The sequence below is a fragment of the Mixophyes fleayi genome, chromosome 1 (assembly GCF_038048845.1).
Source record: "Mixophyes fleayi isolate aMixFle1 chromosome 1, aMixFle1.hap1, whole genome shotgun sequence".
Classification (NCBI taxonomy): Eukaryota; Metazoa; Chordata; class Amphibia; order Anura; family Limnodynastidae; genus Mixophyes; species Mixophyes fleayi.
The window spans coordinates 23,692,102-23,764,190 of record NC_134402.1 but is presented as its reverse complement, the minus strand read 5'-3'; the positions used below and the strand labels follow the sequence as shown (position 1 = coordinate 23,764,190).

The 72,089-nt window shown below is 40.9% G+C and overlaps 1 protein-coding gene across 1 annotated transcript; it reads left to right on the top strand.

Moving 5' to 3' along the window:
* The first annotated feature begins 15,392 nt into the window (after window positions 1-15,392).
* On the top strand, window positions 15,393-46,180 carry LOC142103903 (nicotinamide N-methyltransferase-like). The gene is made up of 3 exons (XM_075188280.1): window positions 15,393-15,547; window positions 39,979-40,186; window positions 45,600-46,180. The coding sequence occupies exons 1-3, from the start codon at window positions 15,397-15,399 to the stop codon at window positions 46,027-46,029; spliced, it is 789 nt and encodes a 262-aa protein (XP_075044381.1). The 5' UTR covers window positions 15,393-15,396; the 3' UTR covers window positions 46,030-46,180.
* The last annotated feature ends 25,909 nt before the right edge of the window (window positions 46,181-72,089 follow it).

The window sequence follows — 72,089 nt, the reverse complement described above, 5'->3', positions numbered from 1 at the left end:
ATTCTAAATGAATGCATGCCAAATTGAGTACTATTCAAGCCCAAGGCATCCAGCGTGCACTTAAAGACCACCGTGGGTGGACTGGTACCGCGAGGGGGGACCATCACAATGCACCAGGCAAACCAAAGCATCATTCAACCTCAGAAAAGCTATTGACTTCCTGCATCGGGCAAGTGACAGTGTTACCCATCGTCCCCTACCTATCAGATCCGTCTTGGACCGCTGTAACTTGCAAGATATTGAATGAGGGGACAGTACCACATCCTTAACTAACATCCCAGAGAGCGGAGCAGACCGCCTGGAGGCAGCAAACTCGCTCACCAGAAATGCGCCAAAAAAACAGCATTGCAATGGCCAAGCTAAATAGACTACTTTCATATGATTCACGGGCCATACCAGAAAGCGCACCTAGCAAGTCTTTTAATATCCCATTATTAATAGCTCTCATGCCATCAGGAAGGACGGGGCACTTCCATGCCCAGCTGCGCAGCCTCTTAGAAATCAAGAATCCCCTTCTTACATCAACTAAACCGTACAGTTGAGAGAGAAAAAGGAGATATCCGCCATGGTGGCGGACATTGCAGACTTTTTAACATACCAGCATTATAGCCAGCCCACACAAAGCCCTGCACCCGGTCGTACCAATCTCCACTACCACCAGGAACTACAACCCAAAAAAGCCACTCCCGTCTGGCGGATCGATATTTCTGCAGCAAAGTAGGAGCTAAAGAGGATTCTGCCAGGCTCCTTACTCCGACCTTATAAGCGGGACAATGATAACCAGTCAGCCGCCTGCAGTGCAAGCGTACGAAACCTGTCCCAATTACACATAGACAGAGCATCTGTCAGACTGTTTCCAACACCAGGCATAATAGAAAAATTGTTGTCGCACTGGCTTTAATTTATTCACTTTTATATAGAAAGGACTGTTTCTACAAACCATACAGAGTCTAATCTAATTTTTACAGGAATGACAGGAATGAAGTATAATCTGCAGATGCATAATACAAATATCACATATAATGGAGAAGCATAAATACATATAGATGTCACAGCTAATACGTGGAAGTATTCGTAACGTACATAATACAGAAATAACGAGAATGGTTAGATTAATGGAAACAGCGACAAGTGCTGCAAATCACAGGGAGAACAAATAGCAATGCAAGCATCAATATACGAGAAGGCATAGTACTGGGACTGAGGCAAAGAGGAATCCAGAGTGGAACACCACATACAGCTATGCAGGGAGACACGATAAGTCACAGTGCAGAGATGGAGAAACCGGCAAGGTAAGCACACAGGAGGGTTGGTAATTAGCTACGGCTGAGTATAGACATGACTGTAGCAGAGGGAGTGATACAATGCAGATATCAATTAGCTGTGGCGGAGTGTGGCAATGTGATATACACAATAGCAGTCTTGTTCACAGCCCAGATGATACCAGCTACAATAACCACAGCAAGGATGAGAATAGTCGGCGCTCTGTGCACCTCAGAGAAGGTAGCAAGAACTAATGTCCAGGATACCACAGGGTTCAGTAATTAGTAGATGACACTACACAGAGATGCAAGGTAAAGTCTATAAACTGCAGGAGTCCAGGAATTAGCAGTGTAAGCGTACCAGCCTGGTTGGGATGACAAATGTTCCTATACAGCAGGGTTGAAGGTAATGGGAGTCTGTGTATCACAGCAGAGGCACACTTGAGAGTAAACAGAGTCTTGTAATATGCACATGAAGATACTTGCAGCAAGGAAGTCCCAGGAGAAGTGCTCCAGCACTTGGTTAAATAAATGGAATCCTTTCAAAGGAAGACACAGGGTCAGGATACACAAGGGTCCACGGAGTCAGGAGAGCAACAAGTTGCACTGACAGTAAGCAGGTGTCAGTGCTGAGTTTAAATAGAGCAGGTTTGAATGACCCACTGTGAGGGCGAGTCATGTGATCCACAGGAGAACAGAGCAGACAGGGAAACTAACAAACCTGGTCAGGATTACTACATGTTTATTTTGTTGAATATAACAATAATTAAATGCAGCATTTAATATATACCCCTAACTATTAATAAGATTTAACCTTTATTGCATGAAGATCAAATAGTCTTGTTTTTATTAAAAACAGTGAAATATTAGGTGAATTGTGATTTTAATGTGAATTAAAATTGCTCTGTTACTTCTCTTAGCTTCCGTCCTATAATGCTTCGCTCTCAAATATGGGCTTTCTGATAACTATATAGACTCCTATCTTCTCTTTCAAGAATTCCTTGAATCATAAGTTATATTGTGGTCACCAACTTGTTGAGATTATTATGATATACCCATAGAATTGCCTAGGTTGGATATTAGGTTCCCAATCACATTCAATTCTTGTTACTGGAATTGATATCGCTCTAATTAATGTGGTCTCCTTTATATCATTGAGGGAAGTGATTTGTTCATTGCCTAATATGAACTAATGCTCGGGGTTGGGATGATTTAGACGATCCAACCTTTGTCTAACTAGATTTCAGTTAGTAGTTAAATTGCTCAGAAACCAAATATTATATATTTAAATTGATGGAGAAGAAGTACACAGCAAAATGCCGATGTGCGTTTTGCTGTAGTTTGCTTTTCCAGGGGAAACAAAAGCACCACTCCCAGGTTGTCAAACCAGGAAATAACCTGTTTACCCTGAAATCTATCATCCCACAGCTCCACCGGAACTATAATGGGAAACAGTTCCAGCAGGACCAGATTAGCTATCCACCCGGAAAGGACCCAATCACTGGGCCAGTGCGACATGCACCAGTCACTGGCCAAGCAGGCCCCAAACCCAACTGAGCCCAAGGGATAAGTGTACAGCTGCAACTCCTGACTGGAAATTGAAGTCCTGGAGGAAAGTTTTCCACACTTGGCATCCCTGATCTCATGGGACAGAGGTATGTGACAGTAAGGACGGGAGAAACCAGCGGTCACACTCTCTAATTTGCAGCAAAAGATTTGCCCTTGGAGATTACCCTACAAGCAAAATTGAAGATGCCCTGAGATTGTGCCTTCTTCACCTACTAGCTTGAGCATGCAGGAGTGCAACTGGTCTGTTCACCCTGACACTGACTCTCTTGTAGGAGAGCAGTGACCAGGCCTTTTAATGAGGGGAAAATCAGCAGCTGAGAAAGAGGGGGGAGAGGCGCTGTACATCGTGGTGTTGGAAAAGGAATCCATAAGGGCAAAGTAAAGGGAGTGAATGAGAAGAGATAGCTATAAATAAGACACAGGAGGGTTGGGAGAGAGAAGGGAAAAATTCAGAAAAAAGGGGAGAAAAATGGAAATAAAGAATGATATGATAAAGATGGGATGAGAGACAAAAAAGGGGGAAAGAAAGGAAAGAGAGTGAGACTGTTTTTATTCTGCTTTTTTTCTTTCTTTTCTTTTCCTCTTCTGCCCTTTTTTGTCTCTCATCCCTACATTTATCATATCATTCTTTATTTCTTATTTCTCCCTTTTTGTCTGAAAAAGGACAGAGAGACAGACAATTGCTGAGCTACTTATCTGGATGCTTTCCCTGGAACCAAGAGAGCTAACAAATTCATCCCCGTCTTTTAATCTATTACCTTGCTTCTGTCCCTTTATAACACTAGCCTAGTCATCACCACACCTTCCTGCTTTGTCAACACTTACTGATCCAAATAGTTATGTACACAAACCTCAGCTTTGATTTTCCCTCTGGCTTAATCCATCCCTCAGGTCTACTATTCTTTTCTGATTTCATATGCCTATCCTTTTGCTAATGAATTTATTTATAGGGGTTATTATATAGTTTAATGCACCAAGATAGCAGGAGATCTGAGGGTTGCAAAATGTTAATGATTGATAGAGTGGTGTGTTCCTTGCTGAATGTGAGGTTGGTGCAGGGACGCACGTAACTACGTGTCCACATGCAGGAATGACAATTTTTGTTGGGAAATGAAGGGGCTTGAAGGAGGGAGATACATTCAGAGGTGTAATCCTGCTTTCATCGGTGGTTGCAGAATTTACCCCTCTGCTAAACAACCTGAGATGGTGCATATTGGTGCATATCACTCTTACAACAGTACCTAAGCGGGAAAACCTATTGCACTAGCAGGTATTCTTCATATGGGAAAGTGTATTTTAATACACATGTTGTAGATAATTAAGGGGTGGTCCAAAATTGATAGCAGACACATTTCAGTTGGAATGTTTTTTTCTCTTTCCACCATGAATATTTTCATCTGAGTCTGCACCCCACAAGTGGTCACATATGGCATTTGCGTGAAGGCACTTCTATATACTGGAACTAGCTATACGCATGAGTATGCTTTAGGTAGACAAGTAGACGCTACTTAACATAATTATTTGCCAGTGGTATACGCATGTGATGAGGTCAGTAAATGACCCTTTAATGTCTGTAACTGTATTGTTGACGTTTGCTTTTATTTTCAGTGAAAGCTTTCGGGACATAGAAGATATGCTAAGAAGGAAATTGAAACATTTTGGCTAGTGTGATCTTGCTAAGGACAACCCTACATCTCCTAAAGAGCTACCAAAGGCAAGCTGGGTCCTATCTGTACAGACTCTGGGTGCTGTTAGTGAAGATCACAACACATTCCTCAGAAACCTGAAAAATGTCATCTCTGCTTAAAGTCGGGAGGGGACTTATATTATTATTAATATTATTTGCAGATATCAATAAACCTTTTTTTAACCAGATCCCAATATCTCTTTTTCATAGCATCCACACCTCAGCAATCACACCCAAGGACTAAACCAAGAAGAGAGGGGATTTTACTCTGATATGGTGGTCCTCTTTATTACTCCTAAGGGAAACTAATTGGTAATTTCTAATATGACTATAATTTATGTAGGGGATATATTATTCTTAATATATATCACATTTACTAAAGTGATCATGTGAGAAAATGCTAAGCAAAGCTAACAGCCACAGGAAATGTATTAATTGTAATTTTATTACTATTATTATCCCTTATTTACATTGCACCAACCTATTATACATAATTTTATAGAGATTTATTTTTAATAAGCCTACATTGAGCTTACAATCTAAATTATCTAATTCACAGCCACATGTTATAGTCACTTTTGTCTAACCAACTAACCAAAAGCAAATAGGGTCAACTTCCCTTTATCCAAAGTGGTGGTTTTGTAGATATGAGCCAAACATGTGAATTATAGACTGACCAGTCCATGTTGTTCAGGATCCTTCCACATTCTTCTACTAGAACTAAAGATATCACATTAGAATTCTCCTGGAAAAAGTTGCTGTACAGATGAAACGCGTTGGTTAATTTTAACCCATCATCATCATCACCATTTATGATTCTGATTCTGCAGTGTTGTACAGAGAACTCAGTCACATCAGTCCCTGCCCCATTGGAGCTTACAATCTAAATTCCCTAACATACACACACAGACAGACAGAGACACTAGTGTCAATTTTGATAGCATCCAATTAACCTACTAGTATGTTTTTGGAGTGTGGAAGGAGGACCCCGGAGGAAACCCACACATACACGGGGAGAACACAGGAAAATAAATAGTTGTCGAAGGATTGTGTGGATCATCTACATTTCATGCACACATGCCATACACACAAGCATAAGAGAGGAACCGAATATCTGAACTACATTTATAAACAGCATACCAATAATCATGAACTTCAATCCATGAGATTTAAGTTTTAAGCAGCACTTTCAATCTAAGAAGCACTATACTAGGATTTTTATAGAACTTTGAGGGCTATATGGCATTTTACGTACATTATCAACCTTTTTTAAATAGAGTTTTATAAAACACAATTTGCATCAGAATGGTCCTTTTAATAATTACAACCTACCCTAACACTGAGAAGCTGAGTGGCTCACCCTAGGCACCGGGATGTGATTGTGGCTATGAAAAAAGTGGATTCCACAGGGGATAGCAATCAAGCCAATTTTTGGGTTCCCTACATGCTTTGGGAAAGGGGTCCATAATATATTTTACTTTAATAGGTGCCTGAACATTTATGGAGGCAACTATCTTTTCCCTTTGATATTTATGACACAGTTTTCTTGGTGGTCAAATGGAATATAAGTGCAATCTATGACACCAACAACAGAAGTAAAATAATGCAATGCTGCAAGGTCTTCCTTCATTCTGGGCACTAATGCCTCATCCCCAGGAAACAACAACAATCTAGGTCTCACACTCTCCAACGACACTAGAACTTGTTTGAGGGTACAGCTGAAAGTTGTTTAGGAGACATGTGCTACACCACAAGCATTAATGGAAATTCCATTGCCTAAAAAAACACAGGTTATATAGTTTCAACAGATAAGATATAGCTATGCTGCACAATATGCTTGCTGGTTAGGTGCAGTATGACAAGGAGCTCAGCAATAGTCTCTGTTTATAGCTGAAATATGTTGCTTTGAAAGAAAGGTTTCAGCTGCATAAATTGTAAGAAGAACCTACCCTTTGTTTGCCCACGACTAAGTATGACCTGTCTTCTGGTGAATCAAGCCAGCCTGTATAATGTCAATGATGAGGACAAGCACTTGTTACATTCCCTTTGCCAATACCACAAACTGTCACGGAAGCCAGATGGTGGGAATGATCTTGATCTCTGCTTGAGTGACAGCTTACACCCAGAGAGGTGCAGAGTCTAATGGAGGTGAGGTATTCACCAGGAATTCCCGCAGGTGACTATGGTCTTAGCTGCTCTCAACCGCAGTTCGTGGTCCTCTAGGGGGTGCAGAGCAGATAAAACGGAGTACCACCAACTAACTGTAAGGGAGAATGGAATGTAGGCTCAGGTATTTGGAGTTTCAGGAACTGGACAGATGCTATGCAATGATCAGTAGAATAACAACAAGCTTTTATAGCGGAATAGGCTGAGCAGGTAGTATTGCGAAGCGATGGGCTGCAGGACTCAGAAAGACTGAGCTAAACACAAGCGTAGTAATTCAGAAAAAGGATTGATGTTGAGTGATGCAGTTCAGTCACAGGTCTTAACAGCAGAATAAGCTGAACAATGATGCTGTGAGGCGATGAGCTGCAGAACTCAAAAGGGTTGATGTATACGCTCCTGTTAACAAATCCACCATCTCCTCTGTCCCCCAACTCCGCTGCCTGGGCGTCACCCCCAAATCCTCCCTCTCTTTTGCCTCCCACATTCAAACTCTTGCCCAATCCTATTGTTTCCAACTTCGCAACATCACCCACATCTGGCCCTTCCTATCTCATGAAGCAACCAAAAACTATTATCCACGCGCTTATCATTTCCTGGCTGGATTACTGCAACCTTCTCCTCACTGGCCTCCCCCACTCTCTTGTCGCCCCCCTTCATTCTATGCTCAATGCGGCTGCGAGGCTTATCTTCCTCTCTCGCCACTTTTCTTCTGCCTCCCCTCTGTGCCTTCCCCTACACTGGCTCCCCTTCCGAATCCTTTTCAAACTTCTTACCCTCATCTACAAGGCCCTCTCCAGCTCTGCTGCCCCCTATATCTCCAACCTCCTCTCCATCCACACTCCTGCCCAGTCCCTGCATTCAGCCAATGACCATCGTCTCTTCTCCACTCTGATCACCTCATCCCACGCCAGAATTCAAGACTTCTCCAGAGCTGCCCCCCTGCACTGGAATGACCTCCCATGCTCCATCCGTCTGTCCCCTAGCTTGTGCTCCTTCAAACGGGCACTCATAACTCATCTCTTCCTCAAAGCCTACCAGCCTTTCACTTAACCCTTTCTCCATGCTTGCTTGTCTCCAGGCTCCTCCTCTGTAGAGGGGTGCACTTGCTCCCCTCCTCTGACTCCCTTTGTGCCGGCCGTCTGTTTCCCCTCCTTTTAGGATGTAAGCTCTTATGAGCAGGGTCCTTCTCCCTCCTGTCTACCTTCTCTTCTGCTCCAGCCTCAATATATTTGCTTTGCCTGGAGCCTCTGAAGTCTTGGTGTAATTCGTTTATTGTTCTGTACTGTTATTCCCTGTAATGTACATTGTTTATACTGTGTTCGGCGCTGCGGAAACCTTGTGGCACATTATAAATAAATAGTAATAATAATATGCTAGTTCATATAATAATACGGAATTCAGGAACAGGATGGATGCTGAGCAATGCAGTTTAGTAACCGGACTTAGCAGCGAAAAGGCGGAACAGGCTAAACTGATGTAGCTGTGAAGCTATGAGCTGCAGAGAGCAGAAGCACTGAGATTCACACAGGTGTTATATCTCTATAACCATAGAAGGCCCAAAATGATGGGACTGGTGGTGTGTGCTAATACACAAAAAGAAGTTTTCTCAAAATGTAATGCTCCAATCAGCAGAAACAAAGGTTCCGTCAGGCACAAACTTCTCCCTTTGGAAATTGGACTTCCAGCAATAGAGGTAAGAAGCACAGGTGTGGCTAATGGACAGGTGGACAGAGATAAGGATTTTACTACCATAGAGAAAATAAGGTTCCCAGCTGCCCCAGAATCCTGTAATGCCGATAAAGGTTTGGGACCAGATGGTTCATGGAGAATTATGGAAACGGTACACATAGAGGAGCCGTTATAGAGAACCACAAGAAAAGACTTGGGGTTATCCCCAGGCGCCTGTAGTGATGGAACAATCAAGGAATATGTATAAGATGTTTAATGTGATCAAAATCTAATCGCAGAGATGAAATAAAGATGTGTATTGCATCTCACAATGTTGAAATCACACTGATAATAAAACAACAAGCACATATCAATCATGCTGACATATGAAATGCTGAATGGAAACCCATTCTGCTCAGTAAGGTTTGTTGGCAGCAATGGTAGCAAAGTACAATGTACTGGTGCAGTCATCATAAAAACAAGGCCCCAAACAATAGTGAGCGATGAGTCACATGTGCTGCATAGAGTTTCCGTGCTGATTGCACAATAAACAGTCAAATAGTGAAATGGATATAAAAGTCAATGTACAATGATATTGTGATAGCAGCTCCGGTACATCACAGGAGGGGAAAAAGAGATGGTAGACTCACCCCGCTCCTAGAAGAGCCACTTCTCAGATGTCCATTCGGGGAAGCCGCTGTAGAAGCCTTGTTCCACACTGCTTAGCATCCAGCTGCCAAAGTGAAAGTCCGTAGTTCGCGCATGCGCATGCGGTGATGTGTGTCCGGTCCGTGCAGCCGGCTTGAAAGTGTAAAGTTGCAGATGCTGGTAAATGTTGGTTAATCCATTTGGGATCGATTTCCTACGCGTTTCACCCAATGATGGGCTTCCTCAGGGATGTGTAGAGGGCTAGAGCCACTATGCCTCTTTTTGTAGTTGTTTTAAAAATGGATGGACCAATAAAAGCCATTCTATGACCAGATGTGCCAATTAAGGCTATACAGGTTACAGCAGTTTATACTGAATCTGTAAAAGTGTATATACTGTTCCTTATGGGCGACGAAGAATATTATAAATCGCAGGAAGAACCTTTTGTTGAATTAATAACCATTTGAATCAGAAAAAAGAAAAGTTTAGTTTGTTACAGAAAACTGTTAAGTTCAAAGTCGATGTTTAGACCTCGCGGTGTTAGTGTCTTCAAAGTGTAGATCCATTTGCTTTCTTCACGTGACATGGATCGAATGAAATCTCCCCCTCTCCATGATTTCTTCACTTTACAAATGCCTAAAAACTTTAGCAATGAAGGATCTTTATTGTGGAAGAGAGAGAAGTGGTTTGAGACACTGTGTGCCTCAAACCCCTTTTTTATATTCCTATGGTGTTCATTAATGCGGATGTGTAGTTCTCTTGCAGTCCTTCCCACGTACTGCTTGCCACAAGGACACTCTATCAAATATATCACCCCCTTCATGTCACAGGTGATTTTTTCTCTGATTGTGTGGGTGGCACCAGTAGCAGTAGGATGTTCCAATGCTTACAGATGATTTTCTCTATCTTTTTGGAATCCCTACTATATCTGGTGATGAAAGAGGGGGCATCAAATTGTTCAAAGGACTTTGTTGTTTTCTTAGTTAAGATATTTTCTCTGTCTTCTTTTCTGATCTCTACAAGGGCTCTTTCTACAGAGGTGCTATCGTAGCCCCTTTGCAGAAACCTGTCTCTAATCAGATCGGCTTGGATGTCGTATTATTCTATAGTGGAACAGTTCCTCCTAATTCTAGTGAACTGGCCTTTGGGGATGTTGCGCAGCCAGTTGGTATGGTGGCTGCTACAGGCCGGAATATAAGAATTACAGTCCACTTCCTTCAGATGTGTTTTAGTTGCAACCTTATTGTTTTCAATGTATATCTCTAAGTCTAAAAAGACAACCTTCTCTTTACTAAAGTTGGCTGTAAACCTCATATTGAGGTCATTTGTATTGATGTACAGTAGAAACTCCTCTAGCTTTTCTATAGTCCCTGTCCATATGCACAGGACATCATCTATGAACCTGTACCATTTGTGTACATATTCTGCAAATGGATTGTTATTCCATATATTTAGATTCTCCCAGTGAGCCACAAACAAATTCGTGTAACTGGGCGCGAATTTCGCGCCCATAGCTGTCCCGCGAAACTGTCTGTAGTACCCACTGTTAGCCCAAAAATAGTTATGGTGCAGGACAAATTTTATACTCTGCAGAAGAAATTCTATCTGTTCCATTTGGAGGTGAGATTCCTCTCTCAGAATGGAACTCACATGTTGGCACCCCTTATCGTGATCGATTATCATATAAAGTGAGGTTACATCACATGTGAGAGGATAAAACCCTCTTCCCACTGGACCTCCTGTAGGATCTCCAATGCATGGCTAGTATCCCTTAAATAGCTTTTTTGTTGAGTGACAAGTGGCTGCAAGAAAAAGTCTATGTAGCTTGACAGGTTGGTAGTAAGGGAATTTATCCCAGAAACAATAGGTCTCCCTGGTGGGTTGGTACGGGACTGGTGCACTTTTGGGAGATGGTATATAACCGGTAATCTAGGGTCCTTAATTTTAAGAAACTCTAGTTCCGCTTTGTTTAGTATCCCTTCCTCTGATGCACTTTTAAGTAATTTAACTAAGTCCCGTTGATAATTGGTCAGGGGATCGCTCTTAAGGTGCTCATAGGTATTGGAGTCCTTTAATTGCCTCTCTAGCTCTATTAGATAATCAGTGGTATTCAGGACAGTGATTCCCCCTCCTTTATCCGCTGGTTTTATGACAATTTCACGATTGCTTTTGAGTTCTCTGATGGCTTTCATTTCTGCCTTACTTATGTTACATTGAGTACCTTTTCTCTCTATTTTTAGATGTTCTAGGTCATTCTTAACTAGTTTCTGAAATGTAGTTAAGAAGGATCCTTTCATACAGTTAGGGTAAAAAGTAGACTTATTTTTTAAAGTTGTATGGGTGTATTTGTCTGAACGCCCTCTCTCAACCTCGCTAGTTGGAGTGAAGGCAATGTCTCTTTGGTCTTTAATGAAATATCTTTTCAGGGTAAGTTTACGAATGAACCTATAAATGTCAATGTAGGTTTCAAATTTGTCCATTGATGTATTAGGAGCAAACTTTAGTCCTCTTCCCAAAACCTCATTTTGGGCCTTGGTAAGGTGGATGTTACTGAGATTAAAGATTCCTTCATTAGTAAAGTGGCTTACTTTTTTATTTTGGGCCTTGGTCCTGCATATTCTTCCTCCTCTCTTTCCTCTGAGGTTATGTGCCTTTTTCTCCTCCTGGGGGATGGAGGGGTTGGTCCTAACAGGTTCGTGTCCACATGGACTATCTCTGTAAGGAACCTGGGATCCTTCGCTAGATCTAAAAAAAGATCCAAATTTTTTTCTGGGTCCTGATCCCATGGTCTGCTCAGATGCTCTGTGTTTTGGGAGATGGGTGCCTGTGCTTTTTCTAATTTCTTCAATATATCTATCTGTACTTGCGATATTTCCTTATAGGCTGTGGCTTTTCCCCTCCCAAATCCATCTTTTGCTAGTTGGATATAATTTTTGGAAGGGGAAGTATATCCCAAGAAGTTGTTTACTTTCCTTGGATCTAGGGGTTTGTAAATCCTATTCAGGGAACTCTTATGAGGTAGTTCCTTGATGAGAGGCGATCTGTACGTGGACTCCTTATTTGAATACAATGTTCCTGTTTTTTGTCTCACAGACCTTGTTTTGCTTCTCATGCGGACGGGTCTTTGACCACCCCTATCTGACCTTTTTGCGAGAAGCCGTTACTCGAAGAGGATTTAAACGTCCCTTACCTGACTCTCCGATCACAAGTTAGGGTTTGGAATTTCCCTGCCATTTGGAACAAGAAGCAAGAAGATGCCCGGGTTCACCACAGTAAATACATAATTTCTTAGAGATTCTTCTCTGTCTCTCCTCAGGAGACAACTTGGCTCGACTCAATTGCATTGGTTCGACAGAGGAATTTGAAGACCGAGAACGAGAGCAAGGTTTGCAGACAACCCGTTGTGGAGAGTCCCTTACAGATGCTCTTTCCAGACAGCGGATATCTTCCCTGTGACATAATGAGATAAGAGCATCAAATGTTGTGGCTAACTGCTGGGATGCCAATACATCTTTGATTTGTTCCACGAGGCCTTGCCAGAAGGTGGTTACTAAGGCCTCATTGTACCATTGATGTTCCGATGACAGAGTTCTGAATTGGATTACATATTGTGTGAGGGTTTTAGAACCCTGATGCAGGCTGAGGAGACTAGAGGAGGCTGAAGAGACACTGGTTCATCAAAATTTTTTGTAAAAGCAGACGTGAATGCGGCAGCATCTTGCAGAAGGGCATCATTCCTTTTCCAGAGGGACGAAGCCCAAGCAAGAGCTTGTCCTGACAGAAGGGATATAATATAAGCGACTTTAGAGTGGTCCGTGGAAAAGGTCTGAGGAAGTAGTTCAAATTGGATTGAGTATTGATTCAAGAGTCTTCGACAACCTCTGGGTTCAACGTCAAATTTTTGGGAAGTCAGCAACCACATGGAAGAGGAAGGACTGACAGGAACCATGAGCTTGGCCTCAGTTCAATACGACCCACCAAATGCTGCTTTGGCTGATGGTTCTTAATCAATTCCATTCTTAAGGGTCAGATCATACTATCACGAAAGCCAGCAGTGGGGATGGTCCTGATCTCTGCTTGAGTAACAGCTTACCCCAAGAGAGGTGCAGAGTCTAATGGAGGAGAGGTATTCTCTAGGGACTCCCACGGAGGAATATGGTCTTAGCTACTCTCAACTGCAGGTCACAGTCCTCTAGGAGGTGCAGAGCAGATAAAACAGAGAACCTCCAAGTAACTGTAAGGCAGAATAGAATGTAGTCTCATGTATGTATGAGTTTTGATAGCGGGATAGGCTGCACAGGTAGTACTGCGAAGATGTTGAGTGATGCAGTTTAGTCACAGGTCTTAACAGCAGAGAAAGCTGAACGATGATGCTGTGAAGTGATGAGTTGCAGAATTCAAAAGGGTTGATGTATAGTGATGCTAGTGTAGAATTCAGGAACAGGACGGATGCTGAGTAATGCAGTTTAGTAACCGGACTTAGCAGAGAAGCGATGAATGGCAGAACCACAAAGTCAGCAACAAAGGTAAGTATAATCTTATTCTCAAGAGTGACCTCTCAGTCTAGATATACACAGGCCTAGCAAGGCGCGGAGTCTAACAGCCCCCTGGTCTTCTCCAAGAATCCCCACAAGGAGGGATGGGTTTAGTTGCTAGAAGACTGCAGGCTGTGGCCCTTGTTTCAGTCTCTAAACATGAGAGGGACAGTTGAATAGGCACCAAGCAGTAAACAAAGGTAGTACCTTAGGGGATGCTGGAGTGGAGAGATGAGCGGTGCAGCTGACCTTCGGCAGAGAGAAGATCCAGAAGGGGTGGTCAGGAAACTAGCCGGGTCTGGTACACGATTCAGATGAACCTAGAGGACTGGGTACCTAGAGAAGTATGGTTCCAATCCCAGTGTCCTCACAAAGTCTGCAGAAAGGGATGCTTTTGTGTTGTCTAGTCACAACATTAGAATTGATAAAAAAGGCTCAGTATCCCAACATCCTTTCATACAGAAGAAAATATAGCAGATGTATTCATAAATTAAGTTCTCCTTAGACAGAATGGGAATACAGAAGAGAAGTTAACAGAAAAAACACCAAACCCATCCTAATGTATCCTGCCCAAAGCATAGAGCAAATAGGGCTCTATAGAAGAGCTTAACAACAAAAAGATCAGGGGGTAAATGTATGAATCTCCGGATTCTTCATCTCCGGCGTGTTCAGCCTCTTCAGCACTTAAATTTAAAGCGGCGCTGCATTGTAAAGGGAAACTTCCCTTTACAATGCAGCGCCGCTTTAAATTTAAGCGCTGAAGAGGCTGAACACGCCGGAGATGAAGAATCCGGAGATTCATACATTTACCCCCAGATGTGGATGGAAGGCTAAAGAGTTTATTGCATGGCATGTTTAAACTGCCACAGTAGTGGTTTGCGTGTGATTGTGTAAATGTGTGTGTCTGTGACCTGTATGTGCGTTTAAATACTGTATAACTTCAATATCAGTCAGCATAAATGTTACCAATAAGTTAGTAAGTTTGAATGTAACCAGTATGTTAGTGTGTATGTAGCATGTGTATGAGTGGGTGAGGGTGTATGTAGCTTATTATTATTATTATTATTATTATTATTATTATTACCATTTATTTATATAGCGCCACTAATTCTGCAGCGCTGTACAGAGAACTCACTCACATCAGTCCCTGCCCCATTGGGGCTTACAGTCTAAATTCCCTAACACACACACACACACACACACACACACACACACACACACACACACACACACACACACAGAGACAAACAGACACACACAGACTAGGGTCAATTTTGTAACAGTAAATTAACCTACCAGTATGTTTTTGTAACTTGTATGTGAATCATCATCATCATCACCATTTATTTATATAGCGCCAGCAAATTCTGTAGCGCTAATGTGTGTGTAACCTGTATCTGAGTGTATATGGTACTTCCAATTCATTGGGTGATTGTGCATGTAATCTATACATGAGTGAGCATGAATGTAACTTGTATCTCAGTGTATATAATCTGCACATGACTAAGTGGGTGTGTATGTAACATGTCTGTAAGTGGGTGAGTATGTATGTGAGTGTGTATGTAATCTGCATGTGAGTGGGTGATTGTATATGTTACCTGTGGGTGAGTGTGACTCTAAATAGCAAAAAGAATAAATATGTCAGGAAGGATAAAGGGTTAATTCCATGCCATGTTTAACTACCCCAACACTTAGAAAATATTATCTTTAGACAATATTATTGTCAACACTGTATAATCCTGTTTGCACCGACGTGTGATACAACTTCAATATTTATTAAAGAACATCAAATCCGGTTACATAAAGTATAAAGCTCTGAATAATTCTAGCAATTTTACCAATTTGCAAACAGAGATACAGAATGGATTCCAGACTGATAAAGTACTACCACGAGGATGAGTTTAATCACAATGCACTACTGGACGACTACTTCTCTCCAAAAACTCCAGACTGTCTTTTTCAAGAATCCACTAAAAGTTTGATGGCATTTCTCCATAAAGCATTTACATCAGGTATCTGAATTTATTTTTAAACTGTAAATTTCATTTTGGAATGAAATTTTATTTTTATGAAAATCAATTTAACAAAGACATACACATGACGATGCAACGTGGTTTGTATGTGAGTGTGTGAATATGTATGTGACCTGTATGTAACCTGTAATTCAGTCTATATGAAACTTCTGTGAGTATGTGAATGTAAGTTGCATGTGAGTGAGTATCTAACTTGTATAGAAGTTTATGTTACAACTAACTAGCTGCTATTCTGGTGCCTCGGTCTGAAGTAATTTAAAGATGGGAACAGTTTGGAGAATATCTTGTAATAAAAGAACAGATTAAATGCCCGCCATAATGTAAAGATCTTTATAGATTAAAGTAGTAGTGAAAAGTTTACATTTTATATATAATTGTGGTGAGTCTTTATGAATATGTTATTACGCAAATAAAAGATTTAGATAAAGATTGGTGGGTGAGATACATAAGTGTGACAGCAAGATTTTGAATTGACTGTAGAGGCTATAGGCAATTACGGAAACGACCAATAAGGAGTCTATTGCAATAGTCCATATGGGAAGTAATAATGGAATTATTTTAAGCTATAGTATCCTGATTTGGTGAGAGATGTGATATTCTGGAAATGTTTCTAAGATCCATTTGACAGGATTTTGCAAGTGGTAAGTTGATAACATGTATTTGAAGAGAACGAAGTCAGATACACCCCATGTCTGTGTTCAGAAAAGCTCAGTGTGAGGGCATTATGGCAATAGCAGGTTATGTGCATGTAGCAAAGTTGGGGTTTGTGCTGTAGTAGTGATGTTAGGGCAGGGAACTTTGGACAGAACTGTAGTTAGCAAGATAAATATATAGGTGGTGTGCTTATGTGGATGCATGGTTATGGTAAAAGAAAGAAAAAGAGAAGCTGGAGATTTTGTATATGTGATAGAAGCGGGCAAATAAAAAAAATAAAAATCAAGACAGTTGCCAGTAGGGCTTTGAGACCATTGAAAATTATCTTGTGCTATTCTAGCATTGTCATCAGTGATTTGTTCAACTTTGCTTAACTTGGGTGCATCTCCCACATTCATAGAACTCAACAGAGAAGGAAAATATAATGATTAATTAGCTGTCACAGTTTCGTTGGGATTAGATCCCGGGTCTGCCTAGTTTAGCGCTACTCCCAGCTGAATCTAACAGGCAGATGGTCTTCACCAGGGACCCTCGCATGAAGGTTTAGTCTTCACGGTGTCTGCTCCGCAGATCGCGGCCATCACTGGTAGTACTAATCGGGGCCATTAGAGGAGACCAGTACTAAGGATGGCAGATTTACCACTGTAATGATGGAAATACACAGGAGGTGCAATAGTCTGCGGCCAAAGTGTGGCTTTCCAACTGGAGGAGAGAGGGATGAAATGGGCCATTTTAGAAAATCGATCCACCACTACACATATGGTGTTAAACCTCTTGCTGGGCGGAAGGTCTGTAATAAAATCCATACAAATATGGGTCCAAGGTTTGACCGGTATTGATAGCGGGAGCAGCAGACCAGAAGGAGGCAGGTGAGCGGACTTATGCTGGGCGCATATGTTGCAAGAGGCTAAAAAATCTTTGACATCGGGTCGTAGCCTAGGCCACCAATAACTTTGTGAGATTAATTCAGCCATCTTACAGAAGCCAGTGTGGCTGGAGAAACGAGAAGAATGAATCCATTCTGAAGGTGAGAGGGGACAAACGTCTTCCCAGAAATAGGTATGTCAGCAGCAACCAGGATGGATGAGAGAAGACACTTGGGGTCCAGAATAGGATGGTTGGGATTAGATCCCGGGTCTGCCTAGTTTAGCACTACTATACGGAATCCAAGGGACAGATAGTAATCACCAGGAGGTTTGGTCTAAGTGAGACCATTAGAGGAGATCAGTACTAAGGATGGCAGATTTACTACTGGAATGGCGGAGATACACAGGAGGTGCAATAGTCTCCTGACAGCAGATTTACCACTGGAATGGTGGAGATACACAGGAGGAGGAATAGTCTGCGGGCGGCAGATTTATCACTGGAATGGTGGAGATACACAGGAGGTGCAATAGTCTGCAGAGAGAAATCACAATAGGTAACTGGAACCACGTCTAACACCTAAGGCAGGTGACCAAAAGAACAGTCACTGAGTAACAGAAGGAAGTGCCTTTTATAGTAGGAGGCAAATTAGGAAGCATATGAGTGGATATCAGAGGGAATAAGGTGATCGGGTCAGTGAATGCGCAGATCCGACAGGAAGATGCCAGCCAGGACGGAGGAACTATCAGTGGGGAGTCGGTAAGACATTAGCAAATACTGTCTTTACTTAGGTTGTCAAAAGGTGCAAGCAATGTAAAGAATCGGTGTAGGAAATCCCAGAAAATACACTTTCCAAAGAACTTACAAGGTGTGGTCCACTGTGTACATTTTCAAAGCTCTCCCCTCAAGATCAGTTTTCTTATACTCCCATCTGCCAATATATAGTTCACAGTATAATTTGTAATCCCCACATACAACGGTAGGTGGAAGCAAAGCCATACAGCAACTGCTATTACTATGTTGATTTAATACTCCTTAAAACATTTTCAAAATGATTTGAAAAAATAAAGTGTAAGAGTAAAATCATGTTGGACCATTTTTTGGTAATGGTTAAATTCCACGCATCATTTATCCCACAAATGTAGAATCAACTACTGTCTTCCCAAAAAAAAAAATAGCACAAATCATATTTCACTATATACCACATTTATTTGTAAATCCTCTCAGTGTTTTCCCAATTCCATGCCACTTAAGGATTCATCAATCCTCTTCCTCTACTTATTACTCTTTTTGTTTAACACCCTCTCTCTCATTCAATGAGTGAGCTGCCCAGGCCCTATGGCAGCCATGGATCATAATACTGTCATACCATGATCAATCATCATCTTGATCAGTTATTTATATAGTGCCACTAATTCCATAGCGCTGAACAGAGAGCTCACTCACATCAGTCCCTGCCTCATTGCAGCTTACAGTCTAAATTCCCTAACATACACACACACTTACACAGACACACACACAGAGACTAGGGTCAACTTGATAGCAGCCAATTAACCTACTAGTTAATTTATGGATTTATCATGCCTTCATTGCAGCACGCTAGCAAACTATGAACAGCCCGGACCACGCCCCTATTTAGAAAGGTGTGGAGCAGCGTCAGCCATATTCCCTGAGGAAAGTGTGGAACACTGAAATGATCGGCGGGAACTATGTAATCTATACTTCAGTAAATGTTTTGATATTTTTTTGGTAAAGCCTTTACTTATCTGTTTTTATATATATATATATATATATATATATATATATATATATATATGTATTTTTATTTCTGTTCTTTTCACTATCTATATCTCAGTCAAGGAGAGGAGCAAGATCTTGATAGGCATGTTTGCAGCTTTGTTTTTCAGCAAACTATGAATAGTGTAGATATACATACTCTGTAAATGCTATTAATAGTTTATGCATAGCACGCAATATTTAAATATACTAGCTGACGACCCGCCGTTGCCTGGGTTTAAATCTTCTAGGGCCTGATTCATTAAGGATCTTAACTTGAGGGACTTCTTATTTCAGTCTCCTGGACAAAACCATGTTACAATGCAAGGGGTGCAAATTAGCATTCTGTCTTCCACATAAGTTAAATAGTGCCTGTTTTTTCATGTAGCACACAAATATGAACTTTAAATTTCAGTGTACAAATAAGCTATCAAGTATTTGTGTGCTACATGAAAAAATAGTCAGTATTTAACTTATGTGCAAAACAGAATGCTAATTTGCACCCAGCTATATGCTTTAAACATGTGGCTCACCAGCCAGCCCTTGCTAGATGTAAACCCATATACATGGGAGGTGAGTGCATCTGATTTTAACTGCATTTTAATGGTGTTTAAAGCATATATGTCAGTGTAGGACCCTCATATAATGAGGTGACCTTGATGTTGGGATGCAGGCTTAAACCTTTTGATCAAAATATGAACTAATACCCCATGTTTTCATTTTGCTAGACACACACAGATATGCAGTGTAAAGGATAAGCCCTGACAACTGTCTTTTTGTTTTATATATATATATATATATATATATATATATATATATATATATATATATATATATATAGATGTCATCCAAATCCATCCAGTGGAAGGCCCAGAACAGGCTCCCTGGTTCAAAGTTCCAGCCAGCGTACAACAATGGGAAGCTTAACTGGGACTTTACCCCCCTAGTATGTCTTCTGGGATCCAATAATTCTAGTCTGTGAAGTTTTTATCCACATTTTGAGTGCATGGCTCAGGACAGGCTCACAGGGTACTGTCAAGCATACACCAATGAAAGGTCCACCTGGGATCCTAACCCCCCTAAAACCTGGCAAGTATCCAACTCAGCAGCCTCCCTATAGGCAACCGAAGGGGAAGGTTGTTTCCTAGTGCCTTGAAACCCCGCCATCCCAGCCTCCGGCACTGTATGCTTTAGGTGGCTGGACCCCGAGACCAGCCACTTTGCAACTTGTGTGCAGATCATTTCTGTCTGCACTGTTCTCTCCCACTGCCAGCATGTCTCATGTTTGCAGCAACAGGACATAAGACACAGACCTAGATAAAGAGGGTAAGTATGTAAGTGTGTTTGAGTGTGAATGTGTATGTGTGTGTGTGTGTGTGTGTGTGTGTGTCTGTGTGTGTGTGTGTGTGTGAGAGAGAGGGGGAGTTCTTATGTACTTTTGATGTAAGTGGGGGGATTTAATATATAAAACTGTAATAGTTCTTTTGTAAACATAGGCTTGGAGGGGCTTTTTAATATAGGTTTGGGGGAGGGTGGATTTTATGTGATGTGAATGGGGTGTGAAATATTAATTTCATAGTAGGTTGAGAGTGGGAGCTTTTAATTTATTGGTGGGATGAAGGTTGGACAGCACGGTGGCTAAGTGGTTAGTACTTCTGCCTCACAGCGCTGGGGTCATGAGCTCAATACCCAACCATGGCCGTTTCTGTGTGGAGTTTGTATGTTCTCCCCATGTCTGTGTGGGTTTATTCCGGGTGCTCCGATTTCCTCCCACACTCCAAAAAAACATACTAGTAGGTTAATTGGCTGCTATCAAAAATTGACCTTAGTCTCTCACTCTCTCTCTCTGTCCTTCTCTTTGTGTGTATGTTAAGGAATTAGGCTGTAAGCTCCAATGGGGCAGGGACTGATGTTTATGAGTTCTCTGTACAATGAACCTGAATCAGTGGCGCTATATAAATTGTGATGATGATGATGATAATTAATTTATTAGTGGTATTACTGCGGGTCTATAAAGGGTGGGATGACGGGACTATTCATTTAATTCTGGGGTTATTTGGGTGCTATTTAATTGAATGTGTGGCTGAGTTTGGGGAGGTGAGATATTTCTTAAAAGTGAATGCTAATTATTTAATGTTTGGGAAGAAATGCTTTATTTATTAAATGTAAATACTTTTAATTTCATTTTGAGGTTGTTTAAGGGGAAATGGATCTTTTTATTAAAGGTGAATGACATTAATTTACTGTCCGGGGTGGTTGCTGGGAGGCCTAATAATTAAACGAGGGTACTTGTGATTTAATATCGGACTGCTTTGGGGGAGGGAGGACTACTGTGTTCACTCAATGCTGGGATTTCTGTATCTTGTACCTGTCCTTTTTCCACACAGAAGTGCACACAGCATTGCTCATGTATATGATGGGGATAGGAAGAGTTGGAGAGCAGCCAAGCACTGTCTAAAATTATAGCCAGGCCCTCATGCATGCTGGTCACGCCCATTGGCGGCATGGCATGGGAACCCCCCTGTACAAATCCTGCATTTGCACCTGCTCTCAATGGTTTCATCCCAATCAGTGCTGGGGTTTGCGAATGCATTACCGGACAGACAAAAAAAACAAATCCATCCAGTGTAATTCCCTGAACAGGCCCCCTGGGTCAAAGTTCTGGTCTGCGCACACCAATGGGAGGTCCGACCAAGACCTGAAACCCCTAGTATGTTTTCTGGGATCTAATGTTTCCAGCCTGTGAAGTTTTTGTCCAAATCCATCCAGGCTCCCTATGTCAAAACTCTGCCTACTGTACACCAAAGGGAGGTCCGACTGGGACTCTAACCCCCCTAAAACCTGGCCAGGAAGCAACTGGACCACCTTGTGTTGGTTTCATCCCAGTCAGTGAAGGGGGTCCGAATGCAGGCTAAAAAATACATTTTGGCATCAGAGTAGGCGATATGAAACAAGATTTATTGAAAAAAGAATCGAAAATTATATTTTTAATGAACACGATACATCCAGTAGGTCTTAGTGAAAATAATAATTACACAGTGTGTCAATAAACATGGACATGTAGGCAGATATCAAAAAGTTCTAGACCACATTTCTAGGAAATATAGAACTGTCACCTATATGGAGAAAGACAGGTGTTTATGATATAACACTTACTGTCATTGTATACATATTTGTATGGATTCTCTTTTATTAAAAAATGCAAAACAGAAAACAATAAGTTTTGCAATCACATAAAGATAACTAAGTGTAACTGTAGTGGTAAGCAATAGGTATAATTATTGTGATTGTTTCAGTATTATAATATACACTTAGCTGCAGATATTACACCAGGAAAACAAAGCAAAAGATAATAGAGGAATAACAGTAATCAAATACAGTGGAAGAACATCGTTGATGACCAGAGATTGTGGATGATATTAAAAAACTATAATACACAATCATGTTTTTTTAATTAGTGAAAAGAGGATTATAAAAGGAAAAAAATAACTTTCCAGTATTAGCATTGTAAATAGTTATAAACAATTGGTGGGTATAATTTAGTATAATATAGATCAAATATATTATTATACACAGGATTCTTGCATAAATGCTAGGTATGAATGTAGGACACATATAATTCATAGCACAATTAATTACACATTGAACGTATAACTCACTATTAAAAACAATAAATGAACACATTATAGAGAAGTTATAACTTCAGTATGAAAATTATCACATGGATTGAGGAACTTTTTTTATTTTTACAATCATATGCATGTTATTTACTTTTATACACAAATGTAAAGCACAGCAATCACTAGTGTTACTCTCAAGTAAGTCACTGTAAGTTAGTTGGTTACACAGTGTTACATGATTTATTATAATCAATACACATTTATAGGAACATAAGTTGGTATTTTTATTAAGTTATAGATAAGAGTAGTTCGTGGGGACATAGGAATGGTTTGATGTAATTTGACAACACTATTAAGGACTATATTAATTATTCACAAATGATATTTAATGAAAACCATTGGTCAACTTCTGTATAATAAGAAAAACACAGCAGGAGGGATTAGATAATGTACACCGCTCCTATTAGGGGACAAGATTATCAATGAATTACCTGATGCTATTATTAATAGGTGAAGTACAAGGACACTATGCAGGGGGCATGTATCCTAGTTTATACAAATACTAAAGGAATTAGAAAATGCCTTATAAAGGATTACATACGATTAACATAAAAATAATTTATATAAATACGAATTGTTCAATTTCACCTTAGTACGGAATTTAATCCATGACATACATACAAAAGACGATGTCGCAGTTCCCTTTATTAATCGATGACTTAGTCACAATGGTTGACTGTTACAGGAATTAGGGTATTTAATTAATATTACAGGAATTTTGGTAATACATTTTACAAACATACAGACTTTAACAATGCAGATTGTATACACAACAATGTTAAAATCTATTGTTGAAGTTTAACAGTTTTATCATACCACATCAATGTTACCTAAAAGTAATGATAATGGTGGACAATAAACTCTACAAGTTCATATATTCAATATAAAATTGAAAGCTGTAATGAAGCGTTTGACATACATATACTATATCTGAATATAATAATAATAGAGATCGTCTTTCAACTAATAAGAAATTTCAGTGGGCAGGATGAAAAATGTAAATCGTCCTTATTGGTAGAGAACACTGTCAATCAATATGCCACTGCTGAATGGTGGAGCATATTGATATCATTTTGGAGGCTTGTTGCTCAGAGTATATAAGACCTGTCAAATGAATATGTTGGCTTGCATTTGAAAAGCATAGTGAAACGCGTGTAGGCATCTTCGCTTGGTGCACCTCAATTCCGAGTAGATATAGGAGGATGCTTACAATAGACTTAGAAGCCCCCTAAATCCAAAGACAGTATGGAGCGACTAGGAGGTAGATATCAACTTATTCCCCGTATGTGGCATGCATGGCAGTCAGCATATGTATTTAATTAGTCGCTACAATTAATCCATACAGGAGATTAGAAACTTGTTTAAGAAGAGAAAACCTGAGTCAGATAAAGGGTTTTATCCTAATTATTTTAGTGAAGAAAGTACTTCATAAAAAAATCCGGCCACCACTGTCCGTATATATGTAAGAGACAGATGTAGATCTCTGGGATGATTATATATTTTTTCCAGCAAGGAAATGTAAAACCTATTGTTTAATGAAACCTAGAGAGATCTACTGGGTGTGGTGTAAGACATGAGAACTACAATCTTACAGATTAACCCTTAGATTGGACAATAATCGGTTGAATATAAGTGAAGGATAACTCCATAAGAATTGAACTTAATAATATGACCAAGACCAATTAGAATAGGCATTAAACCTACATTTATTTAGTAGATATTAGTAAGTTCATCCAGCGATTTTAATATTATCACTTATTGTTTATTCACAAGCACTTTTATATTTCGCTATTTTTATTTTTAACTATTTTAATCAAGTTAATAAAAGTTATATTTTATTTATTCTTCTATGACATCCCTTTAACAAAAAAAAAATATCTTGATTGAGGATTTATGGAAGTCTATGTGCACCAATTTTGAAAGTAAACCTCTGGGGCATGATTCATTAAGGATCTTAAATGAAGAAGTTTCTTATTTAAGTTTCCTGGACAAAACCATGTTACAATGCAAGGGGTGCAAATTAGTTTTCTGTTTTGCACATAAGTTAAATACTGACTTTTTTCATGTAGCACACAAATACTTGATAGCTTATTTGTACACTGAAATTTAAAGTTGATATTTGTGTGCTACATGAAAAAGCAGTCAGTATTTGATGTATGTGCAACTTATTTGCACCCCTTGCATTGTAACATGGTTTTGTCCAAGAGACTTAAATAAGAAACTTCTTAATTGAAGATCCTTAATGAATCAGGCCCCTGGTCTTTTCATGCATGGCAACAATGGATCCCAGAAGATATGTTAGGGGGTTGAGGTCCAAGTCAGACCTCCCATTGTTGTACACTGACCACAACTATGACTCAGGGAACATGCTCTGGGCCTTCCAGTGGATGGATTTGGTTTGTTTGTCTTTCCGGTATGCATTCGGGCACACCTGCACCAATTGGGATGAAACCAACGAGAGCTGGTCTAGTTGGATTCTAGCCAGGTTTTAGGGGGGCTAGGGTCCGATTGGAACTCATGTTTTTGTATGCTTGGCAGAACCTGTTCTGGGCCTTCCACTGGATAGTTTTATATATTAAATTCATTGGTTCACTGGTTAAATTCACTGGTCTGATTGTTTGTGTGTTTGTCTGTCTGTTTATGAATTCAGACACCTATGCACTGATTAGGATGAAACCAATGTAAGGTTGTTCAGTTGGATATTGACCAGATTTATGGGCATTAGGGTCCTGGTTGGATCTTCTGCTGGTGTATGCTGGCCAGAAATTTGACCATGGAAGCCTGTTCTGAGTCTTCCACTGGATGGATTTGGTTTGTTTTTCTGCCCAGTTATGCTTTCGGACACCCCTGCACCAATTGGGATGAAATCTATGCAAAGTGGTCCAGTTGGTTAGTGGACAGGTTTTAGGGTGGTTAGAGTCCCGGTTGGACCTCCCATTGGTATACCCTGTGCAGAACTTTGGTCTAGGGCGCTTGTTCTGGGCCTTCCACTGGAAGAAACCAATATGAGGTGGTCAAGTTGGATGTCATCCAGGTTTCAGGGGGTTAGGGTCCCAGTTGGCCTTCCTGTTGGTCTACGCTGGGTAGAACTTTGACCAGTGCAGCCTGTTCTGGCCATTCCACTGGATAGATTTGGAATACATTTAATATATAAACAGAAACAACACTGGGCAGCCACCTCATGGATGTGTTGGAAGAGCTGTTAAGCTGGTAATCATTTTTAAAATGTTGAGAGTTACATCCAACTCCTTGATAACTTAATAACTTTAAACGCGAGTAACCCTGGGTACTTCAGCTAATCCATATATATATATATATATATATATATATATATATATATATATATATATATCTACTATATAGATGCCTAGTGGCGTAGGTGGGGAAAAAAAACAAGCTGCAGCGCCACCTGCTGGGCAGAGTTATACACTGACCTATATATTTCTTGAAAGAGAAGTGTCAGTTGGGAGTGGTTGGTGGTTGCCGGGGGTGACAGTGGGGAGTTTTTAACACCTTAAGTAGCTTGATAAAGGATGTGGCAATGAAGATGTAGGATGAGGTGATGGAGAAAAATGTGAGGTGGTGACATGTGGACAAAGCCACGTTAAAAAAGGGCGCTTGCGTCAGGAAGTAACGCTCTTCCCCTGAGGAGGCCTGGGCTAGGCCCAAATGCATGACAAGAACCTTTTTAACACCTTAAGTAGCTTGATTTGACTAGAATGCATGAGTATCATGCACGGGTTAACTTGTGTATATATATATATATATATATATATATATATATACAAGAAGATGATCGTTTGGTTCTATGTTTGTTTTTTGGTAAATATCTTTCACAGCTCCCAGTATAAAGCTGCATTTCTTACATTTATTTAGTAGTGAAAGGGTAATCTATTACACCACATAGCGACAAAGCGACACAGCATCAGAAATTATAAACATCATTTTTTGGGTTGTAAACCATTTTTTGACTGCTGGAAAGAAACCTTGCGACAACACAACATAAAGACAACGCGACAAAGCAACAGATCTTATTTACTAAATAGCATGGTCTATATTTGGTCTATTTACCAAATTATTGGTAATTAATGATATAAAATCAACTCACAATACAAATAGACCCTCACAACGCCGGGTGACCCTGTTTGACTTGCTTGACCCAGATACATATATATATCTCTCAAACATCCAAACATAAGTAAAATAATGAATGGCCAAATTATCCTTGTACCAGATGAATCTACTATATAAATGCCTAGTGGCGTGTGTGGAAAAAAAAAACCCAAGCTGCAGCGCCACCTGCTGGGCAGAGTTATACACTGACCTATATATTTCTTGAAGGAGAAGTGACAGTTGGGAGTGGTTGGTGGTTGCCGGGGGTGACAGTGGGGAGTTTTTAACACCTTAAGTAGCTTGATGAAGGATGTGACGATGAATATGAAGGATGAGGTGATGGAGAAAAATTATGAGGTGGTGACATGTGGACAAAACCACGTTAAAAAAGGGCGCTTGCGTCAGGAAGTAACGCTCTTCCCCTGAGGAGGCCTGGGCTAGGCCCAAATGCATGACAAGAACCTTTTTAACACCTTAAGTAGCTTGATTTGACTAGAATGCATGAGTATCATGCACGGGTTAACTTGTGTATATATATATATATATATATATATATATATATATATATATATATATATACAAGAAGATGATCGTTTGGTTCTATGTTTGTTTTTTGGTAAATATCTTTCACAGCTCCCAGTATAAAGCTGCATTTCTTACATTTATTTAGTAGTGAAAGGGTAATCTATTACACCACATAGCGACAATGCGACAAAGCGACACAGCATCAGAAATTATAAACATCATTTTTTGGGTTGTAAACCATTTTTTGACTGCTGGAAAGAAACCTTGCGACAACACAACATAAAGACAACGCGACAAAGCAACAGATCTTATTTACTAAATAGCATGGTCTATATTTGGTCTATTTACCAAATTATTGGTAATTAATGATATAAAATCAACTCACAATACAAATAGACCCTCACAACGCCGGGTGACCCTGTTTGACTTGCTTGACCCAGATACATATATATATCTCTCAAACATCCAAACATAAGTAAAATAATGAATGGCCAAATTATCCTTGTACCAGATGAATCTACTATATAAATGCCTAGTGGCGTGTGTGGAAAAAAAAAACCCAAGCTGCAGCGCCACCTGCTGGGCAGAGTTATACACTGACCTATATATTTCTTGAAGGAGAAGTGACAGTTGGGAGTGGTTGGTGGTTGCCGGGGGTGACAGTGGGGAGTTTTTAACACCTTAAGTAGCTTGATGAAGGATGTGACGATGAATATGAAGGATGAGGTGATGGAGAAAAATTATGAGGTGGTGACATGTGGACAAAACCACGTTAAAAAAGGGCGCTTGCGTCGGGAAGTAACGCTCTTCCCCTGAGGAGGCCTGGGCTAGGCCCAAATGCATGACAAGAGCCTTTTTAACACCTTAAGTAGCTTGATTTAACTAGAATGCATGAGTATCATGCATGGGTTAACTTGTATAATATAATAGCTTATCTGGTGGAGAAATCCCGCTGACATCCAGATATTCTCTCTGAAAGGATCACGCCTCCAATTCCATACAGTTAATTATGTGACTCAGAAACAAGAAGAAATAATATAGTGCAGTGCGTTCGTAGCAAATGGTACTTCACACAAGATTATATAAAAATGAGATTTTTTAATAACAATGTATCCAATAAGAGCAAACAATTGCCCGTACATGAAGATAGAAGTACAGAGGCTTATCTGTTTAATTAATCCCTCAGATGTCCCAGGAGAAGGCTTAGTGGCCACAAAAAGACAATCTCCACAAACGACTGGGATAATCCAAAGACAGCTGCTCCCTTAATGCGTTTCGTCAGGATATGACTTTATCAAAAGGGTGTAGTATTATAGTACAAAGTCCTCTATTAAATAGTCCCCATATCCAATCATTGAGAAGTACCAATCAAGAAAGTATTTTCGGCAGACTGTGGACTCAGATTCTGTCCAGTCACTTCCGCCACTGTCCAATGACATCATTTCCGGTTTTGGCGATATGTCACTACCACCCGTACGCCGATATTAGCAGATGCTAACATAAAATTAACAAAATATGCCCTGACAAAATAATCTAAACAGTCTATACTATGACTAATAACATTGAGCATAAATAATACAATTAGGCGGCAGGTTCCATAGTGCTAACTTACTTCTGCCCATAGCAAAGAACCTCACTTCCTCCCAACGAATACCACTAGTAACACTAATACAATACACATTAAAAACAACCTCAAAATAAGCCTACTCTATACATAATGCCACTTTGCTAAAATAATACGAAAAATATATAAAGAACATAAAAACATATAAGAGAAAAAGAAAAGAGAGATGGGGTAAAAGAGGGACAAAGAAATTAGTTATTAATACACATCAAATGATTGGCGCTATTTCAAAAGTCTCATTCATGCCCAAAGGTGCAAGTGTGCCCAGCTTAAAATTTTCCCTACAAGCTAATTTAGTATCAAAATCTCACCCTCTTGGACATAATACTACATGCTCTATAGCCTTAAATCTCAACAAACTAGGATCTCCATTGTGAGAAGCAGAACAATGTTTTGATACTGAATGCATATTAGATTTATTTCTAATTGCCCGTTTATGCTCTTGAATGCGTATTTTAAGCATTCTCTTAGTTTTACCAATATATTTCACAAGGCATGGACATTTCAACTTGTATACCACAGAAGTGGTTTGACAGTTCATTATCTTAAATTCCTTAGTATTTGTAGAATCAGAAAAGGTTTTATTACAGGGATCTACCAATTTTCATACATTACATCTAGAGCATCTCCCAAAGCCATTAATGAAACTAGACATAAAAGTCCCCTTCTCCTCCGATTTATTCCCATCTTTTAGCAGACTTGGTGCCAACAGAACTTAAAGATCCTTTGTTTTCCTAAAAACAATATCCGGTTTATCAGACACTTCAGTACCCAAAATAGGATCCATATTTATGATATTCCAATGCTTAATAAGAGTATGTTTAATCCTTCTCTCATCAACACTAAACTCAGTTATAAAAGGAACAATATCCCTCTTATTATTTTTTTTTTATTTTATATGCCAGTATATCTTCTCTTTTTTTTTGCCTTGTTTTACTCAAAGCATTAATTAATAGATCCTCCGGGTAACCCCAATCTTTAAATCTCTCAAAATAAATTCTTAGTTGAGTTTCACATACCTCCTCATTAGAACAATTCCTTTAAATTTGATTGAATTGAGAGAATGGGATGTTATCCTTCCACATTTTTAAATGGCAGCTTTCATAATGCAGATAACTGTTGGTATCTACCTCTTTAATATATGTACTGGATTCAATTAGGCCATCCTTTACCTAAAGAATCAGGTCGAGGAAGTCTATACGATTATCATCAGTTTTTTACGTAAAACTTAAGTTATAATCATTATCTTCAATATACCGAAATAATTAAATAAGACTATCATTGGAACCCTCCCAAATCAAGACAATATTGTCAATATAGCATTTACAGAAAATTATATTATGCCCAAAGGGATTTTGGAATAAATAGACTCAGACTCCCATTTCCCCATAAAAAGGTTGGCAAAACTGGGTGTAAATATTGTGCCCATAGCGGTACCACACAGTTGAATACAAAATGTATCCATAAATTTGAAATAGTTATGTGAAAGAATACACCTTACAAGTTTACATATAAATTCACTGTAGTCCACAGTTATGTCACTATCTAATTCCAAATTATGTCTAATTGCTTCAACCCCTTGATCATGACTAATTGAAGTATATAAAGCCTGCACATTAATGGTTGCCCATATATAACTTTCTTTCAATTCAAACAACTCTAATAGCTGTAATAAGGAGGTAGTATCTTTGAGGTAAGCCGGAAATTGAATCACATATTTCTTGAGCAATAATTCCACAGATTGAGAAGCTGATGAAGTTAGGGAATCAATCCCCGATATTATAGGTCTCCCTGGAGGGTTTACTAGGGATTTATGAATCTTTGGGAGAAAATAAAAGATAGGGATAACAGGACTCTCCCAAAGCAAAAACAAAAATTCATCCTTATTAATAATGTGACCATTGAGAGCTTCAATCAAGAACTTCCATAGCTCATCAACAAATGTACTAGTAGGATCTTTCTCCAAAATATGATAGGATTTCAAATCCCCAAAAGTCTATTAGCTTCAAGAACATTATCTACTCTATAAAGAATAACAATGCCCCCTCGCCCTTTATCAGCTTGTTTGATCACAATCTCATTGTTACTCATAAGAGTCTAAAGGGCATTCTTCTCAGAAAGAGACAAGTTCCTTTTATATTTAGTATATCTATTAATAGTAATTAGATCTTTCTTGACTAATTGATAGAAGATTTCAATATTTTCTCCTTTTGATTCCTTTTTCCTAAAATGACGTTTAAGAGTAAGTCTTCTAATGTATTTATTAAGATTCACGAATAATTGAAACTCATTTACCTGATTTGTAGGAGCAAAAGAGAAATCCTTTCTTAGAAGTTTAATTTCATCAGATGAAAGTTGATAATCAGAAAGATTAAAAATACCTTGCTCATTAACTTGTAAAGTATCAATTACATGTTCAGTCTTTTTCTTTCCCTGAACTCCAGCTAATTTTCCTCTCCTTCTGCATACCTTCTTTTTAGAGAGGAGGCTACTTTTATATTCTCCCTTAGGCCAAATATTTTGAAAATTGTATTCTATTTCGGAATAGGGGTTGGAGATAAAAAATCTTCCATAACACTCCAAAACTTATCTCTTGGAGCGGAGTAAACCTATTTGACAATTTTAAATGTTGAGGTTTACAGGGACGTATGCTCCTTGCCTGACCATCTCTCCTTCTAGTACTAACAGTGGTCCAAACATCATTAGAATGTCTATTATTCTTAAAATCTTTTTTATTAAACCATATACTTCTCTGGTTTTGTCTAAATAACGCATGTTTGCTCCAATCACTTACCATATTAAGATCGCAGTCTCTCTTATCCCTCTGAAATTTTTTCTCTTTTCTCAATTACTTCAGATTCCATTCTATCTAATTTTTTTTGAAGCCCAGCTTCATTAACCTTATAATCATCCTTAGTCTTAAATTGTTCTACCATCTGTTCCCTCTCTTTCAACTCATTGTTGATTACTTTGAGGTTTTTCTGCTTCTCAAAAATAATTAATCTTATTAAATTAAAAGAACACTCACTGAGAATCCTATCCCATTCCTTAGTGAAATGTGAGTTCTCAGTCCTAAAGGTAGGAGCTTTCTTAATCCTAAATCCTCTAGGGATTTGTTTGACTCTAATGTATTCTTCCAGACCTGCAATATCCCACCATGTTCTTATTTCTTTAGATAACAATTTCTCAGTATCCCAAAAGAACTGGTCCATAGAATTAAATACATTAGAGTCAGTCACAGAGTTCAAATTCTCATTAAAAAAAATTGACAAAATTCTGTTCTTCTTGTTTCAATTTTAGATCTAAACATGATAGAAGAAACACCAGCTGATAAGTCTATAGTGCAATTAAAAACAAAATAACAAAAGTGAAACAGACAACGGCCCTTAGTGCAATCAAGTGAACAAAAATGTGCTCAAAAATATGTAATAATCACATACTGCTGCTTCACTTCAGTGACATCCAATTGCAGATGTAAGGCCTAAATATACATAAAAAAGAAGAAAAAAGCGCCAAACATAGTGTGATATCACCCAAACAGAAGTAAAATAATAAATACCCAAATTAGCCTTGTACCAGATGAATATAATATAATAGCTTATCTGGTGGAGAAATCCCACTGACATCCAGATCTTCTCTCTGAATGGATTACGCCTACAATTCCATACAGTTAATACTGTGACTCAGAAACAAGAAGAAATAATATAGTGCAGTGTGTTCATAGCAAATGGTACTTCACACAAGATTAGATAAAAATCAGATTTTTAAATAACAATGTATCTGTCATGAGCCGTGGCGGTACGCCGCATCCTGGCGTGAGGTAGCAGCCAAGCATGTGCATTAATTACAATACACTGTTATCTTTGTGGCATAGAGTAGGAGGGTTTAGGGACATCCTCCAACTCCAGGGGGAGCTCTCGCATGATTCTAATCTGTCATTTATATTTTCATACATGTTCCTGGTTTGTGATATATCCTATGCTAGTTGTAAGCTAGTAATTAATTAGCAGCCTCCTGAGGCTGATTGTCAGCCCTGTCCTCCTCCTTTCTGATTTGTCTGGGCCTTTCTGCCGGTTATAGTCCCTGCTCCCAAGCATACTGCTTCTGCTGTTGCGTTCCTGCTGTTTTCTGTACCACTGTTGCTACCCCCTGGCCTGGATTTTGACATTGCTGATTTGCCTGTGACCCTGATCTCTCGCTTGAATACTGATACCGCTGAATTGCCTGTGACCCTGAAACCTTTGCCTGGATACTTGACATTTCATCAGTTACCCAGGTCCTTTGCCTGGATTCAGACACAGATCTCCCATGTGTTCAGTCCATCAAGCCTGGGCCTTGTAGTGCTGCGAGACTGTATACTACCTTCCGCTAGAAGTTCCTACTCTTTGTAATTACCTGCGCTACGATCTCAGGTTATCAGCTCCTACTACTAGAGAACAAGACCTGGGGGCATCCAAGTACCTGTGAGCAAGTTCAGCTCTATGGGAAAGGCGGCTGCTATAGGCAAAGCTGCTGAAGCGGTTCTAGGAGTTGATACCTGGGGCGTGAGCCATAACAGTATTCAAAAAGAGCAAACAATTGCCCGTACATGGAGATAGAAGTACAGAAAGCTTACCTGTTTAATGAATCCCTCAGATGTCCCGGGAGAAGGCTTAGTGATCACGAAAAGACAATCTCCACAAACGACTGGGATAATCCAAAGACAGCTGGTCCCTTAAAGCATTTTGTCAGGATATGACTTTATCAAAAGGGTGTAGTGCCATAGTACAAAGTCCTCTATTAAATAGTCCCCATATCCAATCATTGAGAAGTACCAATCAAGAGAGTATTTTACGCAGATTGTGGACTCAGATTCCGTCCGGTCATTTCCGCCCATGTTCAATGACATCATTTACGGTTTCGGCGATACGTCACTTCCGCTCGTAAGCCAATATTAGCAGATGCTAACATAAAATTAACAAAATATGCCCTGACAAAATAATCAAACAGTCTATACTGTGACTCTAATAACATTGAGCATAAATAATACAATTAGGCGGCAGGCTCTATAGCTCTAACTTACTTCTGCCCATAACAAATAACATCACTTCCACCCGATGGATACCACTAATAACGTTAATACAATACACAATAAAAATGATTTCAAAATAAGCCTACTCTATACATAATGCCACTATACTAAAATAATACTAAAAATAAAGAGGTAGATAGCAACAGCTATCTATATTATGAAAGCTGCCATTTAAAAAATTGGAAGAATAACATCCCATTCTCTCAATTCAATCGAATTAAAAGGAATTGTTCTAATGAGGAGGTATGAGGAGGTATGTGAAAATTCTGGTAATTGTAGTATGACACCCTATGGGTCACTCAGTGAATTTGGTGTGGCCCAGAAACTTTTGTTGTTACCTGAATGCTGAGAGAAGCTAGGTTTCATTTCCCAACACAAAACCCTGTGGGAACGGAAGACATTTTAAGAACCCTAGTGCATATGGCAGCAGTGCAGGTGCAGATGGTAAATACCCGACCCGAGGAGATTGCTCAGGGGAGGCAGGATAGAGAGGCTCCAACTACTACCATGCTACAGAAATTAACTTCTGAGGATAACTTGGAGTCATATCTAGCCATTGAGCATGCCGCCACCCGAACCAAGTGGCCACCTGGGTCTTGGTCCAAATACCTGGTTCCCTATCTTTCAAGAGAAGCACAGCGAACCTATATAGACCTAGATGAGGACCAGGATGGCGATTATCAGCGGCTAAAAACCGCCATCTTAGCGAGAGTTGGAGTCACCAGAGCAGGGGAGGCCCAACTATAACATAACTGGAGGCTCTCCAAAGATATACCAGTTCGGGCTCAGCTTGCTGAACTTGGTAGAACACTAACAAAGTGGTTGCAGCCAGAAAAGAACACTGCGGAAAGAATGACCGAAATTCTGGCCATTGACGACTGTATCCATGGTATGGACCAAGGGCTCCAAAGGTGGGCACGACAAGCAGATCCTCAGTCATATGGGGAATTGACTGCTGTAGTGGAGAGATACAGCGCCTTGCAGAATATGCCCAAACCTCCATTGCCCACTCCAAAGTTTATGCCTCGGTCAAAGACTGGCATATCGAACAGTGGACCGGATGCTTGTGAGGAGAGATTGCTGGATAAAAAGGCAGCCAAACCTGCAGTAAGTCCAATCTACTTCAAGTGCAACGAGCCTGGACGTTTGAGGGCTCAGTGCCCACCGTTAGTAGAGCATATGGATTGTTCACTAGCACACACACAACCAAGCTACCCAAGCTGCTGTGCAATGTAACCAGTTACCAAGAAGTCCTGCTTGTTCCGTGTGACTGTGTTTGGGTGCTGGCTCTGGTAGATTCGGGTAGTGAACCATATTACAAGAGAAACTGACGCATAATCTGCCTAAAGTGAAGGTACTCTGTGTCCATGGGACTGCAAGGGATATAACAGGACTCTTTTGCCTATTACTGTGAATGGACAGACAGTAACAAGGGTAGTGGCCGTTGCCCTAAAACTGCCATACCCTTTAATCCTGGGCAGAGACTTTGCACTGTTCAAACAGATCCTCCAGTAGCGAATCCAGCCGGACACGTTGGCAATTGAAGCAACGGCCAAAAGTCCAGCCTTGATGGAGGAGCTTGAGGGAACAGAAAATGAAAAGCGCCAGGATCTACTACAGAACCTGAACCAGACAATTCAAGAAAATACACCTCCTAAGAGGTGGGAGTGTAGACAAAGGAGAGTTGCACCAGTACCAACGCAAAACCAGACCCTGCCATCATTCATTGGCGAAACCTCGGATGAAGGGCCAACGCCTCCCAATGAGGACTCAGACTGGGCAGGATTGTCTAACTTATTTTCACTAAGAGTCTTTGAGCGAGACCAACTTGGAGATGTTGCCTTAGCTAATGTCTATAAGAATGTGGTTGAGATTAATGGGGTAGAGAAGGCTAACAAGCCTAAGGTATTGCCTATTATATGGCAGAATTCACAGCTGCCACATAATACATTAATCAGAGTTACTGCAGAAAAACAGCAGATTCTATGCTTAATGCAGCCATATGTCTATTTGTTCTGCATTTGAAACATTCTACTGGTTTAGTAAGTGTCCAAATAGCATCCAAATTTTTTTTATGACGAGAAATTTTGATGGACCCCTCTATATATATATATATATATATATATATATATATATATATATATATATATATATTCTGGAAATACTTTGGAGCCCACATATTCCTAAATGTATTAGGTTTTTTTTATTTTAAAAATCACTGGGTCTATCTGTCAAATTGACTTGACGTCATCATCTAGCATCAAGGAGCGATGGTTTTTTAAAATTATATATATATATATATATATATATATATATATGAAAAAGCATTATACTTTGAAACGAAGGATATCAATCAATCATTCACATTTCTACTAGAATAATTAATGGGTCTGAGGAGAGAAGATCACAATAACTGTACAACCTCAAGTTAAGCAGATTGTAGATATTCACTGACTTAAGTAGATCACTGACTGCTTGTTCATGAAAAACTGTTAATTTGAACAATTTATGCAAATTCTAAGAAGTTGCCCTTTGGGAATGTTTTTTTTCAGGACTTTAGATGATTACTCTTAAAATTTAAAAAACTGTTTTGAGGTTTTAATGAAAGGTCTCTCTGACCAAGGACCCACCGCTGACCGAGAGCTGTATTGCTGGGAATTTGACCAGTGTAGAATGAAAAGTGCTGGTAAACTTAAGATTAACATGATTATTATTAAGGTTATTGTCACGGGCACTAGGAGTCTTTGCCCAGGAAATCACCAGATGTTGGCTTACCAGAGTAATATAGATGGTAATAGGTACTCTGGTAGCAGGGTGACAACGGAACTGGAGGAACAGCAGATGGTGAGAGAATGCTCGAGGAAAGTCTATGACTAGCAGCACTGGTAGTGAGTATATAATTGAACACGAGGAACTGGATGGACAAGGAAACGTGAGGGTAGTCAGTGGTCTGCGTATAGCAAGTTGTACCACTGCTATAGTGAGGAGGAATGTCCAGAGGTAGCGAGGAGGTAGTGAGAGTCAGCGGTCTGCGTATAGCAAGTTGTACCGCTGTCTAGGTAAAGGAATGGAATCCAGGTGAAGGTAGATAACAGGGAAGTCAGTGGTCTGCGTATAGCAAGTTGTACCACTGCTATGTGAGAGGATACTTGAAACTGGTGTCACAGGGAACTGGAATCAGTGGTCTGCATATAGCAAGTTGTACCACTGCAATATATATGTGAGGAGGGCACGAGGAGATGAATGCTATGCAGAGTATACACGGGTACACAGAACTTGATCCCACGATGATATCACAATACAATGATAACAGAGCAGCACTGCTAAAGTATACAAAGTCACAATAACAATCCAGGCAAATAGGAGACAAAGTCAATGGTAGCAATAGTCTCAGTGGATAGAGGACTCCGGAGGAGAACACAACACAGTCCAGCTAGATATGCAATACACCAGCAAAGTCAATGAGAAGTATGCATACCGCGGTTCAGGAGAGCAGGCTGTCAGAGAGGCGTGCAGGGATACCTGAACGGCTGAAGGCCGGCAGGAGGAGAGATCACTGGAAGGTGGAAGCGGTAATCAAGTTGGTGCAGCGCACGGCGGGTAAACCATAATGAATGAGGCAATACTCTGGAAGCAGTAGTAAATGGAACTGGAACTTGAAGAACACGGGAGAGTTGAGGCGGTCTGAACTCCAGTAGCAGAGATGGAAGCAGCGGAGCGCTGACCCGATGAACACAGGAGAGTTGAGATGAGCTGGAACTCTGTAGAAGCAACAGAGGCAGCGGATAGGAATCAGCTGGCTGCAGACACGATGAACACCGGGGAGTTGAGGTGAGCAGGAACTCTGTAGAAGCAACGGAGGCAGCGGATAGGAATCAGCTGGTGCAGACACGATGAACACAGGAGAGTTTGAAGTGAGCAGGAACTCTGTAGAAGCAACGGAGGCAGTGGATAGGAATCAGCTGGTGCAGACAAGATGAACACAGGAGAGTTGAAGTGAGTAGGAACTCTGTAGAAACAGCGGAGGCAGCGGATAGGAATCAGCTGGTGTAGACACGATGAACACAGTAGAGTTGAAGTGGTCTGGAAACCACAATAGAAATAACAGGAATCAGCAGGAGCTGAATACATGAGGAAACACAGGAACACCTTCAGAGGCTCATGGGAATGAGACTCCAAGATGAGGCCACGAGGTATTGACCACAGGTGCTTTAAATAGGGAGTGTTGCCTGATCAGCCAATTAATGAAAAGTAATAGATACTGAAGGCTTGAAAGGGCTGCACATGCGCAGACCCTCAGGATGGCGGACGGCCACGGTTCCTAAACACACGAGAAGTAGCACTCACAGTCTGGTGACGAACAGTTATCGTGCAACCAAGCAATAGAAGAATCCCATCCTAACAAGAAAAAAATCCTCAACATGTTTTCCATAGAGTAATAAATTTGCACTGAGCAGGCTACCCAAAAATATTCCTGTTCAATACATTCCATACACAAGTTAGCAAAGTTAGTCTCTAAGGTATGATTGGATAGACACAACATGAGTCTGTAGAAAAGAATCAATTTAGGACGATACATTTGTGGTTTTGGAACTGACTCCTGAAATAATGGAATGCCCTGTGGGGTTGCAAATTTGCTTTCTCTTAAATCTCCTGTTTGAGTACATAGTGCACCTCTCTTGTGGCAGCTATGACTGTCTTGAATACTGTCAAATATTTATGTTTTAAATAATGTTCTTTGACTTTGTGTGTTATTGTATATTAATAGAAGTGTTTTGTTTTTAAGATTGTTTTAATTTAATTTTGTCATTTAATAGTCTGAATTGAGTCCTTATGCTGATGGTCTTTTTCCAGTTAAATACCTCAGGTAAATAACACACACTCCAAACCTCTGATGAAACCACACTTTATTGGTGGATAAACACTTCAGTTATTATTATGCATTTACACACCTTTAATTAGACTGCAGCTATAATAATCTGCTGGAATATATTCCTCCTCTACTACAAAACTATTAGGAAAAGGCTAGATTTTACTCTGTAGCGGTTTACATTTGTCTGAATGAACTTCAGTCAATTGCAGTCACTCCTGCAAGTCACTTACATTCAAAACAGTGTAACCGCTCATCATGCTTGAATTGTACCACCCAGAAATCCATAGAGCTTCAGTGGTCTAATACTGAGGATTTACTCTTATATTGCCTAAAAGGACCTACCTGGATCATTGTGAGGGTTGTGCTGCTATTGATGCTGCAACACAGAAAAATTATATTTCAATTTGCAGAAGTTTCCAAATGCACTTTATTTTACCACTGGCTTTTCTGTGAATAAATTACAGCCTATATGGAGATTAACTGTTCAACTTATTGGGAACATTTATGCAGGGTAATGCTTAACATTTCAGATCCCGGGATTGTATCATTGTTCCGAATGTAGCTCTGAACTATAAATTATTGGTCACTTTACTTTTCCTTCTGATTTCATTTATCTACTATATAAATGCCTAGTGGTGTGTGTGAAAAAAAAAAACCCAAGCTGCAGCGCCACCTGCTGGGCAGAGTTATACACTGACCTATATATTTCTTGAAGGAGAAGTGACAGTTGGGAGTGGTTGGTGGTTGCCGGGGGTGACAGTGGGGAGTTTTTAACACCTTAAGTAGCTTGATGAAGGATGTGGCGATAAAGATGAAGGATGAGGTGATGGAGAAAAATGATGAGGTGGTGACATGTGGACAAAACCACGTTAAAAAAGGGTGCTTGCGTCGGGAAGTAACGCTCTTCCCCTGAGGAGGCCTGGGCTATGGCCCAAATGCATGACAAGAACCTTTTTAACACCTTAAGTAGCTTGATTTGACTAGAATGCATGAGTATCATGCACGGGTTAACTTGTGTCTCATATATATACAGTTGTTAATATTGTTTGATGGATGTCCATCCAATGCTGAATTTCATTTTAACTGCATGAGATAAGTAGATAATGAATAACAATGATTTTGTTATCGCTCAACTAAATCCAAAAGAAAAGGAAAAGTAATAGAACATTTTCTGGTACATTAGATATATTCTAATACTAACATAATGCATGTATGCTTCTCTATTTCTAGGCTGTGCTACAGGGAAAACCTTGATTGACATTAGTTGTGGACCCATCATCCATCACCTTCTTTCAATCTGTGAATTCATGGAAGAAATTACAATTCTAGAATTCAATGACTTTTGCATCAAGGAATTGGAAAAATGGATAAATAAAGATGCAGACGCCTTTGACTGGACTCATACCTCAACAATCACAGCAGAATTAAAGGGAAGCAGGTTTGGTGACCCATTTTTATATAATTTTATTATTCATCTTATATTATCACAATAAAAATGAACAGGACAAGCAGAAAAATACCCAATTTATTTTAATAAAACAGTATTAAACTAAGAAGTTATCAGGTCTAATATATTTATGTAGCTTCAGAATTTGTTATATGCTTTTATAATTTCATGAGTGTAAATGTGGCACAACCATGTGTCCTCCAAGCTGTTTCATAGTTGCTCTCATCCACAGTAATGTAGATGTGTGGCTTGCCAGTTTTAGTAGTAAATGCTAAAGTGGCATTACCCTATTTAACACAGTATAATGTAATAAAGGGTCATATATACAGTATGCAAGAGATAATATTTTCTTGACAGTTAATAATAAATGCAAAAGTCGTACTTCATATAAACTGTAATTAAATGTGAACATCTCCTTTGTTTTTCTCCTTATAAAAAATGAAATACGAACCTACTTTCCGGCAGTGGTCCAAATAATAATGTCAAGTAATGCAAAATAAAGCTGCAATTTTATATTATTATTGTTATTATTATTATTATCTTTTTTTTTTATATGACACAACAAGAGTTCTGCAGTGCCATACAGCAGGTAGGACGAATGAGTAAACAAGAACAGCAACATGACAACACAGCAGAGAGGGCCAAGCTCATAAGAGCTTACAATCTACTGGGGAGGGGGATGGAAACAAGAGAGGTTTACATGGAAAGCAGATGTTTTTGAGGGATGGGGAGGTGTTGGGCAGTGGATTGGTAGGCTTTAAAGAACAGGTGGCATTTTAGGGAATGTTTAAACCTTTTCAGTCAGCAGGAGAGTCTGATAGTCCAAGGGAGAGCATTTCAGAGGTGAGGTGCAACACAGGAGAAGTCTTGGAGACAAATGGGAAATGAGGTTACCAAAGAAGAAGTGAGATGGCGGTCATTGGAGATGGAGAATTGTTTGGCAGAGAGGGGAGGTAGAACTGGAGCAGTAACAGAGGATGAGCAATCTTGATGCAGCACTGATAGCTTAAAGAGGAGAGAGGCTGGTGAGGGGGAAGGCAGTCAGCAAGAGGTTGCAATAATTGTGGAGATTATGAGAGAGTGGGTTGGGTGAGGGATTGCATATGGGGTGAAGGAAAGGTAGGAGGATGGTGCGGGCAATAAGATCAATTTTTGACCTGTTCATGTGAGAATTCACAATACTAGCTCCAGATGACAGCTGTCAGAATACAATTCATAATGACAGCTACACACACCTTTTTCAATTCCTGTAACCAGCACTCTAATAAGAACAGCAATCTAGCTAGTCACCTCACTTGGACTACTGCACAGTTTTCTTTACTTTGCAATTAGCACTTCAGTGAAAAGGTCTAGTCAATCAGAACAGTTTATTTCACCTATTATTAGCCTTTATAATGTCTCTCAGTTCCACCAAACTTTTGCAGGAGCGAAGTTTTGTTTTAGATTTCTGGACTTGTGCATTGAAGAACTCTTGTTTTTCTTGACTGTACATCATGATTCTAGTGTCTCTAGTCCTTTGACCTTGGCTTTGTCCCCCACTATTCTGCCTTCTCCAATCCTTTGACGTCAGCTTCGTCCATCACTATTCTACCTTCTCCAATCCATTGACTTCAGCTTGTACCTCATGACCTGTCCTCTCTGGACTAAGCTGCTTGGTCGGACATGGTTTGTCTCTGATTGCTAGCCAAGCTAAGTAGTTCTTTCCTGGACGCTGCCATCAGAGAGGCACTGGACACCTGAGAGAGGAAGGATGGTTAGAGTTCAGGGGAGAAGAGGTAGATATGGGGGTTAACTGTGCATAGGTAATAATGGAGACTGAATGAGCTGATGAGTTCAAGGGAGGATATGCACAGAGCAGGGGGCTGAGGACGGAGCCCTGTGGCAAGCAGGGAGGGTGGCAGAGGAAGAAGTTAGAGGTAGAAATCCAGAAGGAGCTGTTGGAAAGGTAGGAGGTAAACCAAGAAGAATAGTGTCACTAAGGCCAAAGGTTGTTTGTAGATGAGAAGCTACAGTATTTTGGATGCACAAGGAAGGAGAGATATGGTGGTTGTTTGAGAGTGAGGCATGGTCAAGAGTGTTTTTTGTTTTTTAGATGTTGTGAGATGACAGCATGGTTGAAGGAAGAGGGGGTGATGTTGATGGAGAGGGACAAATTGAAGAGGAGGGCAAGTTGAAGGGAGGCATTGGAGTGGAGGAAGTGAGGTAGGAGAGTATATTAGAAAAGCATGGGCTTCATCATCAACAGTGGGGTGGAGCATATCAGGGACTGGGTGGGAGGCAAAGCAGGGTGTAAAAGGAGGCTAATTCAGCAGGAGTGAGGAAGAGGGTGGGAAAGGGAGCCGGAGAGAGGACATTTAAGGTGGCAAAGAGGTGGGAAGGGGTTGTAAAACTTGGAGGAGATGAGAGATTTGAAGAAGGATTGTATGGCAAGGGAGAGGGTGGAACTGTACAAGTAGAGGATGAAATGAAAAGTGGAAGAAGTCAGAGAGTGAGCAACAATTCCTCCAATGACATTCAACAGTGCAAGATCCTTTTTGCAGAAATTGGGACAATTAGGAGTGCCAAACTTGAAATTTGGTATTCGGGGAGCTGAAAGGGGTGGCAGGAGCAGAAGAATCAAGAGGTGAGGGTATGTTTGTAGTGGGAGATTGTCTGTTTGGGGCAGGCCAGAGAGGTTATTGGGGAGAGGAGAGCTTCATGCAATGAAGAGAAGATTGGTATTATTAGACTATGTTTAGTGAGGGAGGATTTAGGGAGAAGAGGAGTGATTCAGCAGCTGAAGGGGAGGAGAGAAGATGGAGGTCAGAAAGCAGGAAAGAAGAGTTGGAGAAATCCGATAATGTACTTAGAAATATTTTGTCCAACGAATCAAGAAAATATGTATACACTACAGAAAATAATTTTAAAATACTTGTAATGTATTAAAAAAAGGAGTACCGTATATACTCGAGTATAAGTCGACCCGAATATAAGCCGAGGCACCTAATTTCACCACAAAAAACTGGGAAAACTTATTGACTCGAGTATAAGCCTAGGGTGGGAAATGCAGCAGCTACTGGTAAATTTCTTTAATAAAAAAAACTTGTCTGCTGATCCACCTCCACTGTGTTTGCAGGAGAGACTGACACTAACATCAAATAACACTAACACTTTTTAAGACACTGTGGTACACTATTCAGAAGAGCATACAACTCCAAAACTTCAGGACAAGTCAGGCAGAGTAAACAAATACAATTTATAGGAAATAAAACTGTAACCTTCATGATCTGCACTTGTACAGAAATGTTCTAGAGCTCCATACAAGGCTGCTTATAAACAAAGGACTTCAGTACTAGTGAACAAAATGCAGATGCTGCTTAAAAATTCATACCAATGATGCTGGCTGACATGAAGAAGCCATGTGGGGAAGCGTATGTGCCTTATGTCGCAGGTCCCCATGAAAACATGTTGCTATTATCAGCGGTTTAAGGATGTCCAGGAAATAGGTAGATGTAGCTATACATTTCATTATCTACTCAGCGTTTTCAAATGTGAGCAGGAATTCGTTCGAGTTATACAAACTGCATGAGAGAGAGAGAGAGAGAGATCTTTTACTAACCTCTGCAGTGGAACGCATGTGCGTTCCACAGACAGGAAGTTCGGCACTTGCATTGCAAGTGCCGAGCTCCCTGTCTGTGGAACGCACATGCGTTCCACTGCAGCACTAACGGCAAGCACCAAACTATTCTCCGTTAATATTTTCCTTCACTTTCTCTTCAGCCCTTAAGCGGGCTGAAGCTATGGAGGCAGGCACCACCCTCCTTACGGCCCTGCATTGTGGGCTTAAAGCATCACTCGAGTATAAGCCGAGGGGGGTTTTTTTCAGCACAAAAATTGTGCTGAAAAACTCGGCTTATACTCGAGTATATACGGTATTTATTAATCCATATAAGGAGGCACAATTATTTATAAATAAATGCATGGAGACACACTCAGTTATTACTACAAGGGAGCACAAGATTTATTTGATGTCCCTGGTATCCACCAGAGAAAAACAAGCCCGCGCTCGGTATATCCCATATTATATGTAGTACCAGCTGCGTGGCAATATAAATGCCCATTTATGTATACAAAACAAAAAGACAGTCGTCAGCGCTTATCATGTAAACTGCATATCTGTGTGTGTCTAGCAAAATGAAAACATGAGGTATCAGTTCATATTTTGATCAAAAGATTTAAGCCTGCATCCCAACATCAAGGACACCTCATTATATGCAGGTCCTACACTGACCTATATGCTTTAAACACCATTAAAATGCAGTTAAAATCAGATGCACTCGCCTCCCAGGTATAGGGGTTTACATCTAGCAAGGGCTGGCTTGTGTGACACACCCAAATGTGCCTTAAATAGGCTTAGTGTACAGCTGCTATGACAAAAAGGCAATATTTTGAAACAAAACCAGAGAAAAACAAGCCCGCGCTCGGTATATCCCACATTATATATGGTACCAGCTGCTTTGCAATAAGCCTGCGCTTACCCAGCACTGAGTAACAGGTGGGGGTCAATGCTACTTAGAGATTGGCCAGGCATCTTCAGGTGTGCGGTCCCCAATGTTTATTTGTGCTCCCCCATAGAGAAACAGCCAGATGCTGGCTAACATGGCCTGTTGCACACAGGAAGGAAGGGTACTGTAACAATTAAGCTATTTATTTTCCTTTGGTAGACAAGCTTGAGCTATCTCGCCTCTCACAACCACCTCTCTTTTTATTGTGTGACTTTTGGTCTCTTTTTGAGCAGAGCTTTCTATTAATTGAAAAAGTTGTGATAATAATTTTGAATGTGGCACTTTGTAAAACTGCATTTTTCCTGCGGTTTGGCTTTAGTAAATCTGCTCACAATCTCTTACACACAACATTATCAGGTCATGATTTTGTGTGTTTTTCTTACATTGCCTCTCTATTGACTGTTCCTGTGTGGACCACCGTGAAAAACTGTATGAGGATGACGTATATAATAGGATTCACCTTTCAAAATAGCAGACTATTCATATGAACTATTTACCTGTCTCCTCTAGAATTACCATATTAGTTGTTATTTAAATACCTATATACAGAAATGTAGTTTGGCACTTTCACCATCAAATCATATCAGATATATTGGATTCCAAATCTATTTGGACTTTCTGTAATGGTCTTTCTCACTATTAACTTCATTCTATAATTATATTTATTGGCATTCTGAAGACTGATAACAAAAACCTTAGTATTATATACTCAAAATAGATTCATCAATATGCAATTAAAAATATAGCATTGTAGCAGTGTTTCCATGTTAACGTAATTTACATTTTGACTATACTCCTAATACCTTGTTCCCTTGTCTCTATGGATACTTATATAAGAAACATGTTTGTTTGTTTTCCAGTGATGGATGGCAAGAAAGAGAAGACCTGCTGAGAAGCAAAGTGAAACACATTGTGAAATGTGATTTCTGCAAAGATAACCCTACGGATCCCATAGTGCTGCCAAAAGTCGACTGTGTAACGAGCATATGGGCGCTGGAGAGTATTAGTAAGGACAAGGACACTTACTGCAAAAACCTGAAAATAATATCCTCTTTAATTAAACTAGGAGGGTATCTTATAATATATGGAGATATTAATACTTCCTATTTTAAAATTGGGGATCAAAAGTATCATGTCTTAACCTATGATGACAACTTTTTAAAAAAGGCTCTAAGTGATGACGGGTACAAAATTGAACATTATGAGAGCCTGGAAAGAATAACTACCTCTGATCTTGTAGACCATGAGAAACTTGTTTGTGTCATTGCCAAAAAAGTGAGTGAGGCTTAGAACCAATTAGGCTATTTCACTAATTAAGCAGTTCCTTTTTCCATTTTAAGGTGGATTGTCAAAAACTAAATTAGAGATTTCTGATTAATAACCCACCTATAATTCTTAAATGTTAGGCATTCCAGATAAGTTTAAGTCATTAAAATAAGCTTACTTAAAAATTATATTAAATTATTCTTTAAAACTTTCCCAAATAACTTAATAGCTTAATAAGCATAAGAATTACTATCATCATCATCCATATGCAATAGCATTAGCCAATAAATGGTTATAAAATGAAATTGTGGCTTGTGTTTTTGTAACAATTTATCCAGGTTTGAATAAAATAAACAAAATTATCATTAATCATTATTGACATCACACATCTGATCTCCCACTCATACTTTTTAGTTTCCCTGAGAACAGTTGTATTATATTATCTGCTTCTGACAACAAACTCTGCAGTCATCTTGGACCGTTGAAGGAATAACACTTGTCCTGTATCACAAGATACTGCAACATAAAGAAAACTTTAGAAGGCCTAATTAATAGAAAAATTAACATCTCATCAATTGTAGATTAAGACTGCCTCGGCTTCCTGGCTGTTCAAAGAATATTGTCTTCCAGGAGTATGATCCCTTAGATTGTACGCTCCTTCGAGCAGGGTCATCTCTCCTCCTGTCTTCACTTTAACTCTGCTCTCCAGCTACCTTGCCCTCCTCCTCCCCGTTCCCTCTTGCTCCCTCCTCTCCTCTCTGGGGGTTTTCCTGCCCTCCGTGCCCTCTTGGGCTCCGCCGTATGCGGGACCTTCCCCTCTCCCTGCCCCTCTAGCTGTGCTTTGAGATCTCGGAGTTACTGTGCATTTTGTTTACTGTATCGTGCTGTCTCACCTTGTATTGTACTTGTTTGTCCCTGTACGGCGCTACGGATACCTAGTGGCGCCCTATAAATAAAAATTAATAATAATAATAATAATACCAACTTACATTCTCAAAACTGTATTGTCTGGTAGTAGCAGATAGAAAATACAAACAAACGAAAGAATTTAGATTTTCTTTAATATAAGAAAATATCTTAGTTCCTCACATCATTTTTTTTGCATAAGTAAAGTATCATTTAGGGAGTTTATAAATGAAAATTATACTGTATACTATAATATATTAAAAGCAATTGATTTGGTAACAAAAAAATTGTTCAGTTTTAAACTTTAGAAACATAGAATTTGACGGCAGGCAAGAACCGCTTGTCCCATCTAGTCTGCCCAATTTTTAACCTATGGTAACCACAAACCCTATTTGATTGTTAGTTCTTTTTAGGGATATCCTTATGTATATCCCAAGCATGTTTAAATTGTTCTACTATATTAGCCTCAACCACCTCCGATGGGAGACTATTCAACGTATCTACTATCTTTTCTGTGAAGTAGTTTTTCCTCAAATTTTCCTTGAACCTACTTCCCTCCAGTTTCAGTGCATGTCCTCGTATTATAATACTTTTCTTCCTTTGAATAATGATTCCCTCCATTACCTTGTTAACACTCTACATATATATGGAAGTTTCTATCATATCCCCCCTTTTCCTTCTCTGCTCTAAACTATACATATTAAGATATTTAAGTCTTTCCGGGTAAGCTTTTTGCTGTAGGCCATGCACCATTTTCATTGCCCTTCTTTGTACAGTCTGTAATGTATTTATATATATCCTTCTCCAGAATTGAGCACAGTATTCTAGATGAGGTCGTACAATGACTTATACAGTGGCATTATTACTTCTTTCTGTCTGCTACTGATTCCTCTCACTATGCAACCAAGCATCTGACTTGTCTTTCTCATTGCTTTGTTACAGTGCTTACCTGCCTTTAAGTAACCTAAAAGAGTGACTCCTAGATGCCCTTTCATCCTCAGTAGGTTCCGTTATAGTGCCATTAATACTATATATTGCCTTTGTGATTTGAGACCCAAGTGCATAATATTGCATTTCTTGGCATTAAACCGTAGTTGCCACTGTCTTGACCATTCCTCTACTCTGCCTAGATTATCGATCATTTATTTTACCCCTTCTGGTCTACTCTGTTGCATATGTTTGTGTCATCTGCAAAAAGCCATACTTTATTTCAAAACCATTTGCAATGTCACCAGTAAAGATCTTAAAAGCACTGGTCCAATTACAGATCTATGAGGTACTCCACTGGTAACCTTTCCCTCCTGTGAATGCACTCCATTTACTACAAGTCTCTGTTTTCTATCCTGCAACCAATATCTTATCCATTCAAACATCTTATAAACCAATCTCAAGCTTTTGCGTTTATTTAACAGTCCGCGATGTGGGGCAATGTCAAAAGCCTTACTAAAATCTAGATAAGGTACATCTATGGCCCCCACATGATCTATTACTTTAGTCAGCCAGTCAAAAAAGTCAATAAGATTTGTTTGACATGATCTCCCCCCACTAAATCCATACTGTTTGGGATCATCTAAGTTACTGGATTTGATTTTCTACAACTTTTTATTTTAAGAGTGTTTCCATCAATTTCCCTAGTACTGATGTAAGGCTTACTGGTCTGTAGTTGCTCAACTCTTCCTTGCTTCAACTTTTGTGCAATGGGACTACATTCACTCTTTTCCAGTCCTGTGGAATTACTCCTGTAGCAAATGACTCGTTGAATAATTCTGTTAATGATATTATCAGCACCCCTTTAGGGTGTTCTTTGATATAACCCATCTGGCTCCATTGATTTATCCACTTTCAATTTTTTTGCTCTCCTTCTCCTCTGTAAATGTACTTGTGTCTACCTCATTTTTATGAGCATATTTGCAAGTTAACTGTGACCCCTTCCAAACTCTTTCTGTAGTGAACACTGAGCAAAAATAAATATTCCAATGATCTGCCTCTCACTCTCTGTCTTTAGTCTTATTATTCCTCCTTTTGTTTTCTCCTTTCACTTTTATACCTAAAAAACGTATGCCCCCTTTACCTACTGACTGGGCCATTTTCTCTTCAGCTTGTGCCTCTGCACATCTGATTACCTTCTAATTCTCCTTCTTTCTAACAAGATACACCTCTTTGTCTTCATTATTCTGAGTCTGCTTATATTTCCTAAAGGCTTCCTGTTTTGCTTTCACGATACTTGTTACTCCTTTTCCTAATGCTTTTCCTAACCCTTTTGATACAAAGGTCTGTTGCTTTTAGTATTCCATTTTTTAATTTCCCCCACCTCTTCTGAACTTCTTTTAAGTTCCTCCACTCTGTCAAAGAGTCACTGTGACAGGATGGACCACCTATGCCATCCTGTCTGTTGTTGCTGGGAACCGGCTGGGCTTACTTTGCCACCGTTCCCTTTTGGTATCCCAAATGTGCCCTCTAACCACAGTAGAAGGGGTTTACAAATGCTGGCACCACTGGACTCCTTACCGGCATCCAGAACTGGGTTTATTCTGTGAACTGACGCTGCGAGTGTACCCTGTTACTGGTGCACCTGGGCTGGTACCCCTGACCTCTTCCTATGGATCAGGGTTGCAGTGGATGGATCCCCCGAGGCCTTTCACACTGGCCAAAGCTGCTGGGTAGCGGGCAAAGCGGTGGAACCGAAAAGCTTGGATCCAAACCTCAGAAACAGCCGAGAATGGATTATAGTTGGGTCTAATCTGTAGGTCACAGGGATAGAGAAGTTTCCAAGCAGGTATTGAAGCAAGTGATGTTTATTTGCTCACCCTGGTTGAAGGTACCAGGGAGCAGGTCAGATGAAACGAGAAGAACAATTTTCAATAGAAAACAGTGCTTTTAATACAGTTTTTGGACACAGCCTAAAAGGGTAAACCAGCCCCCTGAGGTCTGAGCTATATTTAGAATCAGGATGCAATGTGTTTACCCAAACATGGATTTACATGTAATGCAAAGCTAACAATATTTACACTTATCAGTGAAATCCTAAATCATGCTGTGATTTCTTGCATCTTGTTTTAGACACAGAGAAAATCTAACATAAAGTCTAATTAAACATTTCTGTGCCTTCAGGTGCTGGACCATCACACAGCAAAAGGCCTAATTAACATGAGATTAATATGGATCCTTTCTTCACACAGGTGCAGAAAACACAATCCCAAAGAAGAGTTACAAAACCTCAAACAAGTAATTTCCCTACTCCAAAATACACAAAAGCCTTCATCAACATAGGCTTATTGCATCAGGTATATACCTCAAAAATAATGCATTTCCTCTAGCATTTAAAACAAAAAACGAATTTGCTCCCCTCGTCTCAGAAATAAAGATATTTCCTTTAACAAAACGCACACAATATCAAAAATAAGTACATTTTCAATTATATAAATAAGCGCCCTGCGCTATTTCCTTTAAATAAATGTATACCATAAGTTATTTATAAGTGATCCAGTCACAGTCACGTACACATTTTAACATCTCTACAAAGTCAACCTTCATAAAATCTAACACCTTTGTTTATTTGTGGTGTGAATCAGTTTCTGTCCTTTTACTAAACCATACTGCTTGATAGTCATCGGATCATAGGTTCTCTCCCACATTTACATTCGATATTCTGGCACCATTTGAAAGAATTAAGTCTAATATTTTGTCTTTGTGTGTGGGCTCTCTCACCATTTGTTTGAGAGATGCATTCTGCAAGGAATTCAGAATGTCCATACTTGTAGTGGAACTTGCAAATGACCTCTCCTAGTTCACATCAGATAGATTAAAGTCTCCCTTGATTATTACCTCTCCTTTTAATGCAATTTTATTGATGTCCTGCAATAGGTTCCTGTCCAGTTCTTCTTCCTGACCTGGTGGTCTATAGATCCCCCCAGTACGAAGAATAGCCTTGTGCACCATTTCTATGGTCACCCAAAGGGCCTCAGATGTTTTTCTTATTACTTTGTATTAAAGTAGTATTTATGTATTTTTTCACATACATTGCTACCCCTCTTCCAATTCTTCCCAATCTGTCCTTCCTAAATAAATTATATATTCGGTATATCTATGTCCCAGTCATGGTTTTCATTGCAACATGACTCTGTAATAGCCACAATATCCAGACCAGCCCTTGTCATTATCACACTTAGTTCTGGGATCTTATTTCATAAACTCCAAGCATTTGCACACATAGCTCTAAGAGTTTTATTTGTGTGTCTTCATTTGCTAGCTATGTTTATCTCTATGTTTATTATATGTTGCTCTGCATTGTCTTCTGTTGCAGTGGATATGTTTCCTGTTCCATTAGCCTGCAGAAATGATAGCCCTTGGTTGGGGGAGCAGATTGCTTTATTCCTGTTTAGTTCACTGCCCCCTCTGCTAGCTTTGCATATTTAGTAAAGCAATATGAATTGGGCAGTACTACAAATTTACTAAATAGTTGAAGTCTTTAAAGTTTTAAGATTGAAATTTGAGATTTAATGGTGGCATCTGGAATGTAAAATTAACAAATAATAACATCACAATAATTCTTTATCGTTGCCATCATCCTTCCACAATTGTTTGTAAACAAAACCATTATTTAAGGGATAGAATTATATACTATATGTGAAACTTGACCCCCCCCCCACACTCCCATAGAAAAGTATATTAAAATGTCAATATTGATAAATAATAATTAACACTATAGTATAATTAAATTAAACTGTTACATAATTTCAGACAGTTAATACGATAAAATAAAATAAAACATAATATAACAATGAATACACAACAAGTTTTATATAAATTCCTAAATATGACATGAGTGTGGCACTTTAGGCACAGTTTTCAAAATCTCCAAAATTGAAAAATTTGGTGCTCCATGTTCTTACTATATTTCGACCATATAAGTAAATAGTTGGGAGGTCCATGTTATTACTCTTCACTCCAATGGTTTCAAAATGCCAATCCTGCTGCTGCATTGAATACGATTTCCTAAATCTGTTATATTTAGGAATTGTGTGTGGAGGTGCTGTGTATGTGTAGGTGTTACTGTATAAGCAAACAGTGTGTTGTCCTTCCTACTTCCTCTTCACTCAAAGGGTTCCAAAATGCAAATTTCACCATACCAGCCAGGCATCCTTTCTTGTTCAAGCCAATAGACTGGTATTCACTCACAGGGTTCCAGAAAGTTCAGCTAGTGTATTCAATCTCGCTGGGCCACTTGCCACCATTAGACTTCTCATTCTTTAAATATTCAATGTAACAATTCTATAGCTCTTCCATCCCTACCTCATTGTCAGGAGCGGGCTGGCCCGGGAGGCAGGGGGGCATTGGCCCCCCCGGGCCGCTTGGTCAGGCCGCTATTAGGGCCGGGGGGTAGGCCGGCCGGCCGCCCCCCGGCTGCAAAATACTATGCTTTCCCCCGCGGCCGCATCTGATGACATCAGATGCGGCCGTGTCAGCGCACAGGCTGCCGCACCACATGACAGGGGATGCGACCGCGTCATCAATGATGCGGCCGCATCCCTTTTCATGAGATGCGGCCGCCTGTGTGCCCCCCGGCCACGCCTCTCCCAGCCCGCGCCTGCTCATTGTGCATTCACCTAGTGTGGTGGCAGCTAAAAGAATATTGTTATTTGCAGTACACTATATTACTGCTATTGTTATGGATCAGTCTGATGAACAGTATTACTAGTACTAGTACTGGAAGTAGTACTTCTACCAGTAAAAAAAGATCACCCAAGAAACAATCCGAGAGGGCCCTCCAAAAAACACTTGATGATCACTCCTAAAACAACAGCTCTTTCAATAATTAAGGGAAACAAAATGATTGTAAATTTTGCCAAAAATTATTAAAAAAAATACTACATTTTTTTTTCCAATTTTGTGTGCCTCTCTCTCTGTCTTCCCATTTGTTCATTTGTCCCTTCCATTGTGCAGTTGTTTCTGCCTCCTCTCCCATCTGTGTGTGGGTCTTTGTCATCATCATCATCAGTTATTTATATAGCTCCACTGATTTCGCAGAGCTGTACAGAGAACTCATTCACATCAGTCCCTGCCCCATTGGAGCTTACAGTCTAAAGGTCCTAACACACACACAGACAGAGAAAGACTAGGGTCAGTTTGAAAAGCAGCCAATTAACCTACCAGTATGTTTTTGGAGTGTGGGAGGAAACCGGAGCACCCGGAGGAAACCCACGCAAACACAGGGAGAACAAACTCCACACAGATAAGGCCATGGTCGGGAATCGAACTCATGAATCCAGTGCTGTGAGGCAGAAGTGCTAACCACTTAGCCACCGTGCTGCCCGTAGTCCCCCACTTTGTGTGTGCAGCTGTCCCCCTCTTTCTATGAGCACCCCTACCCCCCTTTGAGTGTGTACCTCTGTCCCCCTTTTTTCTGTGTGCACTTCTATTCCACATTTGTGTTTACACCTCTTTTCCCCATTTGTGGATGTTTCTTAGTTCTCCTTTGTGTTTGTGACTCTGTCCACCTTATTGTGTTTATGCCTCTCTGCCCTCTTTTGTGTTTGTATTTCTGTCCCTCCCCTTTATGAGTGTGCCTCTGTTCCCCCTTGTGTGTGTGCATCTCTGCCTACTCTCTGTTTGCATGCATCTCAATCCCCACCTTTATGTGTGTGCATCTGTCTCAGCTTTGTGTGTGTGTGCTTACCGTATATACTCGAGTATAAGTCGACCCGAATATAAGCCGAGGCACCTAATTTTACCACATAAAACTGGGAAAACTTATTGACTCGAGTATAAGCCTAGGTTTAAAACAGCGCTAATTTACAGATACAGCGCTGAGAGTTAATCACCCAAGTGTGTTGTAATTGAACAATTCCAACAGAGATAATCACATGAATGATCTCTTGAAAATGACATAAAATTTATTCAAACATATAGAACATAACAATAAACCACAATACTGAATGCATCAAGGACTTGAATGAAATGGGGTCTGTCATAGGTGATTGACACGACATGAACCATATATGGAGAGATGATGGAAAGATAGCACTGCCTAATAACAATGATGACATGAGTGAAATTGAGACTGACTTCAATTTGATCCAACGATGTAAAGGATCTATATATTATGCCCAATGATAGGTCTGTATAGCTGGGCAGTATATGGTGGATCAATAAAATAACAGTGTGACAGTCAAACTGGAGGAAAAAGACATCAAACTAAAAATGCAAGAAATGCAGGGCACACTTACAAATCTTCATAGGGATTGTGGTCCCGCATAAGTGCCTCCATACTTGCGCTGACAACGTGGCGGCAATGGAATCCGATGTCCGGAAGATGAAACAGGTGCGCACCTGAGAAAAAGTCTGTAGAAACTCAATACCGCAGAAAGGGTTCCTAGCAAGTCCATGGATGATATAACACATCAGCGATCTTAGCGGACTGGATCTCCGTTCATCAGGTGAGTGTGGAAGTTGGTCACAGGAGTATGCAGCAATATGCTGGTGACTTGGAACACAGCAACGAGATTCGTCCACCCCTTGTGGACTTTCTCAATCAGGAAATAGATTGAGAGATGCTAGGCTTACCCCGCAGTGGAACGCATGTGCGTTCCAACAACAGGAAGTTCGGCATTTGGAACGCAAGTTTGCGTTCCAAATGCCGAACTTCCTGTTATTGGAACGAATATGCGTTCCAATGCAGAAGTTAACAGCCGAGGGACCGGACACCAGGTAAGTTCACCCGTGTATAAGGCGAGTGGCCTTTTTCAGCATACAAAAATGTGCTGAAAAACTCGGCTTATACACGAGTATATACGGTAGTTGGAACTTTCCTTTCGGCCTTCAGATTAACTTTAATGGGCGAACCAAATCTGTATGAGTTCCCTCAGACCAGGCCTCCCTCTCCTCAGCCCTAGATATCAAAACCATCCTGCTTCTGGATTGGCAGGACTACTTTGATAGACCTCACCCCCCCGCCAATGGAGAAATCGCAGAGAGCTGGCACCACAAGATCTGCGTCCAAGTGTAGACAGACTCCTCTGCTGGGGTCACCTGGTTGTCCAGATCTTAACCTGGAATTGGCTCTCAAGGCTCTTCCATTAATACTGTCATTATATCATGCTGTTTTGGTTTGTTGCCTTTTTGTTCTCTTCTCTACAGGCCCTCTAGATCATCCATAAAATTGTTTCTACCAGCTGTTAAACTGTGTTGAATTGATTGTCTTTGATATGCCCTAATGACTTTTTCTCCAACTAAGATCATCCAGTGGTTGCTCGTACTAGACAAAGTCCTTGTCCTTCCTTCTACAGATGGACACCATTAGTCAACTTTGGGTCCATCCAAAGGCTCCACTAGCACCCACCTTAATCCATATTTAGTGTTAAGGAACTGCTGTAGCTGGTGATTGCTCCATAGTGTTCACATTATTTTACTTGTTTTTGTTTTTACTCAGCCTAGTTTGAATTGGAGGCTAGTCCTCCGAAGTTACTTTATTAATATTTTTGTATTAGTGGTTGCCTTGGTTGCTCTTCCCCGTCGCCCCCCACTGCAGTGTGTTTTTCTACTCTTTTTCAGAAGAGGAGAGGGGTCCTCCCCCTCCCCTCTGTCTGGAGTGGTGAATATTATGTTTTATGTACATTGTATGTAAGACTGCTGTTCTTTCTCTCTGTCTCTTTTCTACACCTTTCTGTTGACTTCTTCTTCCTGATCCACCCACCCTTATCCACCTGGGGGCCTCCCTGGATAAGAAATAGTTATCGAAATCTATATAATATTGCACCAATTTTGTGCCTACTCACATGACTAGCACCATTAAAATTGACTCGGTGAACGCTAAGGGTCTAAACTCCTGGAAAAACGTTCACGTTCTCTGCATGAATTTCATGGAGAAGGCACTGATGTAGTTTTCGTACAGGAGACACACTTTCAACTTGGCTCTTTCCCTGTCTTTTGAAATTGCAACTATTCTACATCCTGCTTTAACAACAATAGCGCCAGTAAAACTCTTGGCGTGGCTATTCTATTTTTTAATAGACTCCCTCTTACCATATTACAGAAAAGTAGATTTATTGAAGGTAGAGCCCTCTTAGTAAAATATAAGATCTATGATACCATGTATACCTTTGTTAACCTTTATTCTTCAAACCATGGGCAGCCGGCTTTCCTGGCTTAAGTCCTGGAGAAGGTCGAGGACTTGGCAGAAGTAGTTCTGGTGGTGGGGGACGATCTCAATTGGGCTCAACACTCAGAGTTAGACTCTTTTAGCAGAGACTCTAGACTGCGCAGATCTCTACATGTAAAGATAAGGTTCATCATGCACGGCTCTCAGCTGGTCGACACGTGGAGATTACAACACCCTACGATTAAGGACTACACATTTTTCTCCCATTCACACAGAGCCTACTCCCGCATCGACTGTTTATTTCCGTCACACAGGCACCTTTATTTAGCTCACTCCACATCCATAGGTCAAGCGAGCTGGACTGATCATGCAGACTTAACGAACTACTCCTACAAGACTCATATTGTAGAACCCAAATTGAACAGGCCCTAGACGACTACGTAGAATTTAATTCCACCTCGGAGGTTTCAGCGGTGACGCTCTGGGAAGCCCATAAATGTGTTCTTAGTGGGAAATTTATTTAATTGGGCTCCTATATGAAAAGAGAGAGGGAAGCCCTTAAAACAGCTTCTCCAAAAAATTATAGAGCTGGACTCCAGACACAAAGCCGCTTTGGCGACCGAGGTACTAGTGGAACTGACCGAAGCGAAGTCAGACCTAAACAAACTCTTATATGGTAGAATAAAATTAGACTATCGTAAATTCCGTAACATTTATTTTCAATGGGGCAATAAGCCCAGCTTGATGCTAGCGAAGGCCCTTAAATCACAAAGAGCCAAATCTTTCATTGTAGTGATTAAAAATGACAAAGACTGGGATTGCCAGCTTATGTCAGACATAGCATCCTCATTCCACTCCTACTTTTCACACCTCTATAACATTTCAGAGAAAGCCCCTTGGACTGACTTTCCAGACAAATCCGCTCAGATATCTGCCTATCTTCTGGAGGTGGGGTTCCCCACTCTCTCGCACGCAGATATTTCCCTACTGGAGAAACATTTTACACATGGTGAACTAGAGGAAGCAATCAAATCCTCCCCTTTGGGTAAAAGTCCAGGCCCTGATGGATTTTCAATCTATAAAACCTTCAAACAGAAACTTATCCTGCTGATGGTGCCTGCCTTCAATGCGGTCTCGGAGGATGTTCCGTTTTCCTCACAATCTTTAGACGCTCATATCACTGTGATATTCAAAGAGGGAAAAGACCCATCCTAGTGCTCAAGCTGCTGCCTCATTTCCTTACTTAATATCAATATTAAGCTCTATGCAAAACTTATTGCCAATAGATTGAAAATTCTACTCCCGGATCTGATCCACACTGACCAGGTTGGATTTGTTCCAGGTCGTGAGGCCAGGGACAATACGACTAAGGTCATCGACTTGATTTACTCGGCTTTGTCCTCTAACACTCCAGCCTTGCTTTTATCCATGAATGCAGAAAAACCATTTGATCATATCGATTGGTCATTCCTATGGTGTATGCTTGCACATTTGCGTCTGGGAGCTCTGGCGCTTCAGATAATTTTTGTCCTTTACCGCTCGCCTTCAGCTCGCATTAAAATTAATGGGACGCTTTCGGACCCGGTATTGATTGGCAATGGGCACCAGGCAGGGCTGCCCGCTCTCACTGCTTATATTCGTGCTTTGTATGCAAGCTCTGGTTAGGTCCATTAGAGCAAACCCTGACATCTTGGGATTTTTGGTAGGGGGAGTAGAATACAAATTAGCTTTATTTGCGTATGACCTTCTACCCGTGGTCACAAATCAGATTATTTCAATTCCAAATTTAGTTAAAGAATTCCAGCGTTTTGGTTCTTTGTCAAATTTTAAGATCAATTACTCAAAATAAGTGCCTTCTCCTGTAGCTGAGGAAATCCAACAAGCATTTCCTTTCCAATGGCACCCCATCATATTAAGTATTTAGACATGCTGATCTCCAAAAACCTGTCATGTCTTTTTGACCTTAATTTCGGCCCTCTATTACCACGGCTCCGAACAGACCTGAGAGTGGAGGGGCAAGACCTTCTCATGGATAGATCGGGTCAATATAATTAAGATGAATGTCCTTCTGCGCATTCTCTATCTCTTACAGACCCTCCCAATACATATACCCGACAAATGGTTCTCTGAACTACAGTGAGTGGTGAGGGACTTTGAGTGGGCCAGGAAAATTCCCCGTTTGAAATGTGAAGTTTTGTACCGCCATAGACATTTGGGAGGCCTACAACTTCCACACACTCCCTCATACCACCATGCAGTTTTGCTGGGGAGGATCGTGGAGTGGACAGCCTCTGGCGGAGAGAAGCAGTGGATTAATATAGAAAGTGCTAGCTGGCCCTCTCCACCCCGGTTCGCCCCATGGTTGAGCAAATTACCTACTATTAAACATCCTACTATTGGTCCTACCATTTCAAGGTGGTCAAGACTCCGATCACTTAGTCATATACCCTCACCTATATCTCCTTTGTCTCCCATCTTTGACAATCCGCTGTTTGCGCAGGGGGGGGTTGTTGGTCCACTTAAATCCTGGGTCCAACTGGGGGTCACACGTGTCGGCCAGCTGATTGACTCTACAGGCATATAATTTTTTGCAGTAATTCAATCTAAATGGGATCTACCGAACTCAGAAATCTGGAGATTTCTCCAAATTAAACATTTTCTGACTTTGGGTCTTCCCCGCAAGGATGCCACCAGACATCCTACGGTTTTTGAATCATTATGTCAAGCCTCCAACTGCCCTCCTCACCTTCTTTCTGTTATTTAACCCTCCTTATTGAAAATTTGTATAACTCCCTAACCAGTTTTACCAGAGACTGGGAAAGAGACCTTGGGGATCTGATTCAGTCAGCTGATTTGACGAACATCTCGAGATGGTATAGATATCCGACCCAGTTAGCTAGAATGTTGCCAGGAGTTCTGAATGCTTGTTGGAGATGTAAGGAAGCCCCGGGCACTGCCCTTCATATCTGGTGGGACTGTACTGTGCTTAGACCCTTTTGGTTTCAGGTTATAGCGGGTGTCTTTGGATATACTGGGAAATGAAGTCCTTGATAACCCTGTGTCGAAGTCAACAAATTGGATAAAGTAATTTCTCGGCGCTGCGAAAACCTTGTGGCGCCTTATAAATAAATAATAATAATAATAATAATTTCAATTATTATCGAGCAGATTTGGTTGTCTTTGTCTGAAATTATGCGAATAGCACTCTACGGGCATGGAAAGACATATCCAGCCGCAACACGTGGCAATAACAGGTTTTACACTTTTACACACATTCACACGAACATACACATTTGTCATTAGTACACATTAATTGTAGTTGCAACACATAGTTATTTATGTCGAAATATAGCATAATTTAAGTTAAGTATTATAAGTTATATACATGTTAGTGAAATCAACGGTTCAGGTTGCAGGACCTATGTCATGTTTAGTATCATTTAAATCCCCTGTTCATCAGCAGTTGTCCGGTTCATTCGCCGAAGAGATCGCACATTGCAAACTCTAGTTATCGAAGCTAGGGTATAAATGTTTAAAGTGATACTGACTGTAAAATGCAAATAGACTAGTTGAAACCGGATTCTTGGTGGGAAAGTCGGAGCACATCCCCTGGAGAGTTGACCCCACCTTTGGATATTTTGGTTTAAACTGGCCTATGACCTGCAGTACCCTGGACCTTCCTGAAGCCTGGACCAATAGAAGCAAGCCACATCATCTGCATTGTTTTACTGTAATCACTAACTGTATATAAGTAGGAGCTCTGAACCCAGTGACCAGCCTTCTTGACCACAGCCTTCAGACCTGAATGACTGTACACTGGATCAAGAGCGCCTGCAATAAGTAACGGCTGTACTTGTTTTATTTCGCATTGTTATTCTGCTACTTTTGGATATTAAATTACTTTGTGCTTTGGAACCACAAATTGGGATTCAACAATCGCTATTGGATAGCGACTAAATGTGCATAACAATTTGGGGGCTCGCAGCGGAAGTTACACTACCGGACGATACGCAAGGCCTACAGATTTCGGTTTCTCAACAAAGGGTGGAGACGCGTCATATACGTGTAAGAACGCAATGTGTTCAAAACCTGTTTATCATTCTGTGTTGCAAGATTTTCACCATTAAGCAAAAAGAGAGTGAAGCAGCAGCTGATTATTTTTCTAGAGCTCTTACATCAATAACACAGTTTACTGGGATAGCAGATATAACGTAGAATCCACATCATAGGGAGGTGACTGTAACAGTACTAATGGATGGTCTAAAGAAAACCTATAGACAAGGGTACAAACCTGGTTGGAGGGGCATCACGGTAGATTCTCCTAGAGAGATTGCGTGGTCCAAGATAAGAATATTTTTAGCAAGAAAGAAGAGAAAAGTGATAGGTTGATGATGGTAAGTATACAAGCTTTAGAGGGAAGACACACATGACTACCAGCATGCAACTCACATAACCAGAGACATAGAGTAGTAGTAGAAGTGTTTCAACTGCCAAGAAGAGGGACATATCATGAAAGATTGTAAAAAGGAAAGATACAATACACATAGGGGTGGGACACATAGATACCCAAAAAGGAGAGACACACATAGGTTAGGAGACTCACAGCTACCTGCGCATATAATAGCATCAAATGCTGCATGGGAAAGCGATAGCCAGCGCTAGGGGTCAGGTCATACCTATAGTCTACAGCCAGTGAGGTTAACTGAGAGTCTGGGGGAAGAACCTACAATGATAGTCGACATAGCTGGTAGGAAACAAACTTTTCTTGTAGATACAGTGGCGGCCATATCAGTGATAACTTCTCCTTTTAATCTACAGGTAACTAGCAAAACTATTCCAGCTATGGGGGTAACGGGAAGAGTGTTACATTACCCTTTAACAAAACCCACAGAGGTTACTATCGGGCCTTTGCATGCCAAGCATTCATTTCTCTTGGCTGCAGCAGCTCCTCCTAACTTGCTGGGAAGGGATTTGTTGTGCAAAATGGGATGTGTCATATACTGTACCCCTGATGGTGTATTCCTAGATATACCAGAGAAGGTCGCACATGAGATACAGGATATATCGGACACCCCACAGAGGTTAATGTTCTACCGTTATAGAACAAAGTCCATCTCAGCTAAAGGGAATGTTGCTGGAAATATCGGGTTCCCTATGGACCAAAGATGGACAGGACACTGGATTGATGGCAAATGTAGCTTATGTGATGGTAAATCTAAAAAGTGGAAGGATAGCTCCAAAAATCCCACAGTATCCATTAAAACCGGAGGTGGAACTAGGGGTGTATCCTGTTATTGAGAGACTGTTGCAACAAGGGATTTTAATTTGTACATCCAGCACAGCAAATAGTCCCATTTTCCCTGTGAATAAGAGTGGGGGAGGGGCTATAGATTAGTCCTGGACTTAAGGGGAATTAATAAAGTTGTTGAGAGAAAATTCCCCGTAGTGCCCAATCCAGCTGTCATCCTCATGCAGATTACAACGTCTGCTAGTCACTTTACTGTCATTGACCTCTGTTCTGCCTTCTTCTCAGTCCCTCTCCACCCTTACTGCCAATACCTTTTTGCATTCTCCTATAGGGGGGTGCAATACACATGGACTAGACTTCCCCAGGGGTTCATTGACACACCCAGTATTTTCTTTCAAGCCTTACATGACTGTTTACAATCCTTTCAACCAAGCAATGGGTTTGTTCTGATTCAATATGTGGATGATTTGTTGTTGTGCTCTGATTCTTTTATGTCATGTTTACATGATACTAAATTGCTGTTACTTCATCTATCTCAAACAGGGCACAAGGTGGCAAAGGACAAGTTACAGCCATGTCAGACTAGGGTTAAATACTTAGGACACTGTCTCACCAAGGGGCTCAGACATTTGACAACGGACAGAATTGAGGCGATACAACACATAACTCTGCCGCAGAACCAGAAGCAAATACATACCTTCTTGGGGATGTGTGGATACTGTAGATCCTGGATCCCAGGTTTTTCTATTCTGGCATTACCATTGCAGGAGCTAGTCTCTTCCTCAAAACCAGAACGTGTCGTACACACCGAGGAATCAGAGCAAGCGTTCTTTAACCTTAAAGACAGTCTGACTAGAGCACCTGCATTGGGAATATTGGATTATGAAAAGCCCTTTGAGCTATACTGTACGGAAGCTGATGGTTGTGCAGCAGGTGTCCTCATTCAGAAACATGGTGACGCTAACAGACCGGTAGCATACTACAGGGCACAATTGGACACTGTGGCAAGATCATTCCCAACATGTCTTAGAAGTGTAGCAGCAACTGCTCTACTGGTAAGTAAGAGCGAGGACATAGTATTAGGACATGATTCAACTGTCTATACACCTCATGCAGTATCAGCTCTGTTGAATTCAGTTCAAACCAGACATGTCTCTTCAGCTAGGTTCACAAAATGGGAACTAGTTCTGATGGTACCCTCAAACATCACCATCAAACGATGTAGCACTTTAAATCCAGCTACATAGCTTCCATATGTGCATCGAGATGCACAAAGGGTGGGAGGTGAGGAGACCCTGGTTGGTGATGAGTTTTGCAAGAATACTGATATGCATGATTGTATGGAATATCTAAACCAGACTTTTACTGCAAGGCCCGATGTACGTGACACCCCCTTAGAAAATGTAGATTTTACGTTTTATACAGACGGGAGTTGTCGTAGACAGACGGAGACGGGAGAACTATGTACTGGTTATGCTATTGTAGACGATCAGGATGTTGTAGAAGCTAGACCCCTTGGCCCACCTCACTCGGCCCAAGTGGCCGAACTAGTAGAATTAAGGAGAGCGTGTGAGTTGGCAAAGGGTAAGTCAGCTAATATATATACTGACTCTAGGTACGCTTTTGGGGTAGTGCACGATTTCGGGGCCCTTTGGCATCTTAGAAACTTTACGACAGCAGCAGGCACGCCAGTGGCACACTCACAACAAATAAAATGACTTTTGACAGCAATACAGTTACCCAAGACAGTAGCCGTCATAAAATGTAAAGCCCACACTTCTGAAGAAGACCTGGTGTCATTGGGCAACAACAGGACGGACGAAGCTGCTAAAGGGGCAGCAGGGCAACCTATAACTGTATCGACCAAGACTATGATGGTTTTTTAGACATAAGACATGCAGAGATTAATTGAAAAGCAAGATTTGTGTTCCCAACAGGAGAAGCCGATCTGGAAGGCGAAGGAATGTGGTCAAGAGTCCTCGGGACTCTGGAGAGATGGACAATTTAGTCCTGTGGCTCCCAGAGCATACTACCCAAGCCTGTCTGAGGCAGCACATGGTCTGACTTATCTGGGTAAGGAAGGTATGTGCAAACTAGTGAGAGCATACTGGTGTGCACCTGGTTTTTCTTCTCAGGCCGTTAAGAAGGCAATGTCATGTGTTACTTGTTTGAGGAAAAACATCGGGGAAGCTATACCAACTGAGCCATCCCATATCCCTCCTACAGACGGATCTTTTTATGTAATACAAATTGACTATATCCAATTACCACCTTGCAGAAATTTCAAATATGTGTTAGTGTGTATTGATGTGTTTTCCAGTTGGGTAGAAGCATATCCGGCAGCCACTAATACTGCTGTGTTCACTGCAAAGAAAATTGTTCAGGAGTTTGTGTTTAGATACGGTATCCCTAGAATCATTGAAAGTGATAGGGGTATTCACTTTACTGGTAATATCTTTCAGAACATGTGTAAGCTCATGGGAATCAGTAGCAGACTTCACACCCCTTACCGACCACAAGTCCGTGGTCAAGTGGAAAAGGTAAATGGTACTATTAAGCACAAGCTTGGTAAGATAATAGCTGAAACTGGGCTGGGTATTAGGTGATTTCCCCACTAGGGGAAATCACCTAATACTGTAAATAGACATTGTGCATGAGCAACGCTACGTTCATTGGGTAGCGAAGCTCCTAGCTTGCTTGGAGCTGTTTACGGCGGCTCCTGTCATTTTTTTTTTCTTCAATCAAGAACAAAGTGTTGTGGGATGTACAAATGTGGGGCCCCTCCTGGGCGAAGAAATGAAGAGATTACAAGCCAGGACTTTTGGTGAGGGTGCTTACTGTGTTTATTGTGGGTTTTTTATTTTTATTAAATGTTAGTGGTGTTTACGAGGGTGTGGTGGTTTTTTTAAACATTTTCTTTTGTGGAACTACAGGTCCCAGCCAGCCATGGATGTCAGGGCATGTTGGCACTTGTGGTTCTCCAAGTGCCAACATGCCCTGGCTGCCGTGGGTATGCTGGTGCTTGTAGTTATACAAGCAGCAGCATGCCCACACTATTTTGGGCAACCTGGCTGGCTGGGCAACCTGGCTGGTTACACAAAACAAAATGGCGTCTGTTTCTTTTTTTCAATATTTATCGCCGGTATTACCCTACTACCCACAGCCCACGGGGGTAGGAAAAGCTCTAGTGCTATCAGCACTGGGCTGGGTGTCTCTAGGGGGGGGACCCGCTTGTTTTTTTTCGTCAGACCCCACTCCCTAGGGAATCCAGCCCAGCGCTTAACAGCCTGGAGTTGGTTAGTCATTATGGCAGGGGGACCCTTGCTGCGTGTCCCCCCGTCCCCCCTGCTATAGTGCCTACAACCCCAGCTGATTTGCCTAGTGATGGTTAAGTGAAAATCGGGGGGACCCCACGAAAAATTTTTCCCCGATTTTCACAGAACCAACAGTAGTCAGGCAGCACTATGGTTAAGCAGGAATAGAAGGAGGACCCCACGCTTTTTATTTTTTGGACTTTTATCTATTGTTTACGGAGCTCCGGCAGCTGTATCACAGGGCAGTTTAACAGTGATGTGTTTAAAACACGCTGCTACAACACAGGAGAGTTTGCCAAACACGGGAGTGTTTGAACTCGCTGCAAATCGCCGGAGATGACCAGCAATTTTGAAGTTCAGGGTAAAAATCGCACTTTGATACATTTGCTGAGTTTTTAACTAAAATTGCAGTTTGCCACGATTTAAACACGCTGGCAAAATCGGACCTTGATACATTTACCCCCAAGAGTCCAGGAAACTATTATCGTTAATGAGTCTGATCTCCACCCCCATAGCTGACAGTGCTCAATCCTGACCTGTACGTGAGTTTATATACTGTATAACTTCAATATATGTCAGTATGTATGTTACCAAGAAGTTAGTAAGTGTGAATGTAACTGCTATGTTAGTGTGTATGTAGCATATATATGAGTAGTGAGGTTGTGTGTAACTTGTGAATGTGTGTGTAACCTCTTGTCACGGGCACTAGGAGTCTTTGCCCAGGATATCACCAGATGATGTTCTTACCAGAGTAATATAGCTGGTACTATGGTCCTCTGGTAGCAGGGTGACAGCGGAACAGGAGAATCAGCAGATGGTGAGAGAATGCTCAAGGAAAGTCTATGACTAGCAGCAACTGGTAATGACTTAGATGTATGAACACGAGGAACCAGATGGACAAGTAAACGTGAGGAGAGTCAGTGGTCTGCGTACAGCAAGTTGTACCACTGCTATAGTGAGGAGGAATGTCCAGGAGTAGAGAGGAGGTAGTGAAAGTCAGTGGTCTGCGTATAGCAAGTTGTACCACTGTCTATAGTGAAGGAATGGGTTCCAGGTGCAAGTAGGTAACGGGGAAGTCAGTGGTCTGCGTACAGCAAGTTGTACCACTGCTTATGTGAGAGGATACTTGAAACTGGTGCCAATAGGAAACAGGAGTCAGTGGTCTGCGTTCAGCAAGTTGTACCACTGCTATATATATGTGAGGAGGAGCACGAGGAGATGAATGGAATACAGAGGATACACGGGGGCACACGGAACTTGATTCCACGATGATAACCGCAATACAATAATAACTGACAAGCGCTGCTTGAAGTATACAAAGTCACTATAGAGATCCAGGTAATAGGAAACAAAGTCAATAGTAACAATAGCTTCAGTAGATGGAAGACTCCGGAGATGAACACAACACAGTCCAGACGGATATGCAATACAATAGCAAAGTCAATGGAAAGTATGCATACCGTGGTTCAGGAGAGCAGGCTGTCAAGGAGAAGTGCAGGGATACCTGAACGGCTGAACGCCGGCAGGAGGAGAGACCACTGGAGGATGGAAGCGGTAATCAGGTTGGTGCAGCTTAACAATATTTATTAAACATCATCAAATCTGGTTACATAAACTATAACGCTCTGAATAATTCTAGCAATTGTATTAATTTGCAAGCAAAGCTTAGCATGCAGCTGATTCCATATATAACTAGAGATGCTCACTGACCCCCGTGAAGTGGTTTTGGATATGGATTTTTTCTGAAAAATTGCTAAAATATGCTAAAATCACATAATAATGCTCTTTTTTGTGCCTACATTATTATTAACCTCAATAACACTAATTTCAAGTCATTTGCAGTCAATTTTGACCACCTCACAGGTCACAATTTTATTTTCATACACTTTTGGACAAATACTGCAGTGATCTGGCTGGATGGTAAGAGACAGAGCAATGACACAAACACACGGCAATTCCTACCACATCTAGAACACATTGGCACACAGCAGTGGCAGAAAAGAAAAGTGGGGCAAGATGGAATTGTCCTTGGATCATTAAGCCAGTTATGGTTTATTTGATCGCTCCACCTGTTTCTTAAATAAGTGAGGTAATTCTACAGCTAATACATGGCAACGAGCACTGACCACCCTTCCCCCCCCACCGGGATGCGTGCTTTTATCAGACACACACCAATCCAGGGTGCCAGAAAATGCACTAAAATGAGCCATTGTAATTCCCAGCAAAAAGCCGGTTCATCAGTGATCTTCGAATCAGCCCCAATTCCCACAAAATTATAATCTAGTTAGGTACCTTTGATGTAAAGTGCAGATTACAAACACTTGATGAAACAGCAGAAAAGTGGAAGGTAATACATATACACGTCTATTTAGACATCCATGCTTACAACGTTTGCAATGTTGTTCTTTGTTAATAAATCACTTTTCTTAATACTATTCAAAAAATGTAAAATAATCCTCCACCATTCTTTGGATGTAGATAGTTGATAGTAGGATCAGGTGGAGTTACAGCACAGATGTCACAAATTCTGGTCAATACTTTTACAATAAACAAGACCAGATGTCAAAATGTTGTGCTGAGTCATCTGCATCATCAATGGGTGTCTAAGATTTTTGCTACACACACAACAATATATAGCACATGTAGGTAAGATTGGCACACAGCTGGAAGGTAAAATGGTGCAAGATGGAATTGTCCTCGGGCCCTCACACCCATTCTTATGTTGGATCTTAAAAAGGACATGCACACTTTAACAAACCAAGCACTTTAGCCACAAAAGTGCCACTCTTTGTGTCTGAAGTGCTTGGTTTGTTTGAGCCCCCACAAAACAAGATAACAAGATAACAATGGGCTTAAGGCAGCTAAGGTAACAGTAGTGTTAATGAACTCTACTGTGGCAAGATGTTGTTGTCATCATTCTCAGCCTCATCCTCACCCTCATCAGTTTGTACATCATCCTCACACATTATTAATTCATCACCACTGGAATCCACCATTACAGAAGTCTCAGTATTTGGATGTCATTGGCGGGAAAGGCCTTCCTTGTGGAACTTGATATTCATTTTTCTGAACATCATCTTTTCCACATTTTGAAGACCCATGTACCAACTCGCTTTGCATTGCTTAAGCTGCCTCCTACGCCGATCGCTGACAAGGTTCCTGGCTGTGCTAAAAACTCTTTCCGAGTACACACTGGAGGGTGGGCAGCTTAGGCAATGCAAAGCGAGTTGGTACATGGGTCTCCAAACACCCTTTTGAAACTGAAGGAGGAGACACCGTTCTGTCATTTAACACTTGAGCTGTCATCTTGCGCACCAGAAGCTCCTTGCATCCCTTCAGATCTGGGTCAGTTGGAAACAAAGAGAAGACATAGGTGTTAAACCGAGGATCAAGCACAGTTGCCAAAATGTAGTGATCCGATTTCAAGATTTTGATAACTCTTGGATCCTGGCGAAGAGAACAAAGTACTTGATCTACAGGTCAGACATACTTAGCGTAATTGCTTTGTTTAATCTCCTCCTTTAGTTTCTCAAGCTGTTTTTCCAAAATTCTAATTAAGGGAATCACTTGACTCAAGCTCGCAGTGTCTGAATTCACTTCACAGCTGATTACTTCAAATGGTTTCAGCACCTTGGACAACACGGAAAGTATTCTCCACTGCGCTTAACTAAAATACATCCCCCCTCCTTTCCCAATGTCATGGCTTGTGGAGTAATCGTGGATGGGTTTTTGCTGTTCCTCTATACGCAGAAGCATATACAGGGTGGAATTCCACCTTGTCACCACCTCTTGCTTCAGTTGGTGGCAAGGCAAATTAAATTGCTCTTGCAGCTGCTGCAATCTCGTACACGCTGTTGACGAATGCCGGAATTGTCCAGATATTTTACAGGCCACAGACAGCATCTCCTGCACGTCCCTGTCATTTTTTAAAAATCTCTGCACCACCAAGTTTATTGTGTGAGCAAAACAGAAAATATGATGGAATTCACCCAGCTGTAATACTCTTACAATATTGGTAGCGTTATCAAAAATAACATTTCCTGAGGAGAGTCATTGAAGTGGGTTAAGCCATGTTGCAATGACATTCCTTAGTTTTTGTAACAGATTGTCAGCTGTATGCCTCTTAGTGAAGCCGGTGATACACAAAGTAGCCTGCCTCTGACAAATGTGACATACTTGGGTACATGCTGCCGCTGTTCCTACTGGTGAAGGCGAATCATCAACCCAGTAGGCTGTTACAGTCATATAATCTTTAGTTTTCCCATTTCCGCTTGTCCACATATCTTTGGTTAGGTGTACAATAGGTAGAATGGCATTTTGCAGCCCAATAATAACATGTTTCCGAACCATCTGGTAGAGGTGAGGAATACCTAGTCTACTGAAATGGTGTCATGATGCAGTTTGGTAACGGGGACACAAGACCTCAAGTAACTGTCTAAAACCAGCTGCATTAATAGAGGATATTGGACGCAGATCTAATATAAGTATAGTCGCCATGATCCACTTTGCGACTGGGTGATAGCTTTCATACTTGCTTCTTCTTGCAAAGGATTGTTTAACAGTCAATTGTTGTAAACTACTAGTAGTCTTCTTCTTGCTCTGCTTCTGGGTTGAAGATTCACCGCCAGCAGCAGCAACAGCAGCAGCAGGGGGACTAACGTTCAATAATTCTTCTGAGGAATCCAGGATAGTGGAGGAGTCATCTAGCAACTTGGATGCAGGACTAACTCCGATTGCTACTGAGGATATTGATGAGGACGGTGTTGTGGGTGTACATTGCAGGCGTCGGGATGTAGGTGAGAGAAGGTTCCTAGCTGATGATGGACTTTTTGTTATTTCTTTACCATAACTCTTTGATTATTCCAACACTTTGCCATGAACTCACGTCAAATGGCGTAACATGGATGAGGTTCCTTGATGGTTAATGTCCCTCCCTCGACTGACTGTGGCTTTACATACACAACAAATGGCTAGACAACTGGGTCTTATGTCCATGACAATGGCCTTCTTCTTATCACATGCCAGAACTGCTTCCACTGGTGCAGGACTTACACAAACAACATCATCCTCATCAACATCCTCATTAGCGCCCTCGTTGGCTGCACAAATATCCCCCTCATTCTGTTCCAATTCCAAAGTGGCATCCTCAATTGGTGTATCACTGGATACACTTGGGCTGTTCAGGCACACATCAGCAGAAATGCTTAAAGGAGTCTTCTTTATGGTTACACTATCAGAATGATCACGATTACACATAGCACTCGTGGATGGACTCTCCTCAGGGATTGGTGTTATTTCTGATTCTGAGCATACATTTTCCTCTAATGCCTTACTGTTTTCTTCCAGCTAGGCTTTTACACGTAAAAGTATTTGTGCATTACTTTTGGAGTCCAAATTACTTGGTTTTGCTTGGTCACGAGTGACGTTACAAGAAGATGCCTCAGTAACAATTTTAGATGATGTTGCACCCGGAAGATAGAAGTATGTCAACAATAAAATCCATGGACAAGTGGGTCCAGGGTCTGACCGGGACTGATAATGGCAGTAATAGGCCAGAAGGAGGATTCCGAGAAATCTTGTTCTTGGAACAAAGATCACAGGACAATGCGTATTCTCCGACATCTGCAGGTAATCATGGCCACCAGACAACACAAGAGATAATTCCGATGGTCTTGGCAATACTGGAATGTCCAGAAGTCTTGTTGTCATGACACTCTAAGTAAACAGACTTCCTGAGGTGAGCAGGCACGAAGAGTTTGTCTGCTGGAGTTTCAGGAGGTGCCTGTGTTTGGAATTGTTGAAGGGTTTTACCCAGTTCCTGCGTGAAGGCAACCAAAATAGAAGAGGCAGGATCAATGTACCAGGGCTCAGAGACAGGAGTTTGATAAGAGATAAAACTACGAGATAGGGCATCAGTCCTGATGTTCTTTGAGCCAGGCCGGTAGGTGATTATGATGCGGAAACGGGAGAAAAAGAGGGACCACCACGCTTGTCTGGAATTTAGCCTCTTAGCTGATTCAATGTAAGACAAGTTCTTCTGGTCGGTGTATACTGTGATAACATGTTTTGCACCCTCAAGCCAGTTGCTCCATTCTTCCAATGCCCACTTGACAGCCAACAACTCCCGATTGCCTCGTCATAATGTTCCTCAGCAGAAGAAAATCTTCAGGATAAATAGGCACAGGGGTGTCACTCACCGGACTGTGAGTGCTTCTTCCCGTATATTTAGGAACCGTGGCCGTCCTCCATCCTGAGGGTCTGCGCATGCGCAGCCCTTTCAAACCCTTCAGTACCTGTTCCTTTAACTTAATTGGCAGATCAGGCAACACTCCCTATATTAAGCTCCTGTGGTCAATACCACGTGGCCTGATCTTGGAGTCTCATTCCCATGAGCCTCTGAAGGTGTTTCCTCGTGTATTCAGCGCTGCTGATTCCTGTGGTTTCCAAACCACTTCTACCCCTGTGGTTTCCAGACCACTTCCACTCCTGTGGTTTCCTAACCACTTCAACCCTCCTGTGTATCATCGTGACTGTTAGCTGATTCCTATCCGCTGCCTCCGTGCACTACAGTCTTCAAGCCACTTCAACTCTGCTATGTATCATCGTGACTGTTAGCTGATTCCTATCCGCTACCTCCGTGCACTACAGTCTTCAAGTCACTTCAACTCTGCTATGTATCATCGTGACTGTTAGCTGATTCCTATCCGCTGCCTCCGTGCACTACAGTCTTCAATCTACTTCAACTCGCCTGTGTTTCATCGTGACTGTTTGGCTGATTCCTATCCGCTGCCTCCGTGCGCTTCAGTCTTCAGGTCATCTCATCTCTCCCGTGTTTCCTCGAGACTGCTACAACTGATTCCTATCCGCTACTCTCCGTGCTCAACAGTTCCAGCTCAGCTCTGCTCTCCCGTGTTTCATCGTTGCTGCACCTGCTGGTTGCCATCCGCTACCTCCGTGTATCTGCAGAGTCCTGCTGCTGCTACTTCTCAGTTCTACTCGTCCTACAACAGCTGACCCGCTCTCCGTGCTTCTCCGTGTTCCCGCTGGTCTCTACTCGCCAGTCTGCATCGGATCTGCGCCTCACTGTTTTCATCTCATCTAGATCATCGCTACTCTTCAGGGTCCTCCAGGAGTCCAGTCCTACATACTACTGCTTCCTGAGTATTTGTTCCCCTGCTGGTCTACCTACCTGTGCGCTGCACCTACTTGATTACCGCTTCACCCCTCCAGGGACTTCGCATCCTGCCGGCCTCCAGCCGTTCAGGTATCTCTGCACTCCTGTCTGACAGCCTGCTTCTGAACCACGGTATGCATACTTCTCATTGACTGTGCTGGTGTATTGCATATCTTGCTTGACTGAGTTTGTTCTCCTCTGGAGTTTTCTATCCGCTGAGACTATTGCCATCATTGACTGTGTTATCTTGTGCCGGATTACCTCAAGTGACTTTCTATTATTGCAGTGCTGTTCAGTCATTAATATATTGTGCATGTTATTGTGGATCAAGTTTAAGGTGCCCGT

What these genes read in the sequence shown, in the direction of transcription:
- LOC142103903 (XM_075188280.1), top strand. Translation starts at nt 15,397, where the DNA reads ATGGATTCCAGACTGATAAAGTACTACCACGAGGATGAGTTTAATCAC. An exon ending in CCATAAAGCATTTACATCAG is followed by an intron (nt 15,548 to 39,978) that starts GTATCTGAATTT and finishes CTCTATTTCTAG; the next exon opens with GCTGTGCTACAGGGAAAACC. An exon ending in GCAGAATTAAAGGGAAGCAG is followed by an intron (nt 40,187 to 45,599) that starts GTTTGGTGACCC and finishes TTTGTTTTCCAG; the next exon opens with TGATGGATGGCAAGAAAGAG.